We start from the raw sequence: 72,089 nt of genomic DNA, 5'->3' as shown, positions 1-72,089 counted from the left end.
CATGACACCTAGTTTTACACTTTTTTGTAAAAAGGATAAAAATAGAAAGATCAAAAAAATCTAAGGCAGATGTGCTTTGGCTATCCTTACGCACTTAGAATCTTACTGAAGTTTTTCTCAAAAGCAATCTTTTGGAATACTGGTATATTTGACAATGGAATTTGAAGATAAGTGGAAATTGCTAACATCTTGTTTACCTTCTCTGAAATCAGATAACAAACACATATGCAGTTAACAAGGTGTAGCCACTGCACATTAATAAGCCCCACTCTGCCTTGGGAACATGAACAATGGAGATTTGGCCCACAAGTCTTTCTGTTGTGATTGATGGGATACAAGGATTGCTAAAAGATTGTGCTGCCTCTACCTTCAAATCATCAGCATACTCTTGTGTGTGAAGCTTATAATGAAAATATCCATGGTGGCTTACAAAATATAAAGAGAAGAAACAAAAAACAATGAAGTAGGCAACCCCTCCTGTAAAACTTGCATAATACAAACATGCATATACACATCATAATCTTTAAAAAATGCTGAAAGGAAACATCATTTGCTGCTTCAGTTCTCTTTTGTTTGCAGACACAAAAGATAAGTTTATTACACTTGTTTATAATTGCTTACCATGCAAATTCCTCTTTATCAGTTACCCATTGGAATTGTCTTAACATAGGTTAAAGATGTTAATGATCTCTAATGATCTCTAAATATTGAAAATATAAGGAGTACTTAATTATTTTATCATACTGGTTAGACTACCTTATAGGAAAGATATTTAATGCCCTGAGTTTGGGTTTTCTTCTTAAAAATCCTGATTGTGAAACTATAAGTATTTTTGTAGTCTAGATTACACTTAAAAAGACTTAGCACAAAATCTTTGTTTTATTCAGGAAATTTTGAATCATATTATATTGAAGAGTTATGTTTTTACTTAAGAAGCTATTTATATTAGAATTAAAAAGAAAGTTTTAAAGGAAAGAATTACTTGTTTATTTGAAAATAGATTTCATGAAGTTGAATTATTTATGGGAGTTGAAAAAAAAGATTTCATTGTACCAGTAAATTAATTATAACTGAATAGTATAATACCAAACTATAATTTCACCCAGGATTTGTAATTTATTGTTAATATACGTAATTGCTGTATCAGCCAGTTAATGCAAAAGAAAAGCTATGTATATTTTCTTTGACAATTTTAAAACTGTAGACTAACATCAGAATACATTTAGTTGTATCTGTGGAAAAACTAATAACTATTGTAAATGTACTCCATCTTTTCCATTCATGTCTTACATGGAAATTGGCAAATGCAATTTATAACAAAGTTTTCCATAAAGGCATTGACACATAATAGAGATAGTTAGATTTGATGATTAAAATACTGAATCCCATCTATAACCCACACTCAACTTTTTTTATACACAAAATGGAAAATATAAAACACAAAAAAAGCAATTGAGTTATTCTCTTCAGTGGCTACATTTTCTGTGATTGGCAGGCTTGGCACCCGTAAAATGAGTGGGCTGATCTGCATAGCTTCTGTCTTTGGTGCTGAACTTGTTTTCCTGTCCCACATCTCCTACTATGGCTGCTGTCCCAGAACCTGGGGTTCTGTAGGGAGAGATATTTTTGATAGCCTTGAAATCCTCTTTGACTTCTAAGGCACCTTCATCATATTACTCTCACTAAGCACAAGGCCATGAACAAATTAGCATTTTTAAAAGAATAAATTGGAAACATGATTATAACTTTCTTAGCGATCTTCAGGTAAAGAAAGCCAAAACAGAGAATAAGACCAAAAGGGAAGTATAATTTATCTACTTCACAGTTTTCCTGGATTAAGTCCAAGCAGATTGAGTGAGTTCCTAAAGTTATGAATAAATAGAACGATAAAAAAATTTTCAAAACTCAATATAATATAAATCTAAAGAATGACTACAGGATATAGCATTTCAGTGAACTGAATATTGTCAACATGTACAAAGATCAATAATCACCTTTACATGTCTTTGATTTCCATATATAGACAGATGGCATGTCGTTGCACTCTAATTGATAAAGTTACCAAATTTATCGGGCTCATTGTGTTAAAAAAATTATCAGACAACAGTGTTATTTTGTATACTGTGTGTGAAAGGAATAGGGTAATCTTGACACAGGGATAAATATTTTAAAGCTCCATGAATTGCATTCAATTTAAACAATAGAAACCATAATTATACATCATATAATGTAATCTAATAATAATGTAAAAACATCAGTCTGGTTCATGTGAATAAATTCATTACATTTTTTTTTTGCATCAAGATTCTATATCCAGTAAGGAAAAAAAGGGGAAATATGAGACCCGAACTCCCAATCCTAGTTAATATACAGTGCCATTCCAGTTATAAAACAGTGGTAGTATCCAATTAGGAAAAGATAGATATATTTAGAGTTCATGACCAAATAAGTATTTGGTATACAAAATGACTTTATTTTATGGAGATTTTCTTCATAGCAAATGAAGAATTTGCATACGCCCAGTGCAAGAAGAGTTCCAAACGATGAGACCTACGTAGGATTTCAGTTATGGAATGATCCTAAGGAGAGAATGCAACAGCAGCAGTAACAAAAGGATTCATTTGAAGAAGATCACATCAAATGGAATTTAGTCCAGTATCTCTAATATTTTGAATACGAATCTAACAGCAATGTTGCAAAAGATTATGATGTAGTGCGATTTAGAATTAGTCTAAAATTATTTATCCAGAATTCTTGGGTGATTATCATATTTACGTATGTATTTACTTACTACTTGATAGATACTAAATTCAGAACTTTTAAAAACTATTTTAAGGTTTAATTGAATTTTTTTTTTGATAGTTTGATCACAATGGCATTCTTACGTCCTATTGTTTCAATGTAGCCCTGTTACAACCTCCTGGGAAATTTCCTATTTCATATAATGATTTCCAAATAGAAAGGAATCTTTATTAATAGTAAGTCAATAAGTTGGGAAGCAAACTAAATCAAACATTGCCCTTCCCACTGTGATATTTACAGGTTTGTCATAGCTGTGGCACAAAGTCTGCATAAGTAGTTGCCTAATATCTTTTCTTTTTTGCTAATTTTGAAACAATATTTCTACAGGGTTATCTCTAGCATGTATATCAGACATTGGTATTTGTTAAAATAAGTATATTCATAAAGTATGTGAAAATACATACTAATTGAATCACATGCAAAATACATAGAGATTAGTCTTAGGTTATGTGCCTAATTTGCCATATAAACATATTTTTTTCTAATTATTTTCAAATAATTAAATTGTGTTTGTTTTCATTCTCTGGCATTGTAATGTTGCTCTTAGTGGTATTCATACCACATATAACAGATTAATTTTAATGTAATTTTATGTAAAAAATATTTGCAAATAGAAATTTAACCATATAAAATTTGAGTAAAGTATCTACATTGTTAAAGTTATAATACAGATATTCAATTTCTTCCAATAAGTATGATTGTATTTTTTCAAGTTACTTTACAAAAATGTACATAATATGACATACTATGATATAATATTTTATCAATATGAAGATCTTAAATTTTCTCAGTTGTCTAAATGTTATGTCCTTTTTTTCCAATTTAACAAACAAAAATGTAATTCAAATGATTAAGAATGTATTTAAATCATACATATCAATACTCACATTCCAATAGGTAAACAAAAATCTGAATGTCAGTATTGTTCATAGAATCACAGTTCAAATGTTTAAAAAGAGATTCAAATTATTGAATATCAGTTCACTTTTTCTCTTTAAAAGTATTTAGTATCTTCTAGCATATGAGAAAATGGCTTTAATATTCAAGATAAATAGGTTTTAATGAAATTCATTTTAAAAACTGATCTTAATTTTAGTTTAAGTGTTATTAAACTAATCAAACTATAATTTTTATTTATATAACAAATAATGATTTTATTTTTAAATCATAAATAGTTCAAATTAAGAAACTTTTAATGAATATTAATAACAGAAAACTGATTTGGTAATGAAAATGAGAGAAAAGAGTGGAAGAAAAGATCTTCACCCCCAAATATCTTTTATTTTGATTATATTAGATATTTTAAAAAGTGCTTCTTTGATTTTTATTTTTCATTCTTCTACATTCCATTGAAATATTTTGATAGTATAGTATTGTTATATCCTGTAAATAAAATATTTATTTATTATAGTTGTTAGGCATGAAAGTGTATCTTTTGCAAACCAAAGTAATATCAACATATCTTAATGTTTTAATATTATATGTTTAATATCTAATTGAGTCTTAATTTGGAAAGAAAATTATAAATGTAAAAGGAAAAATAGCTAAGTATTTAAAATCTACATTATGCAGTTGTATTCCAATTCTCTTTAATGGGCAAAAGTAGTGACTGAACTGAATTTTGAAATATGTCAATATTAAATATAAGGTTGAAGAGCTAAAACATGTAGCTATAAAGTCAAATAGCTTCACATTCTCAAATCATGAATTCTCCAAAATATTCTAAGTGACCACAAGAAGTAAATACTTCATCATCCAAATCTTCATCAAGGTTAAAATGAAATAAGTTTGGATGGAGAGAAAGAATTTATATTTTGGTAGCAAAACAGCTTATAGACTTATAAAATTGTGTGGTTTGGGGTCCACAAGTGCAATTCTAAAGTCACTTCATTTAAGCCTCTTGTTCTCCATCTGTATGTTTAACAGACTATGTAAAGTGCGTATTAATAATGACCTATTTTATTGTGCTTCAAAAAAGAAGACAGGTAATTTTTAGCAATAAATAAGATTTCCTAAACTATAATTGATGTATAAAACAACTTAGAAAAATATGTCAATATATAGTCCAAAAATACTGTATCCTATAGTCACGGTGCCTTGTGACTAAATGCAATGATATTTTAAAATATTAAAAACTCTCCCACTGAAATATACATGTAGTCAGCCCCAGAGAAAAGTGTGTCCTCTTGTAGGAAGCTGCCCTGAGGAATGTATTATTCCTTCTGGATTACTTTTTCCCTGGAGGTAACATTCTCATTAGAAGGATGAACTGATTTTCTCACACCCAGGGGAAAGCACATAGTGCCCAGAAAAGCTTTCTAAATAGATAAATACCTCACCAGGCTTAAAACACCAGGAGCCTATCTGTGAATTCCTGAAAATTTCACCAGTATCTTGATTAAGGCAGGCTCTGAACAGTAATGTAAGTGCAGGACAACAATCATTACTTCCTGTAACCATTTTAAAAACTTCGCCAATTATACCAGCAAAGTAAAATTAATAATTAAAATTAAAAACTGGGATGAGTTTCATTTCCATTTTTCTTTAATTATCTGAACATATTTTAGAAAAGTGGACTAAAAGTGAAGCCGTTTGGAAAGTATTTCCCGTGTTTATTATAAACAGATTTAGAATTCACTAGTAGCATCCCCAATTGTTCCCTAATACAAACTTGCATGCCAAGGCGCTAAACAGTCATCCAATATCCTTACTGATATTTTAGCCAACCTTAAAGTTTATGGCAAGGTAAATGGTGTTGTTATAGACAACCTAGGATCTTTATAGTTTTCACTGAATTCACCTTAGTCTGTAGACATCTATAAATATGTACTTGTTAATTCACTTGGGGAGTGCCTGCTAATTGCGAGGTATTGTTCTAGGATCTGGTGATAGATATAATCATTATCCTAAATATCCCTTTTTCCTATTCTATCTTTATTTAGATGAATTTTGGCAAGTTAATTAGAGAAAAATCGTGGATTAATTCTGGATTAATAAATTCTCTCATGCACTGAACAGAAACATAATATTTGTATAGGACAATATAATGTTGCAAGATGATAATAGTTAGACCTTTTTAGTAGACATGAATGTCAGCTTGCTACACTTCCAATGTCTCTCAAGACATTTTAATGTACTTGAGTTTCTGTTCTCTTTTTAATAGAGAAGGTAATTGTTTAATTGTAATGTTTATTGTTGATTTGTCATTGTTACCATCTTAATTCTAACCATCAGCACTTCTGTTTATAACAGTCTATAAAGATTCCTTTAAGCATCTGAGGAGGAATTCAGATTGTCACTGAAACTAGTAAATGGCAGTTGTAATGATATTTGAAAGTATTGGGAATGGAAATAATTTCATTATTGGATTAACAACTAAATTTGTACTATAGCAGATAAAAGGAAATCAGTACTATCTATACTATTAATCACTAAGCAGGAGGGCAGTTGCTAAATTTAGAATATTAAAATGATGAATGATATATCACATATTTATTCTGCCTTTTATAATTAACTCTGTAAAAAAAAAATAAGCCAAGGAGCCTTAAATATTATGTATGGTACAGATTATTGATACATCTTTGTATGACATTTATTATGGAAACTTATCTAATAAAAAATAAGTATGCCCAAGAATGTTTGAATTAAAACCAAAATAATAGAAATTATCTCACAAATAACTTCAAGATGTGTTAAATGCAAACAAAATAAGCAAATATAAAATCACCATCTAATCAGGAACAGCATTCATTTGAGAAATAAATACTGATCATAATTTTTGAAATATACTGAAAGTTCAATATTATTTCAAAGGGTAAGAATATATAAGTCAATAAAACTATACTAAGTTCTTTCCTTTTCAAAGAAGCTGTAACTTTAACTTTACTAAAAGTATCTACAAATTACCATTCAATTTTGTAAACAAACAAACTGTTAATGGAGAAATTGAAAAATACATTTCAGTGATGATATACACATACATATATATAAGGAGAGAGAGAGAGGGAAAAAGATGCTTTCATCTGAAAGACATAATTATACCTTTCATAGGTATATAGTATAAATAGCAATGATAATCAATTACATGTTGCTAATTACAGTTGACATACACCCAGCAGAGAAAATGGAAATCTAAATTTCTTTAAGCTTTTCATAAACCAAGTGCATTGTAGTAATTTTTACAGATTGAATATAGGCAGAGACACAAAGAAAGTTGCCAAAGGACACGCCATCTGGAATGGGAAAAGGAACATAACTTGGAATTTGAGAGTCATCCTCTGCCTTGAGCCAGTGACTACCATTTAGTATAAAACAACACCAACTAATCTGCAACTATTGTTTCATTATTTCAGGCATAGGTTATTAACTTTCAGTGAAGGAAAAAGTTAAGATTACATGATCAATAAACCAAATCAACAGTAAAAATAAAAATCCAATTGACAATATATGTGTATAGCAATGCTAATCACATTTTGTTAGAAAAATAATAAAAAAGATGAAATCCAAAACTTCTTTACAAAATATGTCAGAGTTTAGTCTCAAAAAAAAAAAAAAAAAAAGAAAATAAATCTTAAAAGAAAATAAGCTGATTTGGAGGGTTTGGGAATTTCATTACATTATCTCTTACTTCCTCTAGATTTACATCAATTTACTTCCTTGAACATCAATTTACAAACAACTTATCACTAGCACAGTCAATAATACCAAAAATATTTTTCCTCTACTCATTTTGCTCTAATACACTGGAAAAATAGCCTTGACGATTCTGTCTCCCCCTTTAAAAACTTTTTAGTTGTGAATTTGTTGGATCAGATTTTCCAAATTGTATTTTCCATCCTGGAAATGATTCTCATAATATTTGATGTTGACATATTTTCAATGAATTGACCTTTTGCAGTATTTTCAAGTATTTGAGCAGTTAGTCCCCAAACATGGGGAAAAGCCCTTGTTGTGAGCTGCGATGGTACTTTCTTCCTGTAAGAACACACCTGTAAAGTTACTACTGCAGCGCTCCTTAGAATGTCCAGAAACCTGCGAGTGAGTCAGGCTGGTTTGCAAAAATGGCTCTGGGAGACTCCAAGTCGCTGTAAATCTCTAACACTTACAATTACATTTTTAGTAGAACATTTGCATATTGTAAACCAGTTCCCTCTGATTGTAAAATTATTCATTTTGATTTTTCCTATATTTAATCTTGCTTTCTTTATAATATAAACCTACATAGAATCTGCTACTTCATATATTATATACAAAGAATTAATAACTCTGAGCTCCTAGAGAACAATGCCTGAAAAACCCATGATTATGATATATAAATTTTAATACTCGAGGAACAAATTTTATTTAAACATGGTTGAAAGTTCAAATGCTCTCAGAGTCCAGCAGATAATATAATAGTATATGAAGGTGCTAGGTTAAGGTAATATGGAGGGTGCTTATCTAGCCTAAAGGCACTAAAATTCAAATTTATTTATTTTTAATGGAAATAAAATTGTTGTGATCAAATAAAACAGACATTTTTTTCAGGATTTAGCCCACGGATCAGCACTCGGTGAGCATAGCTTTAGTGTTCATAAGCTCACAATAGCAGCACTTTGTAAACTATATGCACTACCCAGTTAACCAAAGTGTGTAATTTAAGTACGTTAACATTCAAAGAGGTTTTCACCTTTGTATTTAGATGCTGTGTATTGAAGGTGATTATTAGTGAGTGTCAAGTCCTTAGCGACAATTTAATATCCACATCCTCTCACGTTGTCATGCTTACATAGCACTTGGATTGCTGTATTTTGGAATGATTTGGGATAATCATTAATTTGACTTCAAAGTTCACGCTAGCAAATGGGAGAAATATACCAACCTCTTTTCAATTTTTGCAGGGGGAAGGAGAAAACGATTTCAGTTGCCAAAATTAAACATAATAATAGAGATTATTTTCAGCACGTTTAAAAATGAGCACAGAGCTTTTAAGTGAAGGTATTAGGCCGTAATGGGACAATAAGATGACATCTTATGCAAAAAGAAAGAAAACTTCCCTCAGATAAATTTTCTTAAATGAAGACAGAGTTCATTGTTGAAAGTAAAAAGATTTTGCAAACCATATGGAACAAGCAATTTCATAAAATGTACAATTTTACAGAAAGATCTTTTGTAATGTTTTTCTGTATATACATTTGTTAGCTTCTGAGAAGATATTTTAAATTTAAAATCCAAATACTCAATATTTACCTTTTACATTTCTTTCTTGTTAAAATTTCTAATGAGATACTTAATTTTCATCTAAGGTTTGAGGTTTTAAATCATAACTAGGCAACAAAACATCGTTTTGATTGAATGAGTTTAAACGGCAGTATGGTGAATGGAGTTTAAATATTCTCTGACATATATGAGTAATTTCTGGATCTGAATGTTCACATTTGGTTTTCAGAAGTGAAATACTCTTGATTTTGGACTTAAATATCGCAAAACTATTATACTACAATGGTAAAAAAGCATGATGTTATATGGATAACTTATATAGATATATCATTACAGGTAAAATATATTTATTGGCCAAGTATTCATACCTTTTTACATACCAATTTTTATATTTAATATTTAAAATTTTAGTCTACAAGGGCCTGATTAACAGCTCATGGATGAAACACACTGGTCACATCTCTATTGTAACATCTGACAAAGAACTTTGCTAATCAATTAAAATGGGGTTGCTGCCACCCCTCATACTTTATTTAAATAGGCATGTGCTTAACTACAAACGGAAAATACAAAACTATTTTGGTTTCAATATTCATTATTAAGTTTTATTTTTAATGAACCATACAATAAGATTCTTTAAAAATGTGTTAGTTGGAAACTCTAAAATTGATTACCAGCAGTAATAATCACTGTTTAAGAAAATTTAAAATATGCCTATCCCAGAATACCAAAAAGTAACCAAAATTTGCTACTAGGATATCTATGATTCAATACTGAAGTATCACAAATTTGAATTGAATTTACATTGTGATATGTTGAAAATATTCCTTAAAAACGTAATAACCTGAAAATAAGTTTGTTGAAAGTCAACAAAGACACAAATGAGCCTTCAATTTGAAAAAGCCACAATTCCATTTCTGCAGGTTAACTTTAAAAAAAAAAAATCACCCTTAAAAACATTGTTTCATGTTTTCCAGGGAGTGAGGGGCATAGCTCAGTGGTAGGTAGCATGCGTGCCTGGCATACAGGAGGTCGTGGGTTGAATCCCCAGTGCCTCCATTAAGGGGAAAAAAAATTGTTTCATATTTTCCACTTTTAGAAACACATGTAATTTTGAAGCATGAACATGTTTATTTTATAGCAGAAATATACACTATTCCTTCATGTTCACTGAACATAGAGTACCTAATTAAAAAAAACCTCATTGGAAGACTTCCATTCAACATCTCTCTATAAATATTACTTTTGTAAAATGATTTTTCTAATATATAATACAATGTGTCTGACATACTTAGCATTATGCAATATATCATATGTTTTTATTTTGGCTTTAAATATAAAGTGAGAATGTCAAATTATTTCACATTTGCATTTTATCAATTCTCTAGGAAATATTTGTTTTGATCTTCAAAAGCTCTTTTTATAAGACATCATCTAAATCAATCAAGCTTAATTAAGGCTAAATTTTGTTTTAAAAAATGAATGCAAAAACTACTCATTTTATAATACTGGTAAATTACCATGAGAAATATATGGCAGGTGTCTTGTAAGCCAAATGATCTGCCATAAACAGGATGAAAAGAGTATATTATTGTCACACTCAAACATTATACAGCATAAAATTCTTTTCTGTTCCCCAGTCTAACATGCCTAAGGCATACAACACAAAAGTATAATTTGAAATAATTAAAAACTGAAATATAAAGAAGTCAAGATGAAACTTAGGTATGCAATGCTCTTTCATAATACCATTTTTTCGTATGTCATATACTTGCTACATACACCAATGGAAATATATATGGACAGTTATATACAGGCATTACATTGAATTAAAATCAATTTAATGGTAAAATGCACAGTTGTCAAATGCAATATTAACTGATATAAAGTTCATTTGGATATACATGTTAGATAATTATTTTTAGGCACATGACTAATGTCCATCCAACTATTTTAATTTTACTGTCATATATTTGCATTTGCAAAATAGTGGAGAACTTCAAATGGTTGTGAGGAGCAGTATGCACAAATCAAATAGTTAATTTAGTAACAGCTTAATTACCACTTTCATGTTTTACTTCCTTTGAAAAACAACTCATTAAATGTTTCTGCCTTCCATTAAGTTCTTTTGTTGTTTTTAGTTCTTCTTTCTTGGTGTAAAATTTATTCTTAAAATGAGTTAAAAGGAGTATTTTGCCACCTTTGCAAATATCTTAATTTGGAGCCATCTAAAAGTGCACCAAAAGCATATTTCCAAATGAATTGGAAGCATATTTGTGGTCTGCTTTATTTTCTTTAATTTGGAGTTGTGTGGCTTTGCGGACAATCTGTTGAGCTCCTGAAACTAAGTAGTCAGTTTTTGGCATTTCAAACAGGGACTGAACTATTCTCACTCTCCCTTGCTCTACCAAAAAATAAAGAAGAGAAAGGATCAGAGACAGAGAAGAAGGAAAGGGGAAGATGTAAGGAAAAAGGAAGAGAGTCCCAAAATAAAGAGTAGGGAAAGGAAATTATACATATTTAATTTGAATAACTTGCTAACTTAGTAAGAAGAATAGAATTAATGATAGAGGGCAAGAAACTGGTATCTTGGATCAAGTTCTTAAATTCTAACCTTTTCCACATTCTAAGTGTGGATTTTTCATTACACAGTTGCTTGAATTTCCTATTGGGGTTGAGGGGACAGTGATGAGGGACAGACTTAGATACCCAGAACATTCACCAAAAATTTCCCCTTCATATATGTAAAGGTGATAACCTTGCTTAACCAAAAAATGTGTTCTGAGTATGATCTAATGCTAAAATTGATCAGTTCATAACTTCAATCAATAGTTTAACTGTAAATGATTTTGAATATCAGCATACAAATTATCTACATTTACATGGATTATATTTACTTTCTCTGAGATAATTTAAGTATTTACACTATAATCATATATATAGGTAAAAATAAGATTTTGTAATATCTACCTAGAGACATATTTAGATGAGCTTATGAAACATATCAAATAGAACAAGCACAAAGAGTAAGCTTAGTTTGCACCCGAATTTTAATTGATGCCTGAAACATTACATATTTTTGTTCTCCAAAATTCTATGGAGAGAATTTGCAGGGTTCCTTAATCTAATCATATACCACTGATCTACCCACTTTAATTACTGATTCAGAAAACCTGAAAAACCAAAAATCAAATATTCAAAATGACACAGATTATGTTCTATTGTATACGTTAATGTATAGGCAGGAAACCATGTGTAAGGAGAAAATAATTCACTTTTAACTCTATACAGTTTCATAATTCTACATGTTAAAAATTTTTCAAGTTTATTCGGGCAAGGATAAGTTTATTTTTATCCCTTTAATACAGATATGAAAAGTATAATTTAACAATCAGAATTAACTTCTTTGCATAAATCATATACTTGTTATTTTTTGAGAGTAAAAACTGGTGGACATCTTATGAAGAGTAGAGGTAGAAATGAACCACCTACAGTGAGTCTATCTGTGACAAGATTATGTGAAATAGTGCTGGTTTGCAAATAATAATATTGTTTTGTAAATCTTTGAAAAATATATCAACAAACTTTCTTTGGAAGCTACTTATATTGTCCAGAACTACATTTTTGATTTCGTGTAATTCTTAGCTCTTACTTTTTATGCATCAATTAAGAAGTAAACCTTAGTTACATGGAGGATTCCACTTTGTGTAATATTTTATAATTTATACAACACTGTCATATCTACATATAATAATATTGAAAAAGCCATTTTGATATTTTTAAAAGAAAAGTAACTCCCACTGTGAAGAAAAAATTCATAGCAACCCCAATTGTGAAGTCAAATACTTGTGTGTGTGTGTATATATATATATATATATATATATATATATATATATATATATATATATATCTTCTAATCCTGGATCTGATATGGAGGAGGTAGATGGAAAGTAAGAGAGAAGTTTTTTCTCATGGTAATAGCATAGCATTAAGTTTATTCCTTTCCTCTTTGAAAAAAAAAAATTGGAAGGGAAAATGTTGCACGGAATGGGGACAGTTTACTTCACTTGGCCAATGTAGCATTACTATTTATTTTTTAATTCCTTAGGGAATCTGTTACCACCTTTTCAATCTATTTTCAAGTAGTTACTGTCAATTTACTCATGGGTGAATGCTGCCTCTTTGTGGCAGAATGCCATGGAAAGTGTTCCTTAAACATAAACTTCATGAACAGCCCTTGATTTTGTACACATTCCAGTGAGATTTGGGGAGATCCACCAACACCAATGAAGCACAAGGCTCTTTAAGTTTCAGATTAATTTACATGTTTCCTACCCTTAAGTACTAATCTCATTCACTGCCAAACCTTACTCAGAGATACTCAGGACAGCTTGTACACACCAACATTTTGAACATGTAAGATATAGATCAACTTGAGATAAAGTACCCATCATAATTGTTGAAGGTAGTTTTACACAAGTTAAATTCTAGACCGAATAAATAATATTGGCATGACAAAACACATACTATAGAGAGAAAAATCAATATGTAATATGTTACTTACCATGCTCCACATGTTAGATGAACACTTCAGTAAGGAAAAGAAATGTACAATTGAAATTCATTAACACATTAAATGACATATGTAGAGAAACATACTTCCCTGAACCAACAAATGTGTAATTATATATATTTTTAAAATCTGATAATTAGGGGAACATTTTTTTCTTTTAAGAATAAAAGTTAGCTACTATGTCTTAAATTGTTAATAACGGCGATTTAGTCAATCACACATAGCTATTTCTTTTGCACCTCACACAATCATTACTTCAATCCCTCTTATTTGACATAGTTATCAAGTGTTTATTCAGAAACTATTTAAAAAATTACATGTGCTGGGATACATATGAGACTGTAACAACAGTAGCCCCATCTTACAGAGATCCTGTTTGTGGCTGTCATCATTGCTTGCTGCCCAGAGGAATAAAGACATTGTATAGAGATTTGTACAGTCCATCATTTGGTCTTCTGAGGTGCCAGTATACGTGGATCTGTACAAATGCAACTGGGTTTGGTTAAACAATCAAAAATTGGCTACAATAGTAGTCAAATCAATGCATCATTTTGGTTGACTAATAAAAATACTTTTAAATCTTCTCTAATAAAACCAGAAACTTGCACACGATTCTCACTCAAATGGCCCAATTAATTGCCCTAAATATTTTTCTTTTATACATTGGGGCACAGTTTTTTTTTTTTTTAAATTACAGATTCAATTGGGTGGGTTGCATTGACTTTTAAGATTTTGCCATTAAGTTCACCATATTTTTAATGATTTAAAAATGCCTTCCTGATATCACTTCAGTTTTGGAAATGCAGCTCCTGATATAGTGTGACACCTCTGTGAAAATCATAGGCTAAATAGTGAAGGAAAGAGAAATGCTAAATGTGCATATAAAAATAGGTGCTACAATAAAATATTTGTATATTTCATCAATAAGTTATTTTGACTAATCAATTATGGATCATATAGCTCTGTAATTTTAATGATTTGTCCACATCTATGGTGATCCTTTTCAAGATCACAATACTTTTTTTTTTAATTCAAATGTCCAGAATGCATACAAACACATCCTTTAAAAAGAAAGGAAAGAAATGAGAGGAGAAGGAGGCAGGGAGGCAGGGAGGCAGAGAAAGGAAATAGAGGAAGGAGAGGGAGCGGGGAAAGGAGAGGGAGGGAGAAAAAGGGAGGGAGGAAGGCGGGTGGCGGGCAAACTTTCTATTAAAGTTGGGGTGTGCTAATCTCTCCACAAAAGCCATTTAGACCCACCCATGGCTCGAAGGGGGAGAAGGGGAGGGGGAAAGGCAGTAAAAGTGGAAGAGTAGAATCTATGCGCTGCCATCTACCACCATTCTTAGCACTTCCAACCACTACGAAAATGACTGCGACCTTTAAACAAGTCACCCGCGCAGCGAATTGCCCTCCATAAAGCCCTTCTCCTCGACTCCCCCACACTCAAGAAGAGAAAGTGATGTGCCCAGTTTACACAAATGTTTCCCCACGGGTATATGAAAAGGAAATTGCACACCCTTTCAGTATCTTCCGCCGAAGCTGAGAATCTCGTGCCAAGGCACTTCACCCTAAACTTTGAAACAACACAATTAATGAAATGTGTTCACCGTGTGTGTCTGCTTGCTTGTTTGTTTTCAATGCAAAAGCTCCAAGGGAGTTTCTTTGCTTTTAGAACTGGCTAAAAGTGGTCTGTTTTTCCAGCACTTCGAGGTAGTCCGGCTCAACGTTTAGTTTTGCTTTTAACTCCAGATATTCGTTCCGGTTGGGTTCTACAAAGACAGCACTGGGGGGGCTGTAGAGCACCGGTTCCCGCAGCCTGCTGTCCCCTGCCCCCGGGTGCAAATACTGATGGGGGCGTCTCAGGTCATAGTTGGGGGAGAAAGTATAAGCAGCAGGGCTGCACGGGAACTTGGGATATTCCGGGAGGCTGTTGCCGGCGGGGGTGGTGGAGCAGTGTTTGTCTGGTTCTAAAATGCCTCTGTAAAAGCGGTCGGCGTCCTGCACCGGCGACAGCAGGTCCTCCCGGGGCTCGATAGTGCTGACGCTATAGGCGGGGCTCCGCAAGTGGTGGCTTTCCCGCCTCTCCTCCTCCCCCGGCTGCAGCTGCAGCTGCGGCGGGGGCTGCTGCTGGGGCGGCTGCGGCGGCTGCGGCGGCGGCGGCGGCGGCTGCTGCTGCAGGTGGTGGTTGCTACTATAAGTGACCTTGAGCTCGTGCAGGTCTTTGTAATCCTCCACGGAGTTGCCCTCCCGGGAGCGGTAGATAGGGTTTTTGCACATGTGGCCCAGTGGATGGGGGATGTACTCGTACACGTGGCCGGCGGGCGTCTTCACCTTGGGCAGCGCAGGCCCGCGGTGGTGCACGTGCGCGTGCGGGTGGCCTCCCGCGCCCCCGCCGCCGCCGTATACGCTGTACTGCATGTTGAAGGAGCTCACGTCGGAATTGTTAGTGCTGGTGTGGTCGCTCTGGTTCTTCTTCCTGCGCTTCATGACTAGCACGAAGAGCCCGGCGGCCACGAAGACCGACATGATGAAGACCAGCAGCAGGCTGAGGATCAGCACGGACAAGGGCACCGACGACGCTCCTCCGCCCGCGCCCAGGCCCGCCGGGGCCCCGGTGCTGTTCAGCCGCACCGCGGGGGTCACGGCGCTGGTCCTCACCGGGACCTGGATGGAGGAGGGTGTGGGCGTGGAAACCACCACGTCCGAGTAGTCTGGGCACAGCAGCTCCGACTTAATGGAGCGCATATCCGTCTCAGCGAACTTCTTGGGCGCCTTGCAGATGACTTCGTCCACCAAGACACCCACTTTGAGCTGCTCGACCCACAGCTTCATGCCCACCACGTCGCAGGTACAATCCCAAGGGTTGTCGTGCAGGTCGATTTGGATGAGTGACTTCAGCTGGTCCAGAACTCCACTCACCGGCAAGGAGGTGAAGTGGTTACTCCTCAGGTTTAGTCTGAGGAGGGTCAGGCCTGAGAAGACGCCAGAGGGCATGGCCTGCAGGAGGTTGTTGTTCAGGAATAGCAGCTGGAGGTTTGGGACTGGATCGAAAGTCCCGGGCTGAATCTCGCGTATGAGGTTGTACTGGAGGAAGAGATACTGCAAGCTCTGCAGGCCATAGAACAGCTCCGGGCTCAGCCTCTCGATCCTGTTGCCGTTTAGGTAGAGGCGCCTCAGGTTGGTGAGATCCCCGAAGGCGCGGTCCTGGATCATGGAGATGCGGTTGTTGCCCAGGTGCAAGAGGTCCAGCCCGGTGGCCTCCAGGAAGTCACTCCTGCGCACCAGGGCAATGTAGTTCTCCGTCAGATACATCTTCTTGGGGTTGTAGGGCTTGGGCTGCAGCTCTGCGATGCTCTCGATTTTGCGCTCCTGGCAGTTGACGTTGAGGCCCAGATCAGAGATTTGCAGGTTGCAAGTGCACGCGGTGGGACACTCCAAAGGCACCGGAGATTTGGTCTGGTAGGCGATGCTGGGGCCATAGTTGCCGTAGCCCAGGTCCTTGGAGGGCTGCCGAGAGGTGGGGCGCACCCTGGGCTTGTTAGGTTGGCGGGTCCCTTTGGGGGCCTTCAAGGGGGGTTTGTAAACAGCAGAGGAAGAAGTGGCCACGGAATTCACGGAGGCCGGGGTGGTATGTAAATACCCCGTGGTGCTCAAAGGCGTCTGAGGCCTCATCTCATAGTCTGAAATAAGTTTCCTTGGGCAAAGTTCCTGCTTGGACACCTCGTCCAAGTCCCGGCCGTGTAAGCGGAAAGGGGTCTCACAAACCACATCCCCCACCAGGGCTGAGTAGGAGATGCTGTCTAACCAATCCTTCAGAGAGATCAGCTCACAGGAGCAATTCCAGGGGTTTTCCTCCAGCTGTAACTCCACAACTTTATCCATGTGCTGCAACAGCCCCACATAGGGCAGAAGTTTCAGCCGGTTCCCCCGCAGGTCCAGGTGAGTTAAGGGCACAAAACGGAAAAGGTTGTTGGGTAAACTGGACAAGAGATTGTCATTGAGGATGAGCACCTGCAACAAATGCAGTTTCCCAAAAGCATTGGGTTCAATGACACTGATGTAATTGTAATCGACCTGTAGGTACTCCAGGCTCTCTAAGCCAAGGAAGGTATCATCTCGCAGAAGTTCCAGCTTATTATTGTTCAGATGCAATCTCCTTAAACCCCGCAACCCGTGGAAAGCCCCGGTCTCAATGTCCTGGATCACATTGCTACCCAGATGCAAAATTGAAGCCCCAGTATAATTGACAAACTCATTGGGATAGAGACGGTTCAAAAGATTTCCAGACAACAAGAGGTGGTAGATTGGGAAACGGGGAGGGCTAATTTCAGAGAGGCTGATAATCCCCCGGTTTTCACAGCTCACAGTTAAAATGCCGTCCTTTTCCTCACAAGGACATGCATTGTCACAGATTTCCCCATAATAATCGATGGTTTCTGCACATGAGAGGACGAGAGATGTTAGAGCAAACGCTAGAGTCTGCAGCATCCAGCTCTGCATTTTTCTGTGAAGGTCCTGTTCCAAAGTTACTGGGGGGCAGCAAGTGTGCATTTTATCTCCTGCAAGGGAGAGAGGAAAAAGGGAAACAACAGAATATGACAAAAAAATTTAAAGGATCAATCAGAAAGTCTCTCTCTTCCCTACTGCTATTTGTCTGAAATCCCGAAGGAGGGGATATGAATGACACCCCCACCCCCAGTGGTACATCGACATTCTCCAGACTTTATTAAAATCTGATATTCATTTTGATTTAAAGGTTGATTTCATTTCCTAATGCCAACAGGAACATACTGCTCTTTATAAGGGCAGGTTAGTCTCATTTTAGTGTTCTTCCCTGCTCCCCCCCCCTTTCAAAACCAATCCATAAATATACATAAAATGGCTGTCACTTCAGTTTCATGGTTCTAATTTAAGAGAAAAGAAGCACCATTTTACAAGGTTCCCCACCTCACCTATACCCAGGTCCTCTGCCTTTCTTTCAGAACCTCTTCAGTTAACAGTTCACCGTGAAGGTCTCCCATTTTCACAGAGAAGCCAGAAGCCACAATACTTGGGCTATTTTAAAACCATCGCTCGAAATGCCAGAGTGGGAACCTAAAGAATACTTTTCAGAGGCAAAAAGGGTGCGAGATTATGCATTAAAAGGACCCAGAAGAAGCTCTTAAGTCACCAATTGTCTTCAGGAGCTTTGAGTGTGGAGAAAAAGGAGAGCGCGTTCGCTTTGATGGTGGACTTCGCTATCGGGCTATTAAGCACATCAGCGTCCTAATTGCATGCACGGTGCCACTTAGCAGCGCTTCCCTGAGAGCGCCCTGCGTCCACTTCTCCTCATTGATCATGTCAGCGACGCTACCAAACCGCATCTTTAAGCCACTGAAATAGTTCTGCACGGTGGATTACAAAGAACTCTGCGAAGGCATCCGCAATCCCGGAACATCTCCTGATACCTGGAGTTTAAAGAGGACGTTCCTCTCGCTTACCGGGAATCAGCTAAAGTAAAACCGAGGACCAGCACCAAAAACCTCCCTTAGCTCGGGCTCCACGTCAATTTGCCACAGTATGCAAGACTCAGGCTACTGAATTAGTAAGATTTGGGCTGAACTACCTCGCCAGCATCCCCATCTTTGGAGTTGCTTAGTACATTTAATTATCAATGCTTTACTCCCTCTCCTCTTCCTCCCCGCCCCTCCCTGAGGAAGGGCACTTGGAATGATTAAGAGGCAATGTAGAAGCGAGGAAGGGGGAACAGCAAGTGACATAGGTCAGTGCTTTAATATTCGAATTTCATCTCCCTGAAGAATCTACCTGACTCCCTCCCCTTTCTTTCTGGCTTTCTTTTGTCCCCTTAAAGGCTTCCTTTTACTTCCTACTTCGAGTCGACAGCAGCACTCATAAAGGAAAGGACATAAATGGAGCGAGTGTGTGTGTGTGTGTGTGTGTGTGTGTGTGTGTGTGTGTGTGTGTGTGTGAGTGCGTGTTGCGTTGGTTGGAGGAACGGGGGGAGGGAACACTTGGTAGAAATGCTGGGCTCCGGGAACCAATGCCTTTTCTCTGGTCAACCTTGCCTCTGCCTCACCAACACCAAAGTCTGATGTCGAATCGCAACCCAAAACTAGAGTCAAGACGTTTCTGAGTCACGGGTTCAAGCGTGGAGACCTCGATCTTGATCCCCGAGCCGACTCCAGCCCGCGTTATTAAGAGCCCCTGCATTCGCACGCACGTGTGCAAGTGTGCCTGCGAATCATTCACGTGTGGCCACCCAGACGTGCCGAGACGAACGGGAACCACAGTGTATAAACCTCGCAAGTATCCCCGACCTCCCAACGCAGCGGCAAACACCTCCCCGCTTAAAAGCGGCAAAAGCACCTTCTATGAAAGCAAAACATTTACCTTGAAATTTCCGTTCTCCGCTGGATCAAATCTGTACATCCATTTGGCGGGGGTTGGGTCCCCTCCCCCTCCCTCCCGGTGCTTCCCCGCCCCCATTCACCTCCCACCCTCTGACAGCCCTTCGCAAAATGTGTCCAGCCAATATTAAACTCAAGCGTTTGCAACTTTAATTCAGTTCTGGCTAGCCAGGGTCGAAGAGTCGAAGAGCTTCCACTCACCCCACTCCCTTTCCCCTCCTCCTTGACATCAAAGGAGCCCGAAAATTTGAGAAAATAAAGTTGAATGAGCCGGAGAAGGCTGACATTCTGACTGGGAAGCGCACCTCCGATGTAAATTAGCGGGTACGCTGCACATTCTCGGATTCTCAGATTTTTTTTTTTTTTGGAAGGCGGAGGCGGGGAAGCTGTATTTGTTTCCCCCCAAAGAATTTAAACCCTGGATCGTCGCCGTGAACATCCCTGCATTAAGCAGCGTAGGGCCGGCGGGCTGGTGCCCGGCACCCAGGCCGGACCCGCGGCTCCGGGCACAGCTTCTCCCACAGCGGCCCAGGCAGAAGCACCCGGAGTTCCAGGACGCGAGGCTCCCCTCCCCCACCCCGCCCCAAAGCGAAGGAAAGGAAAGGGGAGGAAGAAGGGGAGGGCGGAGAGGGAAAGAAAGCCACCCGGCCGCCACACACACAGACACACACACTGGAGCCTCTTTTGCAAAGTAAAACGGCCGACTTACCCCGTCTCACATCTCCAGGGCCCACTCATCATAGCCACCCTTACAAAAAATACCTCTTTGGGGTGTGCTCTGGGGTTCGGAAGCCCAGGCAGAGCGGGCACTGAGATCCGAGAGGCTGGAGAGAAGAGGCGCCCGGACGCCGCCAGCCCCGGGCCGCCGCCGCGGAGGCGACCGCGGGTTCCGGGGCTCCCCAAACGGCTCTCCTCGGCTCCCTCCGCGGTAGTCGGAGCGGGCAGCGGGGGGGGGGGGGGCGGGCGATCGCGAGCGGCGGGCTGGGAAGGGAGGGGGAGGGGGCGGCGGAGGACCGGCGGTTGAGGCGCCTCTCGGTAGGGGCCGGGAGCAGGAGCCGGGCGGGGCGGGGAGGGAGCTGTTGGGGAGGGGGAGGCGCGGGACCGGAGGAGGGGGCCGCGAAGCAGGCTGCCTGGCCCCGCCGTTCCAGCCAACGTGACGGTCAGCCCTGCCGAGCGCTCGCACCCGCTCATACTCAATGCTCATTCGCACAGTCGCTCCCACCCGCCCCACCGCGGGATCGCTGGGTCCCCGGCATTCTTCGCCGTACCCCCAGGCGGGTACTTACACTTGCCATCTGCATAGGGGGCAACTTTCTCCAAGCCAGCATCAGCCGCCGCCCCCTCCAGCCGCCTCCGGCTCCTCGCACCCTCCGGCCTGGGTTCGCGCCGGCCGGCCCTCCCCTCCCCCCTCGGCCCTCCTCGCCGTCTTCACCACATTCCCCCCTGGTCAGTGGCGCACGCCGGGGGACGAGCCAGAGGGAGTGGGGCGCGGGGGTGTGCATGCATCGCCCGTCTTCTTCTTGCAGCGCACACTGTACATGGTAGTGTAGGGGCGAGCGAAGGTGGCACCGGCCCCTCGGCTGCTCCGGCGGCGGCTGCGGCTGCGGCTGCGGCTCCTGCGCCGTCCTCCGCCCCCCGCGCAACTGCGACCACCCGGCTGGGTTCCCGCCGCGGTTGTCCCCGTGCTGAGCCTGCCGCCGCTGCCGCCGTCGCTGCCGCCGCCGCGGCCCCTAATTAGTATTTGTAAGGCTCCCACATCCTCTTGGCCGTTTCATCGCTCCTTGTTTTGCAGGGGTTTTTCTTCTATTCCTTCCCCAGATGAGGCACACAATCGTCATTATTTGGGATTCTCTATCTCCGACATCCTTGGGGGACCCGGGGGACAGGAACAGCGTTGTTCTACGCCTGTGGCGTGTCCCGGCAGCCTGGCCTCTCTAAAAAACTCAGAGAAAGTCGCATCTTCCCTCCCAGGCGCTTAGGAGGTGGCAGCGCGGTAAGCATCGCAGGGGTCTCTGAGACATCTGCTCCGGCGCGGGCGCAGGGCCCCGTCCAGTGCACTTGTTATTGTCGCGCCACTGGTGCGAGCCAAGCTGCAGCAGACATGATGGGCCCGGGGCGAGGCGGGCGCTCCGTGGCCGATAGATGGCAGCCGAGGGCGAAGGCGTCCCTGGGCTCGGGCGGCGCAACCGGAGCCCCCCTTGGATGTCACATTCGTGGGAGACAGTGGAGTCTTGGACCATGTGCGTAACAGGAGCGTGGGACTGTGCAATCCTCGGATTGAAAAAGGGAGGAGTGGAAATAACCCCGACAGTGTCAGGCTTGTTGGTGGTCAGGGACAGATGATTCCAGCTCTGCGCTCATCGCCTGCCTTCCACCTCCCATTTAGACTAACACAGCCCGTGCTGCTGTCTCTTGTACTTAATGTAAAGGACCCTGGAAGAGGGAGTGGTTCATCCTAGCTACAAACAAGGGCGCTTTTTTTTTTTTTTGTAAGAATTACGTTTTATAAGTATGTCCGGGAGATACAAGGGAATGCGAACGACTTTCAGAGAGATTGTGAATGTATTTGGTGTGTACTAAAAAGCTGGAAATCCCTAAATAAATGCAGTATCGATAGAAAGCAAGTTTCTTGAAGAGTCATCTGCTAAACTCTACTAGCGTCATCTCTACAGTAAGTACTCCTGGCTCTTTCCATGAAACCAGACACCTCCTTCCCCAAAAGAGGGTCTTCACATGCATAAGGAGTATTTCCAAGGTTTGTACTGTTGGCGCTGCAGCCCACTCCGGGTATAGAAAAAAAGTTGGTCCTAATAAGTGGCCCAACGCAGGCTGAGTGCACATGTGCCTGTTCCTTTGGTAACTGGCTAGTTTTACCACTTAAATATATTGTATCCATCTGATTTTGGAATTAATTATGTAGTATCTTTCGGAACCGTCTTACACATAACTGACATTGTGTCCTTGTTAACAGTTGGGGTAATATTGTGGTTATAATATCTTGATTAAATTTAAAATTAAGATTAAATTCTTATATATATGTAGCCACTAACATATTTCCCACAGCCTCTATGTTGAATTAGAGTTTTCTAGAGGTGGTGAATATTGATTGCAATCTGAGGTTTTGCAACATTTCTTGAAATTTCTCCTGCATCTATTCTGCAAGGTTTTTTTTTTTTTTTTTTTTTTTTTTTTTAAGTAAAGCCATTCATTCTTAGTTTGGAAACAGTTTTGTTTATTTTGCTTAAATTTCGGGTAAGTAAAAGAGTGGGAGGAAAGAAGCAATTTGTAATACCAGATAATTAAAAATAAAATCTCATAGTGGAACTTCCTGATAAATTTAGAAACATTTGGCCTAGGAATGATAGCCACTTGCTACAGGTACATTATATAAATAGACAACTTCAACTTCTCCCCAGAAAAGCTTGTGGCTTTTTTTTTTTTTATTTAGTCATTATCTTCTAACACAATAGAAACATTTTAGAAAATTAATTTTTTAAAGTATAATATTGCTTTTTTATTTTCAAAATACAGTGTTAAAAGTGTTAGAATTTTAAAATTATGCGTTAATTACAGTTAGAACCTTTTGGAATATAAGTCTTAAGTTTTATCACAGACATTTTTTTTTCAGTGTTGATTTCCTTCTGTGGACGTTCTCAAAAGGGATAAAATGGCTTAGCTAATTATTGGACTACTCAAAATAGCTGAAACATACATAGTTTAGTTCATTCTTTTATCCCTAAATCTTCACAATTGCATTTAATATCAAATTTTAATTTAATTTTTGGTTTTGTGTTACTTTTACTTTAAATATTTATTATCCTAAGTAAAGTACATTTTGTAGAGCTAAGAAGTATTAAACATGCTTGTAGTTAATTTGGGTTGTAATATTGTAGAAACACTGACACTAAAAATATTCTAGTTCACCTCTTGTGGTTCATGTAAATAAATAACTTTCTGCCATTAACTCAGTATTAAAGCTGGCCTGAGATGCCACCACTACCCTTTACCACTAGGTGTCTCTATGAGCTGCTCTGCAGGAAAGCAAATTTTGAGAAAATACTGTGACATGAAGAGACAAGAACAGAAGAACCAGGGAAGGAAGGCATCATAAAAATAAATAAAAGCCTCATTTATTAGTGTGTAGACCCCTATTTGTTTTGAATGTTGACTATTCCCTAGAAAAGAAATAAATGAATCATGTAACTGATCAAATTTTAGCAAGATTTTTATCCACAGGAACAAATGTATCTATGTTTTAGTCTATAGTCTACAATATACAGTCATATGATATGTATCCATGCTACCACACAATACTCAACTGCACACACATGATTACATAAACACACTTAGGAACTAGGAAATGAAGTGATTGATCAAAGACATCTCTCCCAAATTAAGGTCATTAACACTAAATTAAACATTATTTGATTGGGATGGATGTGAAAAGCTGAGAAGCTTTGTCCAAATGTTTGTGAATATATTTATGTCTATTATAATTAGCTCCTGATCTGATATCATGATAAATGCATTTCATATGTAGTAATATTTTTGTCAATAATGAGTGCAAATTGTGGACATAATTTGATACCTGTGTATTAAATTATATGCATATACAGCATATTAAGTTACATGCTGTATATGCAATTAGCGGACTTGTCACTCAAAATTGACCATATATTTTTGTGAATTCCTATTTATCATTACCTGGAATTATTGTTTCAGTGCTATGGACTTTGGAGGATTTCTTATATTAAAAGCACTTCTTAAAATACCTCATCATACTACATTTGTGTATCACTGCGTAGTTTCTTCAGAATGTTAAAATGCTTAGTCAGAAATTAGAGCCCCTCATGAAGCAGTCTAACAGAGATTATAAACAAGGACATTCTTTGGTAATAATTGTGAGATTTTATAAATACTAAGCAACACCATTGAAATCTAAAGCCAGTAGACCTTGTACTTTTGTTGCAGTTGTTAGCCAAACTGGTGAGTTAGGATTACAGACTTCTAATCTAGATTCCAGACCCCTCTCAAATTAGTTTGAATAGATTACTTTTGTGATAGTAATAGCTCTGAAAACTATACAACCCTACTTAATAAATGGAAACAATTTTCAGATTTAAATTATATTTTTAATGTCTTTGAAATTGAAATTACATTATACTCCATATGCCCGAAAGGGAAAAAGCTTCTCTTGGAGGTGAAAACATGAGTCATCATTTATGAATGTTTCTCTGTGCAACTGATAAACTGAATAACTGTATAGCATTTGTTTCTGATCAGTCTGATACATTTGGAATTACAATTAAATGTATTATGCAGTGATATTTGTCAAATTTGAAATGGCCAGCTAAATTGACCAATTTCACCAAGATTATTTATTCACTTACAGACTCAGTTATGTACAGTCTAAGAAATATGCTCTCAGAAGCATAAAAGAAAGATGTGCATAGAATAGACAATTTTCTTCCTTGCCTCATATAGTTCCTTATAAATACTTTCTTATATTCTTTTGCCAGAATTAGGTATTGAAACACTCTCTGCGGAAGACCACCTGGAAATACCTACCAAGATTTAAAATGGATATATCTTTTAAACAATCATATATTCAGAAAGTAGGTGTTAGGTGTACCACAATAAAGTGTGCAAAGCAATGTGTTAGAAGATATTCAGTGTAACAGATGCTTGTGCTGGTAAATGACTTAAGAATAGCCTGCATGTCTGACTAAATGAAAAGTTGTACACATCAATCTACACTTTGGGAGATCTTTCTTCCTGTAATAACACTGTATATAGGAATCCAGTTCTGTCATTATTAATGGTGTTGTGGGATCATCTATGTACCTTGTTGAAAGTAAGAGAGAGAGAGAGAGAAAGACAAAAGAGAAATTTCCTGGAAATATACACAAATCTAGCAATAGTGCTTGTCTCTTGGAAGACTGAGAAATATTGAGCAGAATGGAGATTTATTTTTCACCATACATGCTATTTTTTACTATTGGTTCATTTCAATTTACATGCACACTTCCAATAAAAAATTAAAAATGAAAAAGATATACTTGAGAAATAAGGATAATATTTGGAAGAATGATACGAGAGGTGATGATGAATTGAAGATGATTTTGCCAAATGAATTCCTGTCCTGTAGTTCTCAAAACTATTTTATTTTTTGTGACATATTGCTATCAGTGGAGGCCCAGAATATCTTTCTAAATATGTGAGTGTAAGTTAATTAGTTAAAATGGTTTTTCTTCATAGCTTTTATATGTGACATTCCATTCTAGCTCCCAATATTAATTAGTGGAGTTGCAATTAATAGAAGTTAGCTTCCATTATCTTCACTATACAGAACAATGCTGTGTACTGGCAACATTGACTTTATTTAATACTCTGATGGGTGAAGGGAAAGATCAAAATGGTTCTCTAGAGAAGACAAGTGATTATACTTGAAATTGTCAGCAGAAGACCTTTATTGCTATTTGCAGGATGACGAGTGAGTGTATAATTGTGAATACTTTAAATATACAAACTACTATCAGGCCCTGTTAGAACAAAGCCTTCTGTTACCTGGCTTATACTCACACTGAAATGTGCACATTCCAGTGGAAAAGAGGCAGTTTCATTATACAGCCAGGTAAGCTTTCTTACGCATCTTTCTAGTGGAGCTATGGTTTTTCTCTTGGAATTCATCAGTTCTTGGTTGTCGACTATCTCTAGTCATTTCTAGGAAACGAGCTCAAACAAGCATTATGTTATGCCTATATTTTTGGTATCCTTTCTGGTTTTTCAAAGAAAAACAATCATACTAAAACACAGTTTCCTCACAAAATTTTAAGAGGGACCACTGCTTGTATGGGAATGTCTAAATTAACCATACTTTATTCAACTTTTATCAGCTGGAATCCTTCATTCAACAGGAGACTCCCATAATCCTTTTATACCTTCAAAATAAATCTGCTTTTTCACCCAACTCCAAAACTCTTTCAACTAACGGGCTTGTCACTTTTCTTTGAATTATTCTTTTAGAGAATTCACTGTTAATCTCTTCTTCATCAAAAATAAAAAATCTAACCAACAATGAAAACTTGATTATCTAAACATTCTCTTGCATCGTCTAGCACTTGATCTAGTACAGTGTTCTAGTCATGGCTTAAAGTTTTCTTTTTCTCTGAACTAGATTATTATTCCTTATTGAGAACAGAATTTTATCATGTTTGTTACCCCCTTAACAGTGAAAAAAATGAGCTCAAAAATTCTTTGTATACACAAGAAATACTTACTTATTTATGAATTTATTCATTCAACAAATATTTTTTAGTACTTATATTATGTTAAACCCTATTATGTTTGATATAAAATAATTAGTTGATTCCTATTAGGATGGTTGGTAATTTCAGAGATATTTTGACTTCCTGATTAGCATTCTCTAGACAAAATAAATAGAATAAAATATATAAAAATACTATTGCATTAATTGTATGCTTGAATAATATTTCTTGTAGCATATATTTGTCAAGGCTCTACCAGAGTGTTCTCTAATAGAACTTCCTGTTATGATTTTTCTGTCACCTGTTTTGTTTAATAGCTACATAGGACTACCGAGTCATTGAAATGTGGCTGGTAATACAGGAAATACAATTTAATTTAAAAAACTTTAATTTATTTAAATTTAAATAGCCACATGTGGCAGGTGGCTACCATATGGAACAGTGCAGTTTTAGAATATAAATCCCTAGAAGACTGAGACGGTATTTCCTGTGCAATTTCTGGGATAACTTGGAAATTCAGTCAGTGTGAACAGCTGCACTCATAACTAATGATGGTGATTATGACATCCTCAATAAATAATGACAATTATGATACATATTTGGCAAGGGGCCTGGTTTTCATCCTGTTGAGGGTCTCTGTTCAATTCTATCAAACTGTAGTAAGTTGAGGGCCTTTACCATTCTTTTAAAGATTTCAAGGCATTTTACAGGCATTTCAGAATTCCTTATTACATCCTTATTACACTCCTATAAAGAAGGAAAGGTAGATTATTTTATGTCAATAGAATTTTATTAGAAGAGAAGTGCCTCTTTATGCATGATGAAGTACTCTCTTAAAGTGCTTTTCTCCAGATCACACAGTGGATGTTAGTAAAACTGGAAAAGAAAGTCCTGAATGGGTATTTTGGTTCAGGAGTTTTCTAGAATAGGCTTTTTGTGCAGAGAAGTCTGTCAGTCAGAAATAAAACTGCACTTGAACTCTTGCATTCCATCTCTATGAGTACAAAAGCTCTATTTTGAAGTTTAGTGGTGTTTTGTACAATTAGAGTGGGCAGAGTTTGGATAGGAAGTAGCAATTAATGAATTTATTGAATGCAAACATGGCCTCTAATCTCCATGCAGATCTGAATGAATCTCAGTTTAAATAAAATCATACATTTGAAACAAAGATGTAATAGCTTGGTAACCAGTTCCAATTATTATAATTCTTGAGTTTTAAGTTTTGTCTTTAATCAATCTAAAATATTAGTAATAAAATTGACTTATATTTCCACTTTGGGAAAAATCAATATAGCTTCAAAAGGAGCGTTAAGTGCCGAAGAGCTGAAGTCCTAAGTCAGTAGGAAGCCTCCTGAGAGTGGCTCTCAGAGATCTCAACCCCACTCTTGACTCTGGCTTTGCATCATTCGGGCACGTGCATTTATGAAGACACCTCTCTGGGTAGATCACATATTTTATATACAAAGAATATACTGTGCTTTCTTTTCAATGGACCATAAGACTATCACATTGGTTAATCAAATGATAAGTATTAAAATGTAATTTCTGGGGAAGAAAAATAACTTACAATTATTACTCTTAAATTGTAGACTTTATTCACTTTATCCTAAAATGTAAAGTTATCTTCATTTAAATAAATATTGGCTATGAATGCTCACTTGTGGATGGTGTACCTTCTGTGAAAAACAGATCTGTGGCAGCTCAGTTTTAGTTTAATCTAACATGATGCCTTTTTTATCCCGTGATCAAAAACATTCCATCAATCTACTGAAGCTTTTATAGTGACACTAGACTCATAGTTATTGTCATATGACATATTTCAATGTATGCTGGATTTTAATTGATTGTTACATATCTCAATGAACAAAAAAACCAATCTGGATTTGAATCACCAGTATAAGATGCACACTTCATTGTACAATCAATCTGCAGCCTTAATTGATACATGAGTAGTGACAGTTATGCAGGCAGACTTTGATCAATGACTGCACTGCCACTTACCTGTATGAAGATTCTGATGAATTTATTTCTAGCTACTTTTATATTTAAAAGCATTTCATTATAATATTGATGTGGTACCATTTAGAGGTAATTTAATATATAGAGAAAGGGAGGCCTAAATTGATTTGTCCCAAAGAATAGGAATCTATTTGACTAGATCTTTCAATTTGCAATGTGATTTATTGGCCAGGCATCAACAGACAATTTATACATCATTTATAATTTAAAACCAAAGGTAAATAAATTGTATATATACATACAACATACATATACTCCTTACTATGTAGTAGCTATTTTATGTAGATTGTCTTATTCTTCCACGTAATTGTTACAGCAACTTCATGAGTTGTTATTTTTCCTTACAGATGAGGAAACTGAGTTTCAAGGTAGTTGGTGATATCCCATTTCAGACGGACAGCACACAGGACATCCAGACCACATTATGAATTACAAGGACTCTCAGTATCCATTTTTTTGACTTAACTACCCCAATTCAAATGCACACTTATGAACTTTTACCTCAGTTTAAGGAAAAGTGAAAATAATGTATATCAATACTTAGTAATTAGCTTCAATAAAGATACTTTCTAAGTGACCCATCATTTCTAGGATGTCAAAGATATTCTAAATCAACAATAGAAATACATTCCAAATTACCAACACATAATACTACTCTTTAAAATATTATAATAATAAAATGTATCTTAAATGGTTGTGAAATATATTTATAAACAAACCATCCTTACATTGATATACCTTAAAAATATTAGACATTATTAACGACCAGAAATTATTGTCACAGTAACTTAAATATATAAGGTTCATAAAATAATACTGTGTTTTGAATACATGTAGTATAATTTTTCCTGAAGTAGAAAATGTCTCTAATGATACTTTTCCCTATTTCTGAATTTTTGACTAATCTTTATTTTATATTTAATAAACCAGGAGTCAAAGCAAGCATTATATACCTCCTAAGAAAATCAATAAATAGTAAAATACTAAAATGATTCGTTTGAGGAGGATTCATACCAATACTTTCATTCGGAAGTTTAGGAATAAAACCCCACAGCCCTTTGTGATATGAAACTGTTATAGAAATAATTTAAAATTGTAAATTGGCATGCCCCATATTTTCTAAAATTTTGCAAAATGATACATACAATGAGATAATCTCATGATTAAATTAATTTTAATAATTGATACATCACTTTAGTTCATGAAAATATTAATCTCAAATGACTAATATCCACTACAAATAGCTACAAATAAAATAATACATATTTTATCATTTTTAAACAGGTTACCTTAACCTTACCGATCATCTTTGTCAAATAGCTTAATTTCCTCATTTATGCAACATGGGAACCTCCAAAAAACTCTAAGAAAATATTTGAGTGTTTGGGTATGTCAGCATTTCCTCAATGTCAATAAAATTATACATGGGATTATTTCCCATAATCATGAATCTCCAAATAATGAGCATTTATAAATATTAGAATCATCACTGACTATCATTTTGTCCCTATATAACCATGCTGAAGTAAGTAAGTGTGGAAAAACAGTAAAAGTATCCATCCACTTTAGCAATTCACGATGTTCCCGACCACCTTCTCCTAACATGCACTCAGAGGGCCTGCAGCAGTGCTCGAGAATGCATCTTGGAGTTCTTCCAGAAACTCTGAGTCAAAGAGCAATGTCTGCATTCACAAAGAAGCATTCACAGCTGTCAGAAGTTAAATGTCCATGAGACTCATAGTCCAGCTGCAGTCCTTCCAGCACACTGACAATATCTGTGGAAACTAGAATTTGATAACTAGTTTTCTTCCGTGGAAAAAAATACCACAGAAGAATGATGAATCTTTGCCTGACCGATAATAAATAATTATCCATTCACAGCACATGAAGTGTCATTGTCCCACATTACTCAGCCGGCAGCACTTTTGCAGCTAATTTTTGCTACCAGAGAAAATACTCTTACTGCAATAAACCGTCAGTGAACTTCTTGTAGGGAAACACCTGTAGACACCTGCTAGCAGCGGGTGCATAAGGTTTAGGATCATAGAAATTGCAGCATAAACCAAACTCTGCAAGGCAGCGTTGGGTAGAAATGAGTGTGCGAGAGCAGGCCTGAGTGAAGATATGCACATATGAACAGGTATTTTGTGTTTCCATTTCGACTTGATAAAAATCAATAAAACTGAATCTTTTACTCAAGTATGTTATACAGTTGAGTAGCGTAATAAATAGAAAAGTAAGCTACGTTTTCAAATAAGGTTTTCAATTTGGGATAATCTACCCTAATTTATTATCAGGTGTTTTTAGGAAAAATGATTACTATGCTGAAAATGTTTGGCCGTATACTCTATGTCCATATGAAGATAACAGTCACTGAGACTTTGAATTACCTTTAAAACAAACAAACAAATGAACAAAAGTATATATCTATACACTTTTTTAAAATATCTGAAAATTCTAAATGAAATTATAAATCTCATTTAGATGAGATTATAAATCTCAGATGGAGGTAAGTGGATTAATTCATTTCCAGGTAACTATTCAACTATATGGTAGAATGGAAAAGCCCATTTGAAAATGTATCAGTTTTTAATTGTTGAGTCACTTAATGGATCAATAGTCCCTAAATACTAGAAAGATCTGGTTCTTAAAATCTAATCAATTATTGAAGATTTACTTCAAGGGAAATTTTTTTATCCCATCTAAAAGTAAAAACAATTACAAGCTTTTTAAAATATCAGTTTTTGAGTATGCTTTTGGAGTTGTGGGTCTGGGAAATAACAAAGGAAAATGGAAAGCTAGTCACATTCAATTTTTAAAGTGACAGGGGCCTTGGATATCGTGGAGTGCTACACCCGGACCCAGACACCTCCAGTTATTGGAGAATTAGATAGTTCTCCCAATTTTCTGACCCTTTAGTCAGTGTCCCTTAGAAGGAACAAAAATGCGTAGCTGAGATAATGTGATAATTAACTTATTCTGAAAAACACAGAATAAACATAAAACACTAACCACAGATTCCATGCTCCTTTGACAGCTTTCCACATCATTTGCATAAGACCTTCATATACTGAATAGATGATCATAAAAAAAGCCAGCTTGGTTTATTGAAGAGCTTCATTATACAAGTGAGAAATAGGTAAGCCATTAAGTTGTGGTCTTACTATGTGTTCACTGACAGAAAAAAAAAATCAAGCCAGTAAGTTGGTTAACTTTATGGGGATAAATAAAATTACCCTGTGATTGACGTGTCCCACAATTCTGGTTACATGCACATTAATTTATTCATGTTAATTAGATCATGCTTAGAATATCCTATTCCTCTTAAGAGGCTCATATCTATACTTTCTGATATCAATTAATGCACTATAAGGACATTATATTTTAGATCTTATTTTTTTGTATATGAATTTCATAACATTTTAACAGAATTAAAATGTAGAATGTTTCTCTGAATGGTGTTCGGGATAGGTACTTTATATAAGGAGACTGAACAAAAATCTGAAGTGTATAGGTTTTTTTCCTTTCAAAACATTGTTAGGAAAAATAGGTTTAAACTAAGGCATGTTTTATTGCATTTTTAATCCGATAATTCTTTATTAACCTATATATATTTACTGCTTTCAAACACAGAATTATGGGTCCCTTTTGATTGCATTGTTGCTTCCTACTATGTGAGATGGAGTTTTTCACAGTACAAGGATTAAAATCAGGTATTTGGATAAACATTTCCTAGGATCTCAGTCCCATCTGTGCCTTTGATTTCTATCAAACATTTTTTTATTGAGTTATAGTCATTTTACAATGTATGTCAAATTCCAGTGGAGAGCACAATTTTTCAGTTATACATGAACATACATATATTCATTGTCACATTTTTTTTTGCTGTGAGCTACCACAAGATCTTGTATATATTTCCCTGTGCTATACAGTATAATCTTCTTTATCTATTCTACATATGCCTGTCAGTATCTACAAATTTTGAAATCCAGGTCTATCCCTTCCCACCCCGTACCCTTGGCAACCATGAGTTTGTATTCTATGTCTATGAGTCTGTTTCCATTTTGTATTTATGTTCTTTTTTTTTTTTTTTAAAGATTCCACATATGAGCAATCTTATATGGTATTTTTCTTTCTCTTTCTGGCTTACTTCACTTAGAATGACATTCTCCAGGAACATCCATGTTGCTGCAAATGGCATTGTGTTGTCTTTTTTATGGCTGAGTAGTATTCCATTGTATAAATATACCACCTCTTCTTTATCCAGTCATCTGTTGATGGACATTTAGGCTGTTTCCATGTTTTGGCTATTGTAAACAGTGCTGCTATGAACATTGGGGTGCAGGTGTCATCCTGAAGTAGGGCTCCTTCTGGATATATGCCCAGGAGCAGGATTCCTGGGTCATTGGTAAGTCTATTCCTAGTCTTTTGAGGAATCTCCATACTGTTTTCCACAGTGGCTGCACCAAACTGCATTCCCACCAGCAATGTAGGAGAGTTCCCTTTTCTCCACAGCCTCTCCAACATTTGTCATTTGTGGACTTTTGATTGATGGCCATTCTGACTGGTGTGAGTTGACACCTCATTGTAGTTTTGATTTGCATTTCTCTGATAATTAGTGATATTGAGCATTTTTTCATGTGCCTATTGATCATTTGTATGTCTTCCTTGGAGAATTGCTTGTTTTGGCCTGCTTATTTTTGGATTAGGTTGTTTGTTTTTTTCTTATTAAGTTGTATGAGCTGCTTATATATTCTGGAGATCAAGACTTTGTCGGTTTCATTTGCAAAAATTTTTTCCCATTTCGTAGCTTGTCGTTTTGTTTTACTTATGGTTTCCTTTGCTGTGCAGAAGCTTGTAAGTTTATGTCCCATTTGTTTAGTCTTGCTTTTATTTCTATTGCTTGGGTAGACTGCCCTAGGAGAACATTTTTGAGATGTCTGTCAGATGTTTTGCCTATATTTTTTACTATGAGGTTTACTGTATCTTGTCTTATGTTTAAGTCTTTGATCCATTTTGAGTTTATTTTTGTGTATGGTGTAAGTTTAGATTTCTTAACATACTGGTTAACTTGTTTAAATCACTATACCTGTTTCCTCATCTACAGTATGTATAAAATGATAATACCTACATTTGTTGTGAAGATTAAATGAGATAATTCATAAACATGTTAGCATACTTCCAGCACATGATAAACACTAAATAAGGGTTAACAATTATTATTGTTTTGTTGTTATGTTATTTTTTTTCCTCCCCTCAGAATAGACATTGTTCAAGACAAGTTACATTCATTATCAGCTGTTCCTGATTAGTAACGGATTTATAGCACCAAGGGTCTGCCATAGATTATGTGACTGCTGGCTTGCAGATTTCACCAGCTCTTTTGGCTACTGGAATAAGAAAATGGGAGTGCTTGCCAGATAGCACTTCCTAATAATGAATTTTATAAAACTCATGCATGTACATTGTTCCAAAAGATCTGGAGGACAGAGTAGAGGAGAAACTACAGTTTTGTACCTTGGGTTTACAACATCATAAGTAATAAATTATCATAGTGAAATTGTTTGGGAAATTAAGTCAGGTTTGAATGTGAGACATAGTTTGATACATTAAAGAAATTATAAAAAATTCCTATAACTGAATGATGAACACATAATTTGGATATATTTAAAATAGGCCTGTATTTAAAACTTAATATTTAGATATTAAAGTGAAGGTCATTTTTATAGAAAAATAGAGAATAGTCAATTTAAATTATGAGATATTAAATTCTAGTGTAATTTACTTAGGTTATCATGAATATAGAATATATGTACATCATTAATTCAAATTATTGGTCTGCTGTATTATCTATTAATTTTTGTCAGTATGCATGTAAATATAAATTAGAAATGCAATGATTTCATTGCTGCATAAATATATATGTATATATATATTTGCTGTATATTATGAATGGCTTCTGCTATCCCTGGATTTATACTTTAAGCATCCTATCATACTAAGTTTGAATTTTTATTTAAATTTTTTTTTGCTCAATTCCCCTATTAAAGAAGTGCTGTTGTTAAAGTGCAATTTTGAAGCCTAAGATTATGACTTTGAAAGCCACATATAAGAAAAAAACTTCTTCCTTCTTGAAGAAAATATTTTAACCATGGATGTTTTGTTTGATTCCACAAAGATTAATTTTGGTGCATGTGACTTACAGATACTGCTTTTCACATGACAGAAAGCTGGATCATAAGTTTGCTCTCATATTTGTGGAGATGGATGGCCCAGTTTATACACATGAACATGCGTGCACACGCACACACATAACAGAGAGTGAGTGAAAATGATAAATGGGTATACCAAAATGGAGTATCCAATTTTCAAATATCAGAGCATAATAAAATGCACTCACCATGAAGCCATCCTGAAAACAGAGAATTTTTTAATTTTTTGCTGCCAATTTCGAAAAGCACTTAACCACATGTATGAAAATAAACTCTTGGTTTTCTTACTAATTTATAATTTCCTTGGGGTTAGGTAGCAACTAGATTGTACTACTATTTATATCTTCCAGTAAGTAGGCTATTTGTTGACTGATGTTCATATGAAGCTTATGATCGTCTTTATCTGCCCATCATTCAAATAACATTTATTATTATGTCCAAACGTTAGTCAATAGACATTTTTTGCTGGGAGAAAAATCCGGTGATTCACATTTTACTGCATTTGGGGAGTTTAGATGCCTATGAAATATTTCACGTCGCTTTGATTATGTATACCAAGGTTAGAAGTTGGGGGAATGTTCAGATGGTATGTTTAGACACAGTCCCTAAGCCTGTTTTATCTGTTGCTTGCTATTTTCTAAAACCTGAGGGGAAGGATTTGTGTATTTGTTTGCTGTTTAAAATTTTATTCCCTATACCTCCCCAGCCATATTCTTGCAGAATGCAGAATAACCCGGGGCTCAGACCTTGAGTCCATGAAAGAGAAGGAGCCTAGGGCCACAGTAGCTGTAGCTTCAAGGGACCCAAAGACGCTGTCAATCATCCAGGGGGCTCCAGCCTGAGAAACCCTTCAGAAATATACAGCCATGCAAATCCTGACTGGCTGACGAGGCAGCCTGTAGCTGACCATTAAAGCTGTTCTGTGCTGGCTTAAAAGACTGCAGACACCTTCTGGCAGCTGTTAGAGCAATTACTTCTAGAAGCCCTTCCTAGTCTGCTAAGAGCAACAATAGGTGATTCTAAAGCGTTCTGCCCTCTGGAGTTCCTGAATTTGCAGTGTGAAGTGTTAGGAAAGTCTGATGAATGTTTTCATAAAACAAAACACTCTGAAATGGGTTTTGTTTTGTTTGCTTGTTTGCTTATTTGTTTGTTTGTTTGTTTGTTTGAAAACACTTCTGATTGTGTGATACAAAATAAGAGCTGGGTGTCTGCCAACACATGCAGACTATATAAAGAAATATACACTTTAAGAGCAAGCACAGTCAGTAGGCAGATGTATTAATATTTTAAAGCAATCTATCGAGCTCATATTAGCAGCAGATGATGCAATTTAATAGCAAAAATGATTCTACAAGAGGTAAATTTAGGTAAATTCACTGGTTAAATTCAAGAAATGCTCAAAATTAGTTGCTTTAAGGATGATAAATATTTAACCGTTCTAACCTGATTTTCCTAAAGTGCTGGATGCATACTGCTTAATTTAGAAGAAGTGGTCCTCTGGGGATTTATACTTTATGTCTCATCTGATGTTAATATGATGCTTTCCCTTAAAACCTCACAGTTCACCCTTAACCTGACCTCTATTTCTTACAGTTGCTTTTGAGGGTAAATTAAACAGGAACTTTTCTTAGCATCTGATGACACTGGTAGATTCCCCACTTCCCGAATATAAGTGCTTCCTTATTACATGTATAATTATGTCATTCCTTCAGTATAAATACTAAATGCTTAGATCACTTCCTTATCTTTTAAATTATGTGTTATGTGAATAATACAAATAGGTTTTATTTATAATTGTTCATGAGAACAACATCAAATCTACCTAACTGATAGTTCCTGTGCTATTTTTTTATAATTTTGTTTTATTCCACTCTTTTTTTGAAATTAAATTTTATGAAAGTTTAAAATTTTAATATCTGCATATTTGATTACTACTTGCACCTGAGTCAGATTATCTTTAGATATCATTCATATTAGGTGATTTGATTATATGTGTCAAACAGTATACTGTTAATATGTGCTTATGCATTTTATTTGTGAAGTGAAAAGAAAAAAAATCATTATTCTCAGTTTAATGACAACGAATCTGCATGTTGCACAGTAGCAAATGAATGGATCTTTAAATGTTGCTTTTAGTGAATTCCATCATTTGAGGTTTATTTTAGAACATCTTTTGGGTCAAAAAACTCAGGCACTGAATACATGGATAGCTAGATTTTGGACGTATTTTAAACAATAAACATTAATAATTTTGAAACGATACTAAACACCTGATATTTAACTGTAACTTGGGCCTTATTTTAAATGTCTCTAGATAAAAAATTTATGTAAAATTGTACAAATTTATAAGCATCTGTCCTTTCAGTATCTCTCTGTGTTTTTAGTTAAAATTCTTAGCTCATAGGGTATACCAAGAACATGAAAATCTTATGATTAATATTGTATTCTTGAGCAAGCAGCAATACCTCTCAAAAGTCTTGAGGTTTTCAACTGCATAAAAAACGCATGTAAATTACTAGAGAAAAAAGTGAATAATTTTGCTTTCATGTAAATTATAAGTTTCATATAAATTATAAACACCTTCTGTCATAATTATTCCTTAAGACAAACAGGTGCAATCTATGGGACTGTTGCAACATTAGGCTGGCTTGTCTTTCAGAAAGTAATATATATAGGTCCATAATACATTTTCCAACTTGAATTTAATCAAGTCTTACCATTATTAATGTTATCCCAAAAGGTAAAACCCCAGTTATTGGCATACCCGAAATACAAGTTTACCGTCTGGAGACGGTGTGTTGTGCAGTAAAAGATTTTTAAAGATTTACTTAAAACAGGAAAAGCACACCTCCAAGAATGGGAGGTGGGCTGATCCAAGGAGGAATCCTGGTGGTTTTTGTCTCCCCTTTCTCTTATACCCTCGCTTAGAGGTAGCCTCTTGATTGATTGCTGGCTCTCGTCCCTGGAAGGCTTAGTCATGTTTGGCCCCTTTGCGTATGTCCTTACCCATGGTGTACACAGGAAACCCATGGGGGTTGGGGGCTAAACTTCAATGTTAATATATATAATATATATTATATTATATTATATATATTATAATATATATAATAATATAATACAATGAGCACTGGGCTGTGTCCCATTAAGTCCTTTCTTAATGGGAAAGGACTGTTGGGTTTTAACCAGTTTCTTGCTGGCACTCATTTAGAAGTCAAGTCCCTTTATGCTGGAAGCTGGTACAATGAATGCCATCTTCCAGACCATCCTTCCTCTCCTCCACCTATCTGCCTGGTGCCCCCACTTACCTAACTACCTAACATTAATGTGAGAAGTAATGTTAACATAAAATTATAGAATTTCATGAAAAATTATTTCAGAAAAATATAGATTAATTAAAATATATAATTTTGGAGGGTCTGTATCTTATATACAGTTTTTTAAAAATTGAGTAAAGCAATGTTTCTTCAAAATCTGAAAATATATTCTTGCCACAGAAAATGTGTAATCACCAGAATAAGTAATTGGTAGTAAGGGCATATTTTTGTATCAGTATTATTGTATGTTGACACATTTTGTTTCAATTTGTTACATCTAAGAAATCATATCAAGATGAAATGGATAAATAAAGCTGTTAATAAATTCTATCAGAAAAAAATGTTTTAGATAGGTTTTTGTATAAAGTGAAACTTTATTACTATTTGTAAACCAAGTTTTCACTCTCCCTTGAAGAATATTTCTGAAAACCCAATTTGCATTTTTGTACTAGCAAATATGTAGGGCCTCTGGGGTCCATGTATTTTTATAGAATGAATGTGAGTGAAAGAATGTAGACTTGCCTTGTTTTGGTTAAGGTACAAATCTGTGATTATAATTTATATCTTGTAGTGATGGTAGTGAAAGTTCTCTGGTCATATTCTAACGGCAGTAAAAGAGACCTTGCTCTTTTCAGAGGAGAAGTTAAGTTAATAATAAACAGATTAATAAAGAGACAAATAAATAGGACATATAAAATTACAACATGGTCAGTATAAGATCAGTGAAATCTGAAGCACTCATAATGGTGACTAACTTTTTGACTGCTTTATTTGTGTTGAAGCCAAGGATCATTTAGGCTCTCAAGTTCAGTATATGTAAATCAGATTCATCATTTATTGAACTAGATTGAAATTATGTTTAGGATTATAAATTCCATATATTACTTTTATCAACAATATTTACTTTTAATTGTTTAAGCACATTTAAGCATTTATTACTGAAAATGTTAGATATGTACCCATAACACAGCTTTTCATAATTTTCATAATTTTTATAATTCATTTCTTCATCTATACTCCTACTCATTCAATCCCAAGATTTATGGAAGTAAAAATCACACATTTTATTTCACCCACAAATATTTCAACTGCATCCCTAAGATAAAGGTGCACTTTTTTTTTTTGAATTTTTTTTAACTTTTTTTTTTTTTTTTGGAGGGGGACGTCATTGGTTTTACTTACTCATTTATTTTTAGAGAAGGAACTGGGGATTGAACCCAGGACCTTGTGTACACTAAGCATGCGCTCTACCGCTTGAGCTATACCCTCCCCAAAGGTGCACTTTTTAAAGCATAGCAACAAAATAATTTCACACAGAAAGATTAACAATAATTCCTTAATGTCATCAAGTAACTAAAGTTGAAATTTTCTCACAAGTTTATATTGTTTTTCAAATTAAGTTCAAATAATGTTTATATATAACACACTTGTTAATATGCTTTTCAAGCCTCTTTAAATCTGTATGTTCCTTATCTGAGCACTAGCTCCATCTCTCTCTCTCTTTATTTCTCTTCCCCTCTCTCTCTGCCTCTCGCTGGATCTTCTCTTTGCAAAATATCTGATGAAGAATTTGCATCATTCCCTTGATCTAGATTGTACTGATTGACTTCTGTGGTGTCCTTTTAATCTGTTCCCCATTTCCCTGAACTTCATGTAGATTGATAGTTGCACTGATAAGGGACTGATAAGGGAATCTTAAAAATCCACTAATGTAATGGAGAAAAGGAAAGAAATGTACTGCTGAAGATTCAAATATTTTTCTGATGTAAATGAAATGCATAGTTCTATCAACATATAGATGATGAAACTGAGATCCAGAGATACATCAAAAGTCATAAAACTTGGAGATGGCATAGTTTCCAACAGAAAACTGGTGTCCTGAATAGGGAGATTGGTAGAAATTTCAGGACACAAGAAAGTGCCCTGCACCTAATAGAAAGCAATGGGATGTATTAGTAAGCAAGTAGCAGTTTCAATGTAAAGATATGTGTCTTCCTTACTGTAAACCGACTGTGTAATATTAGGCAAATTGTTGATTTTCTGAACCCATGACAGATATCAGATTGGTTATGAGTATTTTTTTTTCCCCCACAGGAAAAGCACAGAAATACAGATATTTAGTCAAATAACATTTAATTGGCTGTCAAAGGATGCAGTGAGTTCATCTGGCTTGCCAGGAGCCTGGATGGAGTTTAGCCACTGTCATTCAGATGTATGGCTTCAGGGGTCTCCCAAACCCAATAGGAACCAGAGAACCTCCTGCAGGGGGTTTTTCTGAGCGGCTGGTCAGAGAGTCAACAATCGTTGGGTTTTGGGTGTCTGATGGCGAAAGCTGCTAGCTATATACCTCCAGGTGCAGGTTTTTGTTTTTGCCATTCTGCTCTTATTAAATATTAAAAATATTTATAACTGGAAAACATTTGTCTAAATGGTATATCATGAAATGGTTAAAAACTGTCACTAAAGGCTGACAGAATTTCTCCTTTGAGATTTTCTATTCGATGAACTTGCTTAGCTGGATACTCATTCATAAAGTTGGCCATCTAAAGACATATTCGCAGCACAAAACCGCCCCATGGAAACTCATTTTCCTCCTTCTCAATGAGAAAGGGATACAAACTGAAAACACTCTGTGGCCTCTCATTACAACACCTCTGCTTTCTCACCAAGTGAAGAATATCATGCCAGAGTTACTGAATACAAAATAAGTAAGTCCAGGACTTGCTGTAAAGGCGAACATTGGGGTTTGAAAGATCAAGAAGTCCACTGCCTCTAGATATTTTCCCTGACATCTTTAGGCTGTAAAGCCAAAAAATTCAATAACTCATGTTAAGTTATTGCTTCCAGAAAACCCCTGTTAAAATATGTTTGCCTGGAGCTCCTTGTCACTGCTTATATCAACATAATATTGCAGGGCAATTCAGATTTATTAGCTATCCTAGAGTTGATCACTGGAAACCCAGAAAGTCAAACATGGCTGAAAAGTGAGATGCCTTTATAACATGAATTCTTCATTTTCACACACGAGCCAGTCAAGTAATTAGATAGCAAGGGACTTGTGTGTTGGGTGGATCAGATAGGGTTGCCAAGTGGCTGGCAAAAGTTAAAACAAGATAAAAGATTATTTTCATCAAACTTGCTTACTTACTATAACATTTTAATTTAAATCCCAGCTTCACCTTTCCAGGATCCCTTGAGTTAATCAGAGCTGACTTTATCGACTTCTTACTCTGGTTAATTACCGCAGTGTTTTAACTGAATGCCCCAGGGTACTGATACAGTCAACCACCACTTCAAACCTCAGAACACTACAAATCCTGGCAAAACTCTGCAGACAATTTATCAGTATCTCCGGTATTCATTATTTTAAAAAACTGCGTAAAGTCTATAGCTATGTGGGTAATGATATTACAGTATTAAACAGTATGATTAACTGAAGGTTTCTTAAAAGCTGTAAATCATTTTCTTGCTAGTTCTGAGGCCTTGTACTTGGAACAGCTATTAACATATGCTTTTTACACAATAACGCTCAACTGAATATTTTATGTCACAATCCTTAGAATTTCAACATACAATGTAATACTTTATTTTTAACAGTTATTTGAGACACTTAATTGGGAGACATAATTCTTACAGTACACAACATACACGCTTGACCTGGACTCCAGGACACATAAACTTGCAGTTTCAAATCAGCTACCCGTGACCTGTGTGACGCTGGAGAGGGAGCACGATCACTGTGAGAGGTGTTTTATACTGTCTGAGAGAGGAGTTCGCTCCCTTGCTCTTTACCCAGGTCTGCCTCCTCGCCGGCCACCCACCACTGGCCACTCTACGCCATAGCATGTCAGTCTCATAGGAGGACCCACAGTTGTCTGATGTCTTGCTTTTAAGCCTTTGTACCTGCCACCTAGAAATAGTCTTGTCAATGTTATAGAACTTAAACCTACATAGTCCAATGACTTCTTGATTCAGCTCTTGAAATTTCTTTCTTTCTGAGCCCCTAGAAATCATATTCTTTGGAAATAAAGGTGTAAATATGGAATAAAATTACAACTATGCCTGTGTAAAGAGTAAGAATTTCTTCCATTTATACGGTGATTTAGAGATAACCAAAACTTTGACATATATTGTCTCATTTTTTCTCCACAATGACCATATGAGACAGAGGAGATGTTATTATTTCTTCTTATTTTTATTTTTTGATAAAATTGATCTTAGTTTGTGACATTGCCAGAGTCTTCTCGTTCTAAATCCACAACTTCCTTTCATTCACTATTTGCATAAATAATTATTACTATATTAATTAATATTAATGTAGTCTTTGTATACTTAATAATAAAAGCTTCTCATTTTTCACAACTAAAATGTAGTAATGTAGTTATTATTAACTGCAATTTTTTATCTCAATTTTTTTGTACCAGTGGCATTTGTAACAGGAGGACTGATTAATTATTACCATAGCTACAGTGCTAAAAATAATGTAAGGAAGTCCCCTAATTAAGATTTTCAGAGACTACAGTTGCAGAAATGATAGAAAACTTATTTACTCTTTTGCCCATCCACTCTATTTTCATAGATCTAAATCATCATTATATTCCCTACACAATGAATAGCACCTCCAATGTTAAGAATGTCTTATTGGGTTGAGGGAGAGAGAAATGGGGTAAATCATGTTTTTTCCTTCTTTTGCAAAGTTTCCTGAGGTTTATTTCAATTTGTTTTCTCATGAGAAATTTTTTAAAAGTTTATTTTTTATGTATACTGAATACAATGATAGTTTGTCTTACTTCATTGGGAAACTTTTTGCATTGCAGGAGGGACAGATGTCAGTATTCTGAGAAACTGTGTCTCTGACTTGGTTGAGTTAGAGGTGAATATCAAAATTTGCGGGGATTCATCCTAATTAAAAACAATTAACTTTATCACAATTAAAATTGAATTATGAAACAACCAAAACCTCATTGAAAGATAATTTGTAAATAATGATTCATTAATGTTGGATATGTGTTCAACTTTCTAGTTCTTATCAGTCATGTCTTAGCTAAATGTGCAATCCTCAGAGAGGCTTTCCCTGAAACACCCTATACGTGTTATTCACTATATTCTCCCCAAATCATGCTCCAACATTTCCTTTATAGAGCTCATCACTACCTTAAATTATCCTATTTTTATATTCATCAAAGAAGTATTGTATCTTTTCCCTTACTAAAATATAAGCCAAACTACAATGTGGGTACAACTTATCTTTCCAGGCTTTTGTCCCAACGTCCTTTAGAGAAATCATGCTTCACAGCCTTATTGGAATATTGCTTGGTTCTTAAATTGGCACACCTTCTCTTTCACCTCCCCCAAGCTGTCCTGGCCACCTGCCTGCATTTCCTTCCATCTCTCACTGTGAGAACTACTTAATTTTCAATGCTCAAGTCAGCTTTGTGGCCACCTTTATTCATTTTTGATGCATGTAACTTATTTGTTTTTAAAATAATTGTTGTATTTTGAAATTCTTTTGGAACATATCTTCCTGAAATTACATTATGGTTTTTGTATACTTGCCTAATAATTCCGAATTTATAAGATACTTGATGTTAAATATTATGCTTAACTCCTTTTGTATTTTCTGCTGTTCACATTGGTCATAAGTGCTCAAAAAATATATCTCAAGTTAAATGGCATCTTCCCTTGGTTACTAACAAGTTCCAAGTGTTAATTACTCTCTTTTTCTCTTTTCTTCCTGTAGGTATAGCTATAGATAGATAGATGTATAGTTAGGTAGGTAAATAGATAAAATGTCCCTTGCCGAAAGAGATGATAGTCAAAACTTTGAAGTTCACTGTAACAACTTTGAAAAAAAGATGCTATTAGAAATTTTATATATCTTTTTTCTTCCTAACCAGAAAAAAATTGAATGCACACATATATTCTTATAGCATACATGTAATTATTCTTAAGTAAATATCCAATAATATACTTCAAGTACTTAATCTTAATAAAACATAAAGAAATTACATTTTTGGCAAGTTTACAGTTTGTATGGTAAATTATACGACCAAATGTTCATTTTAACTTGGTTTAATTCTCTATAAAGATATATCAGAAAAATTAAAAGGAAAAATAGTTTATTGGATCACATTCTTGAGCCTTAAAATTATGAAGTGATTCAAAATTGGAATTATTCAGCTGGGGAGAGTCCATTATTAGAAAATTTATCAAAGACTTGCAACTTTGATTTCTTAATGTATTTCTTAGTGATTTTTTTGGACTGAAGTATTCACTGTAGCCCTGACTTGGAAGAATAGTAAGCTCTTTTTTTCTCCAGAAAACAAGCCCTTTAAGTTATTCTTTTATAGTTTCTTAAAAATCCAAAATTATTCAAAACAGCTAACTGAAAACTCCTGCCATGGGTTGGCATTGAACTTGACCACAAGTGAACTGTGATTAAGAAAGACTTGGTTTCCCTGTTCACAGGCAAGATTGACAAGAACTCAATGTTAACAATTTATCATTATTATCATCAATTTATCATCATCATCAACTTTTGATAATTTGTTAAACTTAGCTAACAACCTTAATATTCAGAAGGTTAACCCAATTTCCTTAAGAACAATTTTAAAGATATTATTATTCTTAACTTCTTCATTTTATGTAAATAAACATTTTAGTCAAAAAATCTTTCAGTGATGAGTATAAACACCCTAAAACACAAATATAAATGTTCAGTTTCTGAAGTATCTCTTAGGCCAAAATGTGTTGAACACAGAACTTACGAGAAATGGACCCGAAAAGTTACTTCTAAAAATAGTTTTTACATACAAAGGATAATGTCACTTTACTGATACGTGGATATTAGTTTCCTCCAAAACAAAGAATTATAGCATATACTTTAATATCTATATACAATATTTTAAGAAATACATTTTCTTTAATTCCTTATAAATATCTATTAAATATATATCCTAATTCTTTAGAGTGCATTGAAGCAAGAAAAATTTACATTTTATGCAAGCCCATTATGGTATTTTGCAGGAATTTTATATAATATTTTGTGAAAGGAATTGGAATTGACAGCAACCATAAAGAAAAGAAATCTCCATATAATAGGCATTCACAACATTTAAGCACTGAATCCAAGGAATTTGCAAAAAATGCATTGTCCTTTCTTAACTCAATTCTTTCTCTGTTCACCTTCCCCTACAGAAGCAGAAGTCTGAATGGCAATTAATTTTCTACTTTTCCACTTCACTATACAGTCTTCACTGAATAAATGGAAAATGCTTCCAGTTCTGAACTGACAGAAGAATCCAGTGTGACATTTCATTCAGGGAATGTTATTGAACATTAATAATAAAATAATTTCAGGAATTATATTTTATTTATCAATGTGAATTTTCTCTAATTAATTATAATATGAAAACATTATTTTACTTGGATTTTGTTTAGCCTTACCAAATATTTGCAAACATTTGAAATGATTGCTAATATAGCAATGACAGAGAAATGAATATCCACAGACTTACATGTTTTGTACATCAGTATACTTAAAATAGATATATTGTTTTAATATCTCTATATTTGTATTAAATAAAAATTAAATTACACTGGAATTAATATTAATGCTTAATAATGTAGATATGCATTTTCATCCAGCATATTACATGCAGATGTCACCATTTTAGGGCAAACCAGCTGGATTTGAGAGGAAGTGTGCCAATTTTATTTTTTATTTATGTATCTACAAGAAATAGGTCAATGCGTGGTTATATTAAAAGGCATATTTGTTCATTGTCTTTACATTTCAGTTATATATTTAACTTAAATTTAGATTTTAAGAAAATCGCATGGTAAAGGGTATGTGGAGCACGTTATAATTTTTTCCTTCTAAAATTTTTCATTTTCCCTTGGTTGTTCTACCAACAGTTCCACCTGTCTCTAAAAGCCCGTGCGCTATTGTGTTTTTCCTAAGCTTGCTTATATATGGTTATATTAAATGTGGGTTTTTAAAATTTTCTCTGTGAAATTCTATAATTACGATGGTGTCTCTAGGTTATAAATTACGACAGTTGCACACAAGATAGCTGCCATTTCTTCCCTCTTTCTACCATCCTGTCTATGTCTTTATATGCATCCTTGCCTACGAGTCACCTCTTACTTCTTTTAGACAGCTCTACTTTCCCTTACTCCTTGATGTATCACTACTGCTTGCTCAGAAGCTTTCCCCAGACTCTCCATCCCTTCACTTGATTCTTGTTATGTGCCTGAAAAATGTGACATGCACAGTATAAAGAACACAGCCTTAAAACTTGGAAAGTTAAAATCTGACCCTGACACGATCTCTTTAACCTTGAACAATTACTTTTAGTGTGAAAAACCACTTTTCCTTACCTATAAAATGTATTATGTAAAAGTTACTATTAACATAAAGAAATACCTGGATAGAGTATGATTTTATTAAAGAAGGAAGGAAGGACAAAAGGAGAAAAGAAATCAGGAAAACAAAAAAAGTGAAAACAAAACAAAATAAAGCAGAAAATCATTGTCTCTCTTCAGATCTCTATGTTAGCAGGTAGGCAATTTAAATGTTTGTTTTACAACTGAGATAAATTTTCCCTACCAACTTTTCAAAATAACTGAAACTAGTTGGATTTTTCCTCAATTAATAAAATGTTCATTTTAAAGTACATTTGAATGCCTTTACAGACTGACTTTCATACCTATTATATTTTTACTATTTTCTGATTTTTTTAATAGTTAGAGCTCTCTTCCTCAATTCATTCTTATAATATTATTATTCTCATAATAATGATTTATTAAATATTATTTCATAATAATGTTTCAAAATTTAAATAATTGTAAGATTTTCAATTTGAGGGTACTTCAGCATCTGATATGCTCTTGGTTTGTTTAAAAATATATTTGATCAAGGAAATCATTCTTACACTACTCATTTTTAAAGCTATCCATTTTAAATTTATGTGTGCCCTTCATTTTAATTTTTACTTTACTCTGGATCCTGACCAAAAAAGAATAAAAATGTAATGAAAACATAAGCCAGATTTCTGCAGTTTACAAAATGTAAGTTTATATTCATATACCCTTTTCATTTAAAAAATTGTTTTAATAAACATATTTTTAGCTCTTTATTAGTATCAGATGCTGGGGTATGTTAAATATTAAGTTTGCCTTCAAGGAGCTCACATTCTAATAGAGAGACAGATAAAGTGATTAAAATAAATTAATAATTCAGGGTAGAGAGGAAAATCATTGCAAAATTTTATCTAGCCCTGATACCATGATCAGATTTGATTATTAGGTATATTACTTATTGTAGCAATGTCTGAACAGATCAGATACCAAGGGAAATAAAGAGTACTACTTCAGAGTATGTTATAAGCAATTTCTAAAACAATGGCACTAGCCTGAACTAAGACAGATATGGGAATGCTTTGGATTGAATTGCTTAGGGAACTATAAAGAAGATAAAGTCAACAGAATTTGGTAGAATATTTGAATATGAGGGTCATAAAAGAGGAACTACTTCCAGACTTCTGGTTATCATAATGGCCATTCACCCCATATGAGCTACAAGAAAAGGGACAGATTTACTCATTTTCAAGAGTATACAATGAAGTCAATTTTGTAGGTTAAAAATTTTTTTTGACTGTAGGGCATGCAAGTGGAGGTATCCTGAAGAAAATAAAATGGAGCAAAGTCAAGTTAAGAAAGTTGTCTAGATCCATTAAAATCTAGAAATTCCGATCCAGTCACATTTAAATCTGTGTTTTGTTTGAAATATAGCACTTAACCTCACCATGCTTCAGTTTGTTCATTTATATCCTAGCAACCTAATGGAGAAATAGTATTAATTTTATTAATGCAACTAAAGTGCTTAAATTAGTTCCTGCAAATGTATGTACTCAATGAATGTTAGCTGAAAGAAATAACAGGCAAAAAAAAAAAAAAAAAAAAAACCAAAACATGGTGTCTTTATTTACATATCGTCTGGAGTGAAATTTTGTTTTAACTAAGTTGTCTTGGAACCAGATGGTCTTAAAGGAATGTGCAGCAGCTTGTAAGGAGGAGATAAAAAAATTATGATAAATTTAAGTGTCTTATAAGAAGGCCAAATTCAAGACTCAACTGATGGGCAAGAGTAACGCAGTAATGAACATCTACAACTTGATCAAATATAGGCCAAATACAGTCCATTTCAAAGTCTATCCTACTATACTTTTTAGAAAATGTTAGTTATTTATCATTTATCCATCTAAACCTCGTGAACCAGCAGGTTTATCAATCCTAAATATTCTTGGACTCCGTTCTATTTCATTGACCTCTGGGTCTACCTTAGGACATGTGGTCAGAGACCAAGTCAAGAAGGCTTATTAGGCACTGGTAAGTAATCTGGGCTTGTGCCCCCCCCCCCCAATTCATTGTGAAATCTTTGGAGGATTGTAAGGGAGAAAATTATGTATAATTAGTGTTCTGTTCTTTAACAGACCACCTCGAGCTTGTTGGCATAAAAAATGTTTTCTTTGGCTCAGTAATCTATAATCTGGTGAAAGGAAGGCTGGTCTCAGCTCTAACGTGACATCGTCAGGGTCCTCCTGGGAGCTGGAGGCTCCACTTTAAAAATGGATCTCTTCTGTGGCTGCAGGTTAATGCTGGCAGTTGACTGGAAACTCAGGTGGTGCTGACGGCCAGGGACCTCTATTCCTCTCCATGTGACTTTCTCCGACAATCCTCACTGGGAGCTTGGGCTTCTTCACAGTGTGGTAGCTGGGTATAAGGTGAGGGCCTCAAGAGCCAGGAAGTGGAAACTACTAGTTTCTTTGAGCCTCATTCCAGAAGTTGGCACAGTGTTATTTTTACCATACAGTCTTGGTTGTGTGTGCAGAGCCCAGATTTCAGGAAGAGATATAGAATCTATTTCTCAATGTTAGGAGTAAAGTAGAATTTTGGGGCCACATCTTCCCTTTTGGCAAATTATTACTTACATTTCTCCCACATGCAGTATATGCTTAGCTTGACCAAGACCCTCCAGACATTTCATCTCATTACAGCATCAGGCACAAGATCTAAATGATGACAAGAGTGGTGGATGAGGCTCTTAAGTGCTGTTCCTTGGTTACATCGCCCCCAAAACAGCTTTCCTTGAAGTGAACCCCTAGGAAATGACGAGGCACCTTCTCTGACCCCCACACACGTAACATGCAAGGCTGGATAGGCAGAGGTTAACACCGAAGGGGGTGAGGTGGATGGTAGGCACAGAGGAGTCACTGTCCATAATAATCTTCAAATTCAGCTGGGAAAGTATCGTTTGTTCATGAATTGGATCTCAGTGCTGCTTCCCAGGAATGATTCTTTACGGCTTGTGGCTTCTCTATTTGGGATCTTGGTTCTGCCTTCTGAAATATCGTCCCCTTTCCATAAAATGTAGCTCGTGTTTACAGCTGAGCTGTCCTCTCAGCCTGCCTCCTGCCTATGGAAGTTGAGAAGTCCAGAGGCTTGCTTTTATTTGGTGTGGTTTCTGTTCCTTTCAGTCTAATCTGGTGGTGCACTAGTACAACTCAGTGGGCTTCCCATGAATTTTATTGGTGTTGACTCTGTGGTGTAGAAGCCACAAGCACAAGCCTCACTGAGATAAGCTTTACTCTGACTTGAGTCCCTCATGAGGCTACTGTGGAGGGGTTTTTCGTGCACTTGCCGTGAGAGGTGACTGAAGCTAAAACAGCAGGCGGGCTGCTGGGGGCTGGCCATGTCTCTCTTCTTGTATATGCAGTGCCTCCTCAATGTTGTCTCTCCACGTGGCCTGGTCTGAGTTTTGTTACACTGTGGTGGCTGGGTTACAAGAAAAAAAACCGCGAGAGAACCAGGTAGAATTTTATGACCTAGCCTTGGAAGTCACATAGCATTTTTTCTGTCATAGATATAAGTCCTCCAGGATCCGAGAGAAAAGAGTATAGACTTACCTTCTGATAGGAGGGTGGTCAAAGTCATGCTGCAAGAAGAGAACGCGGAATAAGACACAGAATAGCAGTCATTTTTGCGAAAATACAACCTGTCACACTTCGAATTCACTCTAAACTGTTGTAACAAAGAAATCAAACATGCAAATATTTTTTGAAGGTTAGAACTTATTTTTGCCTCTTTGTAACAGCCCTGAGATAAGAGGGCCTGGTCTGGTAACCTGGCACTAAGACTCTGGAATTCTCAAAAGGTGGCTTCCAGTTCTGAGTTCTCTAGAAGGCACCACCTCCCCACCAGTGGGAAAGGCCAGGGGAGTGCACGTCACTCTCTTTCTAAGTGCACAGCCCTGAAGTAGCACACATCACTGCAGCTCCCCACCAGCAGGACAACACTTAGTCACATGTCATACCAAGCTGCATAAAAGATGGAATGCCTTGTCCTTACCTGGACAGCCATGTGTCTAACTTGAACCTAGCGACTGATCTATAAACAAAGGTAGGAATGGGTGTCGTTAAATAACTAGTAGTTTTTCCCACAAACAATATAATCCAGTTCTTGTTTCAAGCTGTAAATCTAGTGCTGTTGGAAGCATAGACGAGAGGGACAGTGGTGGCAAGTGTAGAAGGAGATGCCCACTGTCAGGGGGCAATTGCAAAAGTCCAGGAAACATTTGGTGGTGGCTTGGGCAAGATGGTAACTGTAGAGCTTGGGCTTAGATTTTAGGATTGAGTAACTAGAAATGCATTGGTACAATTACTGAAAAGGAGAACAGATTTTCTTATAGGATGGAACTGAAATCTAGGTTTTATTTTCTCCCCAGTGAATATTTTGATGATTCTTTGGCATCTAAGTGGAAATGGCCAGTTTGAGAGTTGGCTAGATTGGTCAAATCATGGACAGCATTTTAAACTTGGGATCATTAGAATGTTAGTGCTTTTAGTTAATATACTGAAAACTGTAAACTTGCCTTGGGAAACTCAGGATATTGGAAAATCCTTGAAAAAGAAAAGAATGAAGCGAAGTGCAGAGCAGCAAAGCCGCTGGTGGTTTAAGGACGGCAGGAAGTCATCTGGGAGGCAGAAACCACAAATGGGTGAAAAAGGAAAAGAAGACAGATGCTGCAAAGCCCTTTCCCCTTTTCTCTTACTAGAGAATTAGGTGTGCTCATTAGGTAAATAATGCAATGATATTTTTTGGTTAAAGAACTAGAAAATTCTTGATTACATTTATCCTCTTGTTTTTGTGTTTCCACCTCCCTGTTTTCCCCCAGTTCTCTGTATAAATACCTTCTTGTCAAATATCTTTATTAATTATTTAGATATAGTTTCTAAATATCTCAGAGAGGATTACACTAAATACTCAGTGTAAATTAGTCTCTCCCACAGAATCTATTTGTTTTATAAGATTTATCACAGTTTTTAATTTGTCCCAATTTGTCTATTTATCATGCAAAATGTCTAGCCCCACCTAGAACGTAATGTTTGTGCTTTGCACAAAATAGGAGCTCTTCACAAATTTGATTCCTGACCATTAAGTGTTGTAGGGCTCTTTCTATGTAAATGTCTCTCTAAGAACAGTGCTGGGTATTTAACACAAGGAAGGGTCTCTGCCCAAGGGGAGTGAGAACATGTGACTCAGTCTGAGGCCCTAGGCCTTCAGGCCAAAACGGTTTTCCCTCCGGTCTGCAGTGAATTTTTTTTGTGGAACACCTCCCTTTGCTGTCTCTTCACCATTTGAGTCATAGCATTTGAAGAACCGTGATTAGAGAAAAGGACTGTGGAAAAGGGGCCAAAACCCCATCCGTCCTGCTTTTAGTGTTATTTTTAAGCTTGACAGTCATCTAGTGGTAATAAAATTGACCAAAAAAAGACAATTCCAACTCCTTTCAAAAGGAATCCTGGGAGCTTTATAAAGACTACGCCAACTCCTGAAGCCACTGGGCCTTGGAGCAGAGCCATAGCTCGGACTGTAATCTGTGCATTACCTGTCTGTATCTTTGGGTGATCTACTTTTTTAATCTATGGCTCTAGGAAATGGATGTTGAGAATTCAGACATTCTATGTAGAAGCTGAATATAGTTTGAGTTGTGAAATAACATGCAAGTGTAAAAAGCTCAGCAATCCTAACGAATAAAGATGGTTAACACCACAGCTTAGCTGTCTTAGTGTCTAATAGAAATTTAGTGACATATGTGAGGTCACAAGACTACTGAGTAGGAGCATTGGAAAGTAGGGTTCCAGCTCTGTTAGGGTACAAGAAACATATGTGGCCTTCATATTATATTAATTTGCTTAGGTGGCAAGTGGCCATATTCTTAAGAGAGCCTTCTTTTTCACTCCAAATTTCTCAGTTTTACTGGATTTGAGAGAGAGAGGAGCATGTCCTGAGGAATCATTGCTGTGCGAGATGCCTCTTTGTGACAGATGGGATTTAGATATGAGCGGGAGAGAACGATGGATTTTCAAGGTGCTGCAGGTGTAAAAAGGCAAGTTCAGGTTATGGTTCCCAGGAAGTGTGGCTTGTTCCCTACCTGCCACTGCAGTGGTGGCAGCAGTCAACCTAACAGGCTGGACTCTGTCACAAGGACAATAACCACATGCACTGAATTCTTCTAAGAGTCATGTCTTTTCCCTTCGTGTTTTAATAATGTTGGTACTAAAAGTACAAATCTTAATAATTAATAAACAACATGAACTCAGCTTGTTTCATGCACTGGTTTGACATAAGCCATGGCAGGACTTCTGTAGCCCTATTTTTATTTTCTCTGAAGAAATAATTGCTTACAATGACTGCTTTGAAATTTTACTTTAGGATACTCCTAAATCCATGTCTCACAAATTGAAAAGATTCACACACATACAGACTATAATGAAATAAGACCGGGTACTAGCAGACTTAATTTTTCTTTAGACATTTCTTTCATTTTTCAGATTTCATCAAGATTTACATGCTTTCCTCTCCTGAAGTGAACTCTCTGTCTCTCTTCACAAATCAAGTGTGTGAAGAATGGGATTCACTGCAACTTGCCTAAAGTGTAATAAAATTGACCCAAAGAAAGCTAAAAGTTCACTTTTGTAAAATATGAATAATGCTACAGAAGAGAATAAAATCCATCCTGGCTCTCCTTACAAATGCCCCTAAAAGAATTTATTACTCAAGTAAATGACTAGTCTAGTGGGATGCAGTTTTCTAGGCTAAGATGTAAAATATCCTAAGAACATTTATTACCGGTTGGCAGTACCTGAACTTTTTCAAAGGATAGCTCGGCAAAGCAGACATATCACGTTAGGAAAAATAGTTTCTATTAAATTTGGAGGATAATATATAAAAAGGATTAACCTATTTGAATTATCATTTATATTTTACCTGATCTACTTCATATACTCTGAGAATTTATGAGTAGAGTCTAGTTAAATATACACCAACAATGGCATTAGACTGAGAATGATATGCATTTGGTTATGCTGTTTTAGTTCTCTCTTAGAAATGCTGTTTAATGATGACTCTTTCCAGAAAGCTTTTTGACAATACTACAAATCTTTTCAGATACAGTTTCATAATAAATATGGCTTAGATTACTATTTGTTCACTGTTGGCAGCTCTCAAAGAAAAGAGCAAATCTGCATGATTCAAACCTTTAAAATATTTACACTAAATGTAGGAGCTGTTCCTAACTTAGCTCAGTCATTGTTTCCATTTTTCATTTCACTTTGTCTATATACTTATAGACTTCATATTGCATATGTGAAAATACATGTATAAAGTTAGTATTTGATATGTTGTGAATGTCAGTGAGGGAGGCATTTACTAAATATAGATGTATTTAAGTAAGTTACATGAATGTTTCATGCTGCATCTATACAGGTAAATTTTTTTCCCCATGCCACAAAGTCTTTATTTTTATTTATTTATTTTTTGGTGTATATATATATATATTTTATTGAAGTATAGTCAGTTTATGGTGTTATGTCAATTTCTGGGGTACAGCATAATGCTTCAGTCATATATGAACATACATATATTCATTTTCATATTCTTTTTCACCATAAGTTTCTACAAGATATTGAATATAGTTCCCTGTGCTATACAGTATAAACTTGTTGTTTATCTATTTTGTATATACTAGTATCTGCAAATCTTGAACTCTCAATTTATCCCTTCCCCCTCCTTCTCCCCTGGTAACAATAAGTTTGTTTTCTATGCCTGTGAATCTGTTTTTAATAAGTTTAAAATTATAGTTGCACTCAATTAAACATGATTGAAATATTAAAAAGAAGTTGTATCTATTTTGTACATTACAATTAACTGTTTGGTTGAGTGCACTTTCATTTTAAAAATATATGTTTATAATATTTTAAAGCCAAAAAATTAGATAGCAGTAAACTAAATTAATCCTTTTAATTAAAATATGCAAAAACTGATGCCAAGTTTGACCAGCACACGATGAATATCTAGATGCATTTTAAAAACTCATTTAAAGAAACATAGGCTATTTTGTAACCAAGTTGTTCGGAATAGTCACATTGACCAAATAGATCAACAATTTGTTCATCTGTATCATTTCCATTTTTGTTACAGAGAGATAAAACCATGAAACAAATGGAGAAGGATCAGGAGATTAATACAATTTGAGCTATTTTGTGAAGTTGCTTTAAAATAAGTATTGAAAATCTACAGAAATATATGTAGTGGCCAGTAATAAAATTATTATTTGGACTAAATGATCCAGAATTTAAATCATATCCACAAAGTGAGTCATTTTTACATTTTCTTTTCATATGAATTCTTGAGTTAATTTTTCTTATGTTTTTCTGCTTAACTTTAGACTTAGGTGAATAGCTTCTATTTCTTTAAAAGATGTATTTTTTTTTAAGTGTAGAGTAGAGACAAATAAATCTTTTTAGCTCATAAGTCAAATGGAAGGTTAATAATTATTAATCTACACACAACAATTATAAATTCATAAGAATCTGATATATGTCCAAGTACAGGATGTGTTTAAGACACAATTTTGAAAAAAATGTAAATGTCTGGTAAAAGGGTCAATAAAAGAGTCTTTAAAACAATGAGATAATTTTTAGCAATGCCTTTAAAATATTAGATCTATTATTGGAAAGGTGCATATGAACATTCCAAACAATATTGGCAGGAATCTATATATTTTGGTAGAAAGGATTAAAATAGATGAATTTGTATAGCTTTCTTTCTCTATATACTTAGGCAAGTTATTTAAGCCTCAGATTTTCAGTCTGTTAAGTTGGGGTAATAATACCTACTTAATGGAGCTATCGCATGGAGTAGGAAAATCAGGCATATAATATTCTTTGTGTAATGTCTACATATAGGAAATTATATCGTAACCATTATGATGATGAAAGTTTATAGTCATGTCCATATTTTTAAAAAATGTGTTTGGTAATCTTAGTTAAGAACCTTTAAAGTGTTCCTTTCTGAAATGGGCTTGAGGTGGCAGCTAATTTGTTTTTCTCTTCTTCATCTAAACATTTTCTCTTCCTTTTCTCTCTCTTTTACTGTAAGTATAAACATTTTTGTATATTTAGAATGATACCTGGTCAAATTTGTAACTTAGAATTCATGTCCTTTTCTCTTCTGAAGCATATTATATTGTTATTTTACACAGCAGCTTCCTTAATTCATTCAAAAAATATATATTGAACATTGAACGTGTTTCAGCCATTGGGTGCATTGTTATAGCAGTGAAAAAGAAAAGATCCTTCACTCATCTTCCTTTATATATTTTTTCTTCCTTTTAGAATGCTGCTTACTCACCCAAAATGGCTGTTTGGATATAGAACTTTTAAGGACTATAATTTACAAATTATGTTGATTTTTTTTCTTCCTCATCTTAAGACATAGTGCATCAATATGAAAAAATAGTACATCAATAAATGCAAAAAAACCCACAGTAGATATATTTCTAAAAAATAATTTGGTTCCAAACCCCTCCAGTTCTGTTCTCAAAGAATACTTTTTGAGTGAGGTTAAGACATAGGTGGCTAAGGCCATCACCCCAGGATGGGTGGTTGCTCACCAGCTAATTACCTACGTGGCAAGAATGGGAATTTGGAGGCTCTGTGTCCAGCCTTGTCATAGGTAAACAAGGTGGGCATCTATGAGTCTTACTAAGTCACATGAGGAAGGGTGATTCTTTGCAGTGAACCACTTCCTGGAACACAAAAGGCTGGGGGACTTTTTAACCATCACTTTTTCCCAAGAGCTCAGGATTCAGGTAAAATTCAACATTGTCAGGGATAGCCAATGGTGATAAAAATAAACGTATAAATACCGTGAATGCAAGCAATGGTGGTGTCCAGAAGAAGCAGTGAAGTCTCTATAAAAATTATACTTCTGTCCTAAAAACGTGGTATATTCCAGATGTAATAGCAGAGCCCAGATGACACTGTTCTGCTAAAAAGCTGCAGTGTAGACGAAGCAGGTAATACTTGAGAGGGAATTTCTTCAACATATTTATGAGCACATGGAAAAAGTCTCTAGAGTTAAACCAAACTTAACCAAAACATGAAACCAAAACAAATAAACAACCCCAAAACAAACAAACAAACAAAAACAGTCAGGAGATTTGCAAATGTGTTTACTTTATGCAGCACTCCTGGAAATGAAAGCCAGTAAAAAAAATGGGTTATTACTACAAATGTGACTTCATTTTTACAAATAGTTTGGGAAAATGACCTGTGGAATTCCATGACCTATGGAAGTATAGGTTACAGTCACATAGAAATAAACTTACCCCTTAAATGAAACATATTGAGATTTTGATCAAGAGGAAAAAAAAGACTAAATATTCCATCTTGGCGTGACTTCAGGTAAAATGGAAAGACTGAGATAGTACAATCAATAGATGGTATAATTCTATTAATTTAAAGCCATGATGATCTCTATTACTGACATTTTTACAATAAACATGTTTTACTTTTAATATTAGGAAAAAACACCCATTATGTAAACAGATATTTGAGATATCTGAAAAAGTTAATTTTCCCTACTTACTTGAGAAAATGACTATGTGAAAAATGGTGCATACTACTACTTTTTTGTGGTTAAAACAAGAACTCGATAATACATAAAAAGCTTCAGGCTAGTACTAGGGAGATACTACCTTTAAGGAAGGATGAAAGATTTAAGTTTCTAAATAAATTAGGAGTAATCAAGAACTGGTAAATGTTTTAAGGCCCCAACTGTAACCAGAGTCCTTTTTAACATTTCCACAGAGGTTCCAAACCTCCTACTTCAGTAATTAAAATCTACTTTTCCTACAACACTTGCATTCAACATTAATGTTAAAACTATACAATCAAATATTACCCTTGAGTGTTTGTATAGTTGCCATTATTGCAATACTTAGAAAATCAAATGTAAAGGTACTTACATAATTTAAATGCATGTACTAAAAAGAAAGTAGTGACTATGCTGAAGTAATTTCTCTCATCTTTATTGAAAATTCAGTTTTTAGCTAAATTATGGGGTAAATTAAATTGTATTTCAAAGATTTGGGTCCAAAAGTACAAAAAAAAGAGTGGATTCAGATTTCTAGTTAATCAACTTATAAATATCCTCATAAATTTAATCAAATTTAAATGATTTCTAACAACTAAAATGCTTCCTAATACCATTTGTGTGACATTTATTGTTTGTATGACAAATGGTATTTTTTCCCCATGTTTACTAACTAATGTTTCTCAGACTTGCTACCACAGACAAACAGAGGTCTGTGGACATATTTTTAGGTCTCACAAGTTCTCTACTAGAATTTTTATTTTAATTTTATATTTTCACTTTAATTATAACTTTGTATAAGCATATCCTGTATCATTTATATGCCCAAGTACAGGTCCGTTATTTCATGTCATAGTTGCTTTTGGGTTTATGATTTCATTGGCCCCAGGTAGTAGTTTAATGATGACAAATTAATAAAAATGAGATAGAAAGGTAACATACACGATATATTTGTTACACATGAAGTCCAATTACATTTGCAGGACATTGCAGAAACAAAGGTTTGGTAGCACTTATATGTGAGAAAAAAGAGAAATTGAATCATTGCATGGCTTAAGGTTGACTGGGCTTGTGAAACTGAAGAGAAATTTTTACCAGAGGAATCATGTATTCAAATTGAAGTCAGAAATTTACTGTTAGTAACGCATGATCCATTACTTTACATTTATGAGGTTAATTTTAATTTTATGGGTTTTGGAATTGTTCTTGTACTTAATTTTTAAATTTCCTTTGGTTTTGTAATTATAAATTCCAAGAATAACTTGGAGTTTATCCCAAGATTTATATTTTTAAAGTATTTAATTAATACCACAAAGTAGTTTAAATTGATAAGAGATCACTGAGGATTTTTTTTTTTTTTGAAGTAAAAAAGGGCCTATACATCCTTCAAGCTTGAGAAACTGTTCCATGAATCGTATAGCTTCTCTCACTTTTGTATTTGCAGGGTAAAGAGAAAAAGACAAAATTCACTAAATTAGAAAAATTCTTTGCAAGTATATGGTTAAAATTATTTGTTAACACTGTATCCTTCATTCAGCACATTTTTATGAACTCCTGCTAACCCACTATTTGCCACTCAAGATATTTATTACAACTTGATAGAAAACAAAGCAACCCCCCCCCACATTCTCTCACATAAACACTAAAGAAAGAGAAGAAAATGTTCATTTTCAGCCAAACATTTCACTGCCTCAAAAAGGCAAGTAATTTGCTGTCAAACAGGACTTATTTTCCACTCCTGGAAATTTTTTCTCTAATGAAGCCATAACCAAGGAAAAATAAATTTATCCCTTTAAAGTATTTTAATTTGTTGCCATGACAACAAGGTAGACGATTTCTCTTCCCTCCCTATTAAACATGTGACATTTATTAAACACACAACAGTAACAGCATCAAACATTTTGCTCCATGCTGGAGATGCAAAATGGAACAGACCACGGCTTTTCCTGCTGGAATTTGCAGTTTGGGTGCTGAGGAGAATCTTACAGTAAGTATTAGGACTTAAATTGCTTATTTCACATGTTCTGACAGTTGGTTAAATGTTAGCTCTCTGCTCATTATTTTCAGTTAATTTTGTGGTATTTCAGAAAGATACATACATATATACACACATACATATGTAAAGATATATTTTTTTTAAATTTTATTCTACGGTGTAGTTAATAGAAAAAAAAATTGCCATTAAGCAACAAGCAGCTAGATTTTCTGAAGTGAGGATATAGCGAATACTTCTAAAAGATCAGACATTTAACTAAAAAGGATGACTCTAAGACTATAATAAAAAATAAATTATAAAATAAAAGTTCCCAACCACTCCCATTCTGCACTAGCTCAAGGGGAAAGAAAAAAAAAAAAAACTGAAAGAAAAGGCATTGTCTCCAATGACTCTTTTGTGCTCCCCTCTATTTATTGATAAAGTGCCATGTACACAAGTCCAAAATCCTACAGCCTCCTTTTCTCCTGTTAACCTTCCTTGTTTTTAAAAGAGTATCCTATTTCATCTTATTATTCTTGAGCAGAAACCATTTCCTTGAAATACTATTATTACAATCAAAGTTACTTGCACTTCCTCCTGTTCCTACAATTTCCTAGATGCCTAATTGAAAGTCATCTTATTTGGGAAATTATTCAATATGATCTTCCTTCCTGATGTATAAACGGTCAAACCATCTTAAATGTTGGAGCTTAGATTGGGCAGTGGGTGGATAATAGTCTTGAATAAGTTCTCCTCCTTGTCGTACTTCCTTATAAGGACTGTCTTCTGTATTTTATTATACTTTTTTTTTGCTAATAATATACAATTTAATGGAAAGTTTCATCTATAGGCTTAACATCCTACTACTAGAATTAGAATTGTTGAGGTCTTCAATAGAATTTCAAATCAAATGAATTGTGACTTATTTATAACTATGTTTCACTTTTTATTACCCTGGTTAGGATCTCAGAAGTAAATTATAAATGCAAATTTACTACCTCTTTAGTCCTTTATGCAATCACCTAAAATATTAACTCTTTCTTGTCTTTATCTTAGTTTGAGGTGGCTCTTTCCCTTTCATTTGACTTAATTTATGTATATATGTTATTGCATGCATATAAGCTGAAATTTATTGAACATGTAGTTTAAGGTTTAATAAATAAATACAATAGCAAAGCTTTTTTTGATATCTCAGATAGATTTTGTTCTATTAAAATGCATTATTTAGTTGAAAAGTGCCTCCTAAAAATTGTAGTATTTAAAGGCTTAGCACTATACAAAGTGAAATTCCTTTCTCCAAGTTTAGAGTTTTGGAAGAGAAAAAAAAACATATAATTTTCAAAGTTATTTACCAAATTGACAGAATGTGTTACTCTAATGAATAAAAATACCAATTCATATTTCTTCCTATAAATGCAACATCTGCTTTGAATTATAATCACTCTGCGGAGGTAAATATGCAAGGAAAATATCTTAAGTGATGTAAAAAGCTGGCTTCCATGTTGCCTAGTTCCAAAATAGGTCTAAACACCAATTCAAGTGGAAAAGAACAATATTGAGAACTTTGAGGCTACAAAGTCAGTTTTTTTGGTAAAGTATTAACTCCATGTGTAAGGAATTAGATTAAAATATTGACAAAAATGAACAAGATCAAGGATTCAAGATATTTTTCTCATCATATATTGAGCTATGATGGTTCCTCTCAGTTAAAAGTTTCCAAGCTATATGGCAAGCCTTATAACTTTCACAAAAATAGAGATGATCTTTTCCATTTATTTAAACCTCAGACATCTTTCCAGGCAGTGTTATGTAGTGAACAGTGCTTCAATATGCAGATCAATATTATCTCATAAAATAACAGACCCCATTTACTGAGCATTTAATGCCTTGTGCCCGACAATACATTAAAGATATTTCATGTAACGTTTCCTCCACCCTCAGAAGCAAGTGGTTTCAACTCTGTCAGCCTCACTGAAATTTCCCTCGTTGCTTTTAAGTACACTGAGCTGAAATGATGCTAATTAAAGGTGATACAGTTAGTGATTGACAGGGATTCAGACCCAGTCCAATATTTCCACCATCACAAATTCCTTAGGAAACAAACAAAAAGTAAAAAACAATTGGGCGGAGGCTTCCTACCTTTCCATGGCCATAGGCTTTTGGTCTGGTCTTGCAGACCTCACATATTCTTCATCTTCCAACCGGGAATAATATTGTTTGATTCCTAAGATCAGTGTAGATAGCCTCCCCAAAAATCTGTGGGTCCTTTAATATTCAAAAGTATTTTTTTCATTCATTACTTATAATTTATGTCGAAATTAAACTTGTGCCTCAGTAGTTTTCAAAACATGATCTGAGGCACCTTGGAGGATCCTGAGACCCTTTCAATGGGTCTAGGAAGTCCTCGCTTTTTTCAAATACTTCTGTAAAAGGCTGGATCTTCTTCATATACTTCCACCAAAGCAACATATCTCAAGAAATTGAGTGCAGAAGTGGTGGAAAATTCAACTGTGGAAACCAGACATTTAGAGAGATTCACAAAAGTATAAAACAACACCATTCTCACTAAATTTATTTTTTTCTTTGGAGAATAAGTATTTGTCATCAAAAGATGCTATTTTTATTAACACTTATGTGTATGTTATTATTTAAAAATTATTAGTAAGTGTTTTTTAAATTTCTCAGTTTTAATTTCTAACACAGCAATATCAATAAACAAAACCCACATAAATGAAAAATCTTGGGGTCCTTATTAAAATTAATACTGTAAAAATTCCTGGGAGAGAGAGAAGTTTGAAGTCCACTGTTGTAAATATTTATGAGACTTTTAATTTTCTCATATTACTATTTGATATTATATAGTTACTATTTACTTAAAGCTTAACTTCTTGAAAATGGAAGTAATGCTGTTTCTTTTATTTGTCATGTGTGTAGTGTCATAACTGGTTCTTCTAAAATATTTGGAGATTGTTGATTGGTAGAGGTTAATTAATTTATCTTTATCTTTATACAGATAGTTAAACCTAGGACAAATTCAAACTCAGATTTTCAGTGTTATTTGGAATCAGAGAGAGAAAATAAATCTGTCTCCAAAACTGGAGGAGTTCATATTTTAGCAATGGAAAATTATTTCCCCTTGTTAGGGGAAGATTCCAGCTCCCTCCTGGTTAGTGCCCCATTTGCTTTGCAACCGCAAAACAGGACATAAAAATATGTCTTAGGAAGGAGAAAAGATTTTCTTCTTTTTGAAGTTGAAATTTGTTTCAAAACAGTTTTTAAATATACACACTTAAGTACTAGCTGAAAGAAACCAATTAACTTAAATTTATTGTAAGTATAGAGGTAAATAAAATGGAATTTAATTTTACAAAGTATATATAGGCTTTCCAATGGCTTGGAAAGTCACCTCTGTCTTTTAAGATCTTGGATTCTTATTTTTCTCTCTGTGTATGTATTTCCATCTCGTTTCTGTATAGGGCTGCCTCATACCAGCAGGTGGCAAATCAAAGCATCCCCAGAATGGGAATCTCAGAAACAGATAGGATGTACACAGCTTTACAGGTCAATCAGGCATAGCTAAGTGACTCAGCATCACATTTCCTCCTTTCCAGACTCCCCAGAGAAGGAATCCAATTGTGTTATCCACTCTTTATACAGTTATCTGAGCTTGTGGTGGTGGTATATTTGGGTTGGGACTGGTGATGTGGTTTCACAGGGAATATAAGGTTAACTTTATGTCCTTTATGAAGGAGAGGAAAAGAGACAATATTTGGGAAAGTCTCTAGCTTTAGGACTTCAAATAATTAAATCCTTCAGAAGATGTTAGACCTTTAGATAAAGTGATAGAAAATCCTTCCTGATTTATTAAAAATCTTTTCCAAAATTATGTAAACCTTTGCTTCAATGGTTTTAGTATTAGTTGTCATGAATCTTCCGGGAGTTTTGATCAAAAATAAAAATGTTATTAGAGCTACAGAAGCAAGTCATATATAATACCTAAATGGCAGTTTTAGTTGGTTGCCCTCAAAAATAACATTACAATTCCACATAGATAAGTTTATTGGTTTAAGAATGAGATAAATAGGCCTATGTTTGCAACATTTTAAAATATAACTGCGTACTTATATGTTGAATCTTTCCAAAATATATTTTATGAATTTGGTCTATCTAAAATGTAAAGAAATATTAAAATACTGATTTTTATATAATGTATAATGTGGGGATAAAATGTTATAATTTAAAAATAAGCTCTTAGTACCATTTTAACATGCTTTTAGAGGAAAGATGTTATTCAGAAAACACAAGGATTTGCAGTCAGCCCTAGGTCAACAGGCACAAAGCCTGATTTGTTTTCTTGTAAGTTTTCTGTCCAGAAGTTATGTAATGGCTAAAAAGGAGCTCAGAGGGAGACTCTAAAACAAATAATTCTAGTACCACAGATTGAGACTGCAGCTTTCCCTAAGAGTTCATGAGTCTATAATGTGCAATAAAAATAAAACTAACAAATTTTGTTCAATGAGCAAATCTTGCAATAATGAGAAGTCAACATAAGTTGTTATATATTTTATTATTCTAAAATATTTATGAAGTAAAATATCTAAGTCCCTATCATATTCAAGTTATTAAATATGCAATTGAATACAAAATACATTGAACATAGATCCTATTCACTATTTAAAAATCTAGTTTAATATGGAAAAAGAATATAGGAACTACACAGTATATAGCACATAATTATAATAATTCTTGTATCTTTCTCTTGTATCTTTCTCACAATAAGTAGCAATGGTCACTGTGTGATATATTTTTATAGCTGATATATTTTTACAGTATGAGCTAGGAAGGGGAAGACTTGGGCACGCCCACTTTCCCTTTGTGGGAGAAGTTGCAGGGAGGCCGAGCAAATGATCAAAACTAACTAGGTCTGGGAAGGTAGGATCACCCATTGTGTTCATCACCGGTACCCTTCCAAAGCAGATGGGCACAAGGTTGAACTTAGCGCTGGGTTAGAGAATCCTAAGGAATGTAAACATTTGAGTTATTTTTTAACAATTCAACTTTTATTAAGGAAAACAGTTTTAATGTTTCTGAAAAAAGGAAAAGATACACTTTAAAAGCTATTACTAGATATTAAAGGGGGAAAAAAAAAACAACTGTGTGGAAGAGGCTGAGAATCGAGCTGGGATATGAAAGGAAAGGAGGTTAGCTAATGGAACTGATTAAACTTTACTTGGATGAAGAAATGGTAGGAAGAATTTTTTTCCAAGTATGTGATGCTTGATCTAAGATCTGAAAATATCTTATGATAAGGTTTAACTTGCCAAAGTAGGTTGAGTAGGGTGAAGTTCACTTTGTAAAACCATTTGCTCTGAGCCTGGATGAATAAAAGACTTTTCTCCCATTTTCTTTGAATCTTTCATGCATGTTCCTGGGTTCCCCATATTTTTCAGTTCTGGATATCACCACCTTCTCTTTGTGCCTCGTCTCCATCCTTCATGATCAATACTCAGCTATTGGTAGACATGAAGTTAAAGCACCTGATCTCAGTGATAGAAAAGGAGCTGAGGAGTTTGTGGAGACTTCTGCCTAAGAAGCCACTCAGAAAAGTCACTGCCATGCATGATGAGTGCTGGAGATCCCAGATCACACCCTTGTCATGAGAGCTTCCCTGGAGTGCAGGGAGACCCCAGTCTCGGGTAAGTTGAGGTGGTGGGTGATGCCCAACTCTCCAAAATGGGCTTTACTTTCCACGCCTGGCTTGGAAGTGAGCTAGCACGAGGGTCCACCATAAAGGACCTTCCAAGGAAGAGGAGAAACCAGCAAAGCTTTTAATGACACACACATGCTGATGAGCCAGAAACTTAAAAAGAGTCCCAAATATAAAAATAAATTATTTGCACTGATAATTATTCTTTCCTCTACTACCTAATTTTTTTTCCTAGACTAGGTTTCTATTTTAATCCCCAACTTTCCAGGCTGATTTAGTTTAGTAAACCCAGGACTTCTTTTTTACTCCCCAGTGCAAAGTTGTTATGTTCAAGGGACTTACATAGTTCCAAAGGCAGGGGGACAAGGGATGGAGTGAAACAGCACCACCCACACTGCCCCCTGCTGCACAAGCACTGCTTTTACATCAGCCTGGACCTCTGGACACTGATAGTTTGGCTTTTGAAGTTCAAAGGCATAGTCTTGCAGACATGTTTAATGACTTCCCTGTCATACCCAGACCCAAGACCAAAGAAATCACTTAGTATTTCAAAAGCATTATTCTATGACATGTGTTTTAATAACTAGTGAGAGCAAGTAATCATCCCACACAGCACCTATTTTTCAAAACAATTTTGACTTTTTCCACCTGCTTCCTCCAGATCATCTTTGGAATAATTTTCTAAAAATCCATTATGACTGATCTCTTAGAAAAATGAGTCTTGTGAACTTTTTTTCTTGCTAAGTCATACAATAAGAAGATGTGAATTTGGTTAGAGGCAGACTTTAGGGTACAGCAAAATGTTTTGCCAATTTTTTACCATTTCTTTTATTAGATTTGGGGAAGTTTGGGGCTTCTCCCACCCTGCAGAGCTGGGTGGCTTTCTGTGTGTGCCAGTGAGCTGTCTGTAGAAGCTTGCTTTCACTGTCCACGGGAGCACAGCTGGGGAGGTGGGTGAGGGGGTGCCCATGGCCAGGTTGGGGAGGTCTGCAGGCAAAGTGTCCCCAGCTGCCCCAGGGCCGGCTTCCCATTAGAGTCCTCTCAGCAGTTAGTAAGACCCAGGGCCTTTGATCAAGAGTGAGTCCTGGTTGCAGTGCTTCAGGTTTGGGTGTGCATAAAAATAGTGGGCCTCACGGGCAGTGTCCCACACGGCTGAAGAAGTCACGACTCCCCATCTCTCACTCTCCCCACAGGAGGAACGGCAGTCTAAGTGGGTCTCTCTTGGCATTGACGTCTTCTGCCTTGGGGAAGCGTGAAGAAGTGAAACTGTCCTTACACTATTTAATACGTCTAATTCAGATTTTATGCTCCAGTGGTGAGCTAGATCTTCTCCACCAGACTCCTGGGTCCCCACAAAGGTATCCTTGTCCATGGGGATTGTCAAAACCCATGTTCTATGGCAGTTGGTGTGGGACAAGGGGGGAATGATGGCAGAAAACTCTTCTGTCACTCTGCTGATGTTCCTCCATGAATCAGTCTTTGATGTTTTATCATCCCTCAATTGCAATTGCACATAAAAAATTAATAGTTCCAGTTAGATTATAATATGCAGTTTTTTTTACTATAGATTATATTATTTATCATCTAAAATATCCTGTCAAATGTGTTTTTCTCCTCTATTTTATGTCTTAGTGAAAGTATCCATCCTGAACTCAGCTACCAACTATAATAAATAAACTAGGAGTCGTTCTACAATCTCCCCCTTTCTTCAGTAGTCCATGCAAATTTGATGCCCTAAATAGTTCTTAAAGTCAGTCTCCATTTTTCTTTCCTACACTGGCTGTCTCGGGTAAGCTCTCATTGTTTCTTGCCTGGATTGCAGATTCAACATCTCAATTTTTCCTCTTTCTTCATGTCTCAATAACTTCAAACTTGTCTTACTGCCTGCAGCAGGCTGTTTCAACTGAACATACTGCTTAATCCCTAAGATAAGCTTTTTAAAACCTATTGATGGCTCTCTCTTCCTCCTTTCACCATGCATCTTCATGAAGTGGTTACAGGTGTGCTTAGGTAATTACATCTTCCCCTCTCCGGGCCACAGCAAGGGGACCCCGACTTATGCATTGTCCCTGGCCAGGGGCAGCTGCATGCTTACCTTGGTTCAACAGGTGAGCATGCTCATTTACCATGGATCACTGGGTGCATAAATGTGGAAAACACTAAACCAGAAAACTCAAAGTCCTTTCAGTGACATACAGGACCTACCATGCAAAGCTGTACTATATAATGCTTTTGTGAACATTTTTAAAAGCATATCCCTGAGCCCCAAATAGATGTTACCTCAAGTAGATAGCAGGCCAACCTGACAGTATCTTAGTGCTTAAAAGAAAAATTGTTCCTCTGGGACAGATGCAGCCCTGAGTCAGATTGCAGGAATTGGGCCAGTTTCCCAAACTGTGTAACAATGCCTTCCTTTGAGGCATTTTCATGTTGTTTCACAAGTTATGCTTTTACTTCTCCTGTCATTACTGATTTGAATAACCCTCCCTATTCTCTTTCCTTTAATAACTTTTAATTACCTGTACACTTTCAACTCAAGTGTACCTGGAACCTGTAACTTTGCTTCCAACAAATTTATTGTGTACCATGATTACAGCCACTATTACACCGTTTTCTGTATATTTAGTGTTTGCCTTTTCCAATGGACTAAAACTCCATAAAGTTTGATTACTTCTCAACCCAGAAATTGACTCCTGGGTATCTACCGGAGAGAAATAAAAACATATCCACACGAAGACTTGCACACAATGTTCTTATTGACACTATTCATAACAGCCCATGAGTGAAAATAACCTGTTTGTCCATCAGCTTGTGGAATGGATAGACAAAATGTGTTATAACCATACAGCAGACTACTAGTCCACTGTAAAAGGACCAACCATGTATACATGCTATGATATGGATGAACATTATGCACAGTGAAAGAAGTCAGATATAAGAAATCATATTGTATTATTCCATTTATGTTAAGTGTCTAGAAAAGGCAAATCTTTGAAGGTAGAAAGTAGATTGGTGATTGACTGGGATGGAGGAGAGGGAAATTAACAGTAAATATGCATAAAGGATTACTGGAGTGATGGAAAATCTAAACCTAATTTATTTCGATGGTTGAATAACTTGGTAAATTTACTAAAGTATCATTGAATTATACACTTGAAATGGATCAATCACACAATATGTAAAATATTCCTCAATAAAGTTATTTTTAAAAACTTAGATTACTTCTTTATTCAGCTTTGTAATTTTAACTACCAACCCAAGAACTGGCCCACATAAATTTTTTCATGCCTTCAGTTCTATGAAGTATTCAGCTTTTCCTCCAAGTTTTTCTAGTTATTACTTCTTCATTTCTAATTAGAATATAGAAGCTTTATCTCCAATTGGTAAATTTCTGGTTGATATCAATAAAGTCACCCACGATTCCAGTCTAGTTCCATAAAATATTTTGTTAAGTGTTCGGTACGCATTTTGCATTTGCCATAGTATGTTCTGCTGAAAATGAATTATCTGAGATGATTCCTGAAACAGGAAGTTCTATAACGAAATAGAAGTTTGCAAAATTGCCTGATATTGCAATTTTGATCCTAAAGAGAGTCATAATAAAGGCTAGCAATTATATAGTATTACCTATGATAATGCTACATTTTAAAAAAAAAGCCAAATTTGTAGTGGTTTGCAATAATAAACATGTATTTTTCACTCACAGCTCTAAGGGTCAGCTGGACATAGGTCTAGTCACTTCAGGCATCATGCTTTCTGGGACCTGAGTGAAGGGGCAAAATCTACCCAAGGCAAGCTCTTTTCATGGCGAATGACTGGGAGGGGATGCTGCGCTAAACCACACAGGCACTTACGAAACCTCTTCTTGGATGTGGTATATGTCATGCCCATGAATCAGAGCCTAAAATTAGTGGTGTGAGGAAATGTATTTATCCATGGTGAAATCATAGCAAGGAAGGGAATTGAAGAAAGACCTGTGACCTTGGTAAGCAGAATTTTCTTAACTTATAAATGGAATTCACTCTCCCTTTTTTTCACAACAAATTTAGAATCCCAGATTCATGGATCATATTTTGGGAAAATGATAATATGTAATTGTAATTCTCAGCTCTGACTACATATTAACTCCATATGGGATGGTTTAAAAAAATATTGCAGTCCAAGCTCAACCTAGACCAATTGAAACAGATTTTTTGAGGGTTGGGGTCCAGGTATTGGTACTTCAAATTTTCCTTCATTTGATCCATAGATGTATATGAAGGGATTAAGAACTATTGCTGTAGAGAAATGGACTATGGCAGAATATTTTACATATTCTTTGTAAGAACACTTCTAAATAGACTTTAGTATTTATTTTTATGTCCCTTACCTTAAGTCCACTTTACTTCAGGCGTATTTTAAACTTTAGCTTCTTTGTTACAGAAAGACAGTTTTTCTTGAAGTTTAGAGATGGGCTTTACTCTAGTCTTGCAGCCTTACCAGGATTCTAAATTCCATTTTCCTTGGGATGAATCTGTAGAGAACAGCAGATTATAAATCTCTTTGTGTGATTTTTAGTGCCCTCTCTTTCTCTGGTATATTCTTATACAGAAGGGAGAATATATTTTGAGTCACAGATACATTATGATTAACTATTATGTCTCCCAGGAGGAACAGAATGCACAATATGGTCTCAATGTTCTATATTTGCATATTTTTAAAAATGCATAGCCAAGAATTGCAACATTGTTTCAGATATGCCACAGGATATTAAATCTTCTTGGCCTCAAACATTTTGGTCACCCCATAGGAGACTCTTGTTTTTACCACAAAAATAAGCGTCTGTTATTTGGTTTGAGTTGTATTTATTGCTTTTTCAATTAGTTTTCAAATACTTTGAATGTAAAACATTACTTAATAACCTACATTTAATGAGTTAGAAATTCCATTTATATTGCCATCTTACTCACATTTATGATTTGCAAATTTTGAGCACTAATATGTAACACCGCAATTCAGGGTATGGAATAAGAAAGAAATAAGAAAGTCTAAATCATATCAAAGCATATTAGCAATAAAAAGGCAAGAATCAATGCAAAAGAAAAGCACAATACATAAAGCAGGATAAAGCAATCAATAGCAGTGGATTACAGTATACAATTGCAGATGATCACAGGAAAATCCACTGGAGTTAAGACAGTGACACTGAAGACATACAAGTATCCACTGCAAATTAGCTTCAAACAAAGGATAAAAGAAATTCCAAACAATAATGGTGAAGCTTAACAGGAGACTATGGCCAAAAGGAAAGAATATCAAAATCATAACACTTCCTGAAGCATTTCAGAAAATAGTTTTTGGAAATGATTTTCATTTCAGGCCACCAAAAAAAAAGGGGGGAAAAGTGGGTCCTAAACTACATATCAACATGGCTAAATTAGATGTTACTACTTAGGTATTAATTATTCTATAAGAATTTAACCTGGGTTGTTCCAGCTATTTATTTCTGTATTTTAAACAAATCACCACAGTTGGTGGATTAAAGCAGCAGTAATTATTTCACTCTTCTGTTTCATGGTCCTGGGGGCCGACTGGTTCCAGGTTCAGTGTTTCTCTCTCAGAGTCTTGCTTATGGTGCCAGTCGGATGGTGGCTGGGTCTGGAATGATCTCAAAAGCTTCCTTTCTCACATGTGTCCACATGACATGGGCTTTCTCATATCAGGGTGGCTGAGTTTCCAGAATTAGCAGGCAGAGGGTACATCCCTTATAATGACCTAGCTTTGGAAGTCATCGGATGTTACTTCCACTGTAGTCCAGAGATTCAGAGGAGGACATGCAGAGCCTATCTCTCAAATGGGAAGAGTGTCAACATTAGTTTGTAAAAGCATATAGGATGAACGATTTGGTTGCCGCCATCTTGGAAGTACCACCTGCCACAGGGATCTCTAATTTCCTTTTAATTTTACCTTGTTGCAGGTAATAAAATATCTATCTTGCACAAAGAAAACATCAGAGTTTACCTCAAAGAATTTTAATATGGAGCCTGAGGTTTTGGATGCTCATAGGATATGAATTGGAGAGGATCTCCTAAGAGTTTACCTAGCTGTTCAAGGTAGGAGAAAGACAGTTGTCAGTCTCAGACCTGAACATTTACTACTCTTCCTCTCATTCATTACAACTCAGCCTCAGGCTTTAAGGTCCTCTGAAAGTCCAAGCTGGTGACCACCTCACGGTCTTTGTTTATACTGCTTCATTTATCCCTTTAATCTTTGCATAGGAGGCTCCTTCTCATATTTTAGTTCTCAGGGTGTGTATCAGTTCTCCCATGGCAACCCTGCATACAGTGGTTCCACCTCCTCCCCAGGTAGTTTTAACTTTTTATCATATTAGCTTCTTTTCTTGATTTTATCTACACTCCATCCCATCCTTTGCATTAGATTGAAATCTCAGTGAAGGTAGCTGATCATGTCGTGTTAGAAAAGTGTCTGTCACAGAGAGAGTCCGAAAAAGGTTCATGGAGGAGTAAACGAATAAATGCTTGGCTAAATTGATTCATCCATGAATGCTTTTGGTAGCTTTAATTTGGGGGACATCTTTGTCTTTCTTAAACGGTCATGAAGCAGACAACCTGC

The 72,089-nt window shown here is 35.7% G+C and overlaps 1 protein-coding gene and 1 long non-coding RNA gene across 5 annotated transcripts; one reads left to right on the top strand and one right to left on the bottom strand.

The window, feature by feature from the left end:
• Window positions 1-12,032: 12,032 nt before the first annotated feature.
• SLITRK5 (SLIT and NTRK like family member 5) lies at window positions 12,033-21,403 on the bottom strand. 4 transcript variants are annotated; one of them, XM_074378407.1, is made up of 2 exons: window positions 21,267-21,403; window positions 12,033-18,132 (listed from the first exon to the last, which is right to left on the bottom strand). In XM_074378407.1, the coding sequence occupies exon 2, from the start codon at window positions 18,122-18,124 to the stop codon at window positions 15,242-15,244; it is 2,883 nt and encodes a 960-aa protein (XP_074234508.1). In that variant the 5' UTR covers window positions 18,125-18,132; window positions 21,267-21,403; the 3' UTR covers window positions 12,033-15,241. The 4 variants fall into 4 exon arrangements, with proteins under 4 accessions (XP_074234508.1, XP_074234507.1, XP_074234509.1 ...); XM_074378406.1 differs by lacking the exon at window positions 21,267-21,403 and adding an exon at window positions 20,743-20,866; XM_074378408.1 differs by lacking the exon at window positions 21,267-21,403 and adding an exon at window positions 20,690-20,827.
• Window positions 21,404-22,416: 1,013 nt separating this feature from the next.
• On the top strand, window positions 22,417-68,690 carry LOC141579777 (uncharacterized). The gene is made up of 4 exons (XR_012511746.1): window positions 22,417-22,651; window positions 32,305-32,406; window positions 65,221-65,466; window positions 66,671-68,690. It is a non-coding gene; the product is annotated as an uncharacterized LOC141579777 (long non-coding RNA).
• Window positions 68,691-72,089: the final 3,399 nt, after the last annotated feature.

This window comes from Camelus bactrianus, chromosome 14 (assembly GCF_048773025.1).
Source record: "Camelus bactrianus isolate YW-2024 breed Bactrian camel chromosome 14, ASM4877302v1, whole genome shotgun sequence".
NCBI lineage: Eukaryota > Metazoa > Chordata > Mammalia > Artiodactyla > Camelidae > Camelus > Camelus bactrianus.
Note: the sequence above shows the minus strand (reverse complement) of the source record. Positions and strands in the feature narration are given on the sequence as shown.

Excerpts from the sequence above, each read along its gene's own strand:
- SLITRK5 (XM_074378407.1), bottom strand. The coding sequence starts at position 18,124 with ATGCACACTTGCTGCCCCCCAGTAACTTTGGAACAGGACCTTCACAGA.